The sequence below is a fragment of the Sander vitreus genome, chromosome 17 (genome assembly GCF_031162955.1).
Source record: "Sander vitreus isolate 19-12246 chromosome 17, sanVit1, whole genome shotgun sequence".
Lineage (NCBI taxonomy): Eukaryota > Metazoa > Chordata > Actinopteri > Perciformes > Percidae > Sander > Sander vitreus.
Window position 1 is genome coordinate 22,058,598 of NC_135871.1, and position 69,743 is coordinate 22,128,340.

Genomic DNA, 69,743 nt, shown 5'->3' on the forward strand with positions numbered 1-69,743 from the left:
TCTCTCTCTCTCTCTCTCTCTCCCCTCACTCTTTCTAAAAAACTAATTATTTTACATCTGTCGCTCTTGCAACCATGAACCTCCTCCTTCTCTGTGTGTGTCTTGACCTTTTCATATGTTTGACTACTGACCTCATCCATTATAGTGCATGGATGACGGGGGAACCTGCAGTCCAAATGAAGGGCCACGACAATCCCAACAGACCAATGTTTGATTTATAGTAGGACATTTGGTGAGCATTACAGGGGTTGTGGTGGCAGGTAAGTGGTGGTAGGTACAGTTTGACTGCTGGACCCAGATTCTGTTGTCTTAGTTTCCCAGCAAGACTTTCAAAGACCTAAGTTTACAATCAGGGAATTTCCTTGACAGGAAGTTGTAGCTGTGGCTCTGAATGTGAAGTTGCACAGGAAAGACAAGAGAGTCCTTCAATGACTCCTAAATGTCACATCTAATCCCGGGATGGAGCAGGATCTCCTGGAAATGTGGGGTTGTCCTGCAGAGAAAGAGAGAGAGAGTGTGTTGAACCAGCACTCATCAGACACCCAATCACAGTAAGCCAACTAAAACCTGATTGGCTCATATGCAGGGTTACTTAAATTAAGCTTTAAATGTATCCTCAGTTTGCCTATCCTTTCTCCTCTGTCTCTGTCTCCTCAGCTGTATGTAAATATAAACTGAACGTGTTGATGTGTGTCAAGGTCATATCAGTTAGAGTTTAGAGTTGGAAAGTTACAACAGGCTACCTTTGATTACTTTCAGATTAGCATTTAGATTAGCTAAATGCTAATACAAACACACCTCACTGCTGCAACTAATGCTAAAAAGATTAAACCATGAAGGCTGGTGACCAACACACGTGTTAAAGACAAATAATTTAAGGAACTAGTTGAGTCCTTGACAAAACCATTTTACTATTATACACTAAATTTTTGGACTATGCCCAGATGTCATGGAGTTGTAGATGAAGTCGAATGACTTTGATGATCCTCAGACTTTTCATCTAGCATCACCATTAGGTTGACTTTTTTTTCCTTCTATTGAATGGATTGCAATGAAATTTGGTACAGACATGTTCCCTCAAATTTCATTTGTCCAATACATTTACGACGAAACATCTGCTAAACTTATTACGATCAACGAGTTCTGTTGTACTTGAGTTTAGTGCTAATTAGCCAATTTTAGCATGTTAGCATGCATTAGATTATTAAAGCATACTTATTGGTTTGAAACCGATATCTTCCCCAGCAGCAAACTGAACACTAAGCCACCGCAGCCAAGTGTAATCTGACATGGAATTATACAAGGCTTGAAGAAAAGCTGCCCTCCTATTTATGCATCTCTGTCACCAGATAGTCTTTCCACAATGCCAGTACATAATGCTGGCCATGAACAGCTGTGTAAACACATGAAGCCAGTTTATCCACTGAGGTGAAGAGCTTTTATGACTTTTTGTGATCATCATCATGAAAGTTAAAACACCATAAAATGAGTAAGTGAAGTACAACATATCTGCACTGCATCACAGATAGCTAGCTTAACACAGGAGGTAAGTCTTATCTTTACTGAGGGTAGTCTGCTTGTGAAAGCTAAATTAACCTGCATCAAGGTACACAGAGGGAGGAAGTGTGGGTCAATGTAGACATTATACCATGCCCGTTTGTGACAACAAGAGGTCAATAGACTAGAGTGAGTGAGTGAGTGAGTGAGTGAGTGAGTGAGTGAGTAAGTGTGAGTGAGTGAGTAAATATGTGAATATGATGTCACATTTACATAATAGCCATAGGTCTTTACAGTCTATGGCTTAGGCAAAGCGTTGCTTTAAGTCAAATGCTCTAAAGGACAGAGCTAACATATTAATGTTGAGCATAGTTTAGCGTGTTAGCATGCCAACATTTAGCACTAAAGATATAGAAGTATTTCTGAGGCTGATGGAAATGTCATCAGTTTTGCAGGTATTTGATTATAAACCAAAGTATTGGACAATTTAAATGTGAACCTGATGATAGTTACAATTGATCCTGAGGGGGGAATCAATGTCTGTAGGCCTCCCTAATTTCATAGTTGTTGAGATATCTCACTCAAAATCACCTTCATTGCCCTAGAAAAGTCAACATCATTAGTATTCATCATCAGGAGACCATGAATGTCTAAAATGTCATCATTTGAAATACATGCTCATGTTGCTTATGGATCCAATTTCCTCCAAGATTCCTATCTCACATTCTTGGGATGATTGCAAGCCTGAACTGTACACATAGGCCTACAGTACAAGAAATGTCTGTATTTTGTTGCTGTCTATTTACACAGAAATAGACATACAGCTAAGAACAGGAAGTGAAACAATGATAGGTCAAATGTAAAGTAAAAGTAGGTAAAACAAGACAGCCTAAATAAAAGTATATAGGTCTCTATAAAATTAATGAACAACATGTGTAGGCCTATAGGCTATATAAGTCAGATTGTTTCTGTAAGTTGTAAACTAGAATACAATAGTGTATGTTAAAAAAACAGTGCATAACAGTGCAAACCTATAAAATAGGCCTACATAACTTATAACAGACTAGTGTCAAAGAAAAAGAACATGTGCTTTTGATACATTTTTTGAAAATAATTGGTGTTTTGCTTAAAGCATAGTTTGCATTCTGGTACTTTACCCAGCTGCAGCAGCCTCGGGCGGCATGAACTTCAGCAGACAGCGTGAGAAGAAAAAAAGCTCCTTTGACGTCAGCCACGTTAGATTATCATTTCAGTAGTCCAAGATGGCGGAGGTGAGCGGGTTGAGGAGCCGAAATCACTTCGAGCCCAACTGCAAAAGCCGAGTCGTTGACGAAGGTAAACCGTTGTTGATTTTGTCGAGTAGATGTATAACAGTAAACCGATTAAGGAGTACGAAGTTGAGGAGCGGGGGGTTACATTTGAACGTTTTTTTGGTATCTGTCGCCTTTGTCTTTGTGAGTGGTAAACTCGCTTTTCCGTTAGCCTCTGTTTTCAGTTAGGGACCCGCGGTGTCCTGAAAAATGTGGTAAACCCCCTGCCAGATTGTGTTTCCTCTAACGTACTTCGCAAACACAGTGTTAATACAGTCCAAACTGTGTGAACATTAGCTTAAGAGAGATACATGTTGTCGGTGTGCTTTCGATCTTTCAAAACATGTTTTCTCTCTGTAACTTAAGCTGAAAAGCGGTTGATGACACTGATTCTGACCTGGATACAACATTTAACCGCGACACCTGTCAGCTCATTTGTCCGGGCCGTCACTTTCACCTGGACCACAGAGGACCGGCGGCTTGTCCGTGGTTGATTGTCCGTACACCTGCCTGTAGCTGCACAGTCACCGGGTTTGAAGTGCATTGTTTCTGAACTTTGAAACAGTCCGCTTTATGCAACTCTCGCTTTCTGTGATGGGGGTTTCAGCCTAACGAACATACACACAACACATAGCTAGTTACGTTAATCTTCTCATCCCACTAATGACTCGGATATTTTTAAATATCCTATTATTAGTCTGTTCAGTATGCCAGCAGACTTACACACGTATTTGCGAAGCTAATTTTGTCCTCCGAATACATTTAAGTACAGGAGTGTGATAGCATTTTACATTTTAAGTAATTATTAATCACAACAAATGAAAAGAAGTAGTCCATAGTCATTAACACACTGACTCTTGTAAAAATGAATAGCCTGTCACAACTGATGCTGACTTTTCTTGCATTGAGGTGTGCAGGTTCCAGACTCAAGTGTGGTGTTGATATTCAATATCTCATAATGGGATATACTGTAAGTTACTGACAATTGTGGAAATTATGTGTTCCCAAGCTTTTCATAGTAACTTTTTCTTTGGTCAGGGTTCTCAAGCTTCAGTGTTGAGGTTTTTTTTTTAAATCAGGATTACAGTTTTCATCTGTAAACATCAAAATATCCAGTATTCATTGGTGAATCAGCAAGGATCCATCTTCCCATCTGTGACAACAGTGCTGTCTTTAAATTGGATTTAAAGCAGTGTATGTATACTTTGACAAGTTGGGAAAATGAGGCTACTGCCAGGCCCTGTTTCTCATGAATCCAGTAGTTAATTGACTGAAAATTTGCAACATCAACAATAACTTTGATAATCTATAAGCCTTATCATTAATCATTTGCTTAACCAAGCTATCAATCAAATGGCAAATAGAAATGGAAATGATTTGATGAATTGACTAAAGTTGTCATTAGTTATAGCTCTGCATGTTTATCATTACAGACAGATTATGTTTTATCAACCGAAAAGAGAAAAATATCTGATCTGATATCCTTTTCCTCTTTTGTCTGTTATTGCAGCCTAACCTTTCTCTAGGCTAAACCTTGTAAAGACTGGTAAGCAAACAGTAAATTGTCAGTTTCCAAGGCTCATCACTGAGATATAGTCTGGAGGACTCCTTTTATCATGATAACCCTTATGTCTACTTTCACACAGGCCAGCTGACTCTGTGGCAACAACATTCAATAACTGCTGCTGCTCTTAGTCTGCACTTTGTCCTCACAGACTCCCGATTGGTCTGCTTGCTGCAGTTGAACATTTGCCCTCCTTGACTCTTGTCCAGGGAGGCTGTGTCAGGTTGTCTATTGATGCTGGTGTGCAGGGAAGTCAGTGAACCTGCATCTTAATAGGCTGCAGTGGATTCCTCATCTTCTTTCATAAACTCAGTCCTTGCAGTCTTGTTGTCTTGACATATAATACACATATGTTGCCTGGTCACTCAAATGCATAGCCTGAATGTAACAAGAGGATGTTGAAACTCTGCTTGAGGAGCACTGGCATTAATAATCAGTGTTGCAACAGTAGAGAGAAGATTATTGCATGAATTTGTCCTGCTTTCTAAACACTTAAAGTGCCAATGTTCTCTCTTACGGTCCAAATATGAAGTGGCTTAACAAACAAGACATCAGAAAATATTTAACATAATCTTGCTTGCAGAATATTTGTCACTGACTAACTTAGCAGTAGTGCATTTCCCTTGCATGCCTCAACTTCACCACCAAAGGTTTAAAGTCTTCATTCATTTCCTACACCAAATCTATAAAAAAAAAAGCCAGGAAATAGTCTCTTTATAGTATGAAAGCTCCCATATTTAGACAGCTGGTTAAGTTAAGTGGACCATGGCCTTATCAAAGTCTGCCTCAGATATAGTGCAGGAGTCCAGGGAAGGGAGAACTGATTTGGGACAGTGCTGAGATGTAGGCTAGCTTGCGTAGACACTCTATTCTTGCCATGCATAGTTAAAGATAGACGTGTGTGTGTGTGTGTGTGTGTGTGTGTATAAACTCATCTTATCCCTTGACAACTTTGTGTGTGAGTATTCACTGTGCAGGATAATAAATACGGCAGCTAACATCTGCTCAGTGCCTCCATAAGATAAGAAGTAATGTAGCTAATTTTCAGTCCTGCCCTCATCTTCTGCAAGATGAGAAGTAGGACAGTGTGTTAGCCACTTGAACATGAAGTGGGCGTGTAGCAGCACATATCAGCAAAGATAATGGTTTTTCATTGGCTGTTATGCTTCCTTGCATGCTTATTGTGTTTTGTCTCTCACACACATTCTGCTGCAACACCGACTCCTTGCAGTCCCAGCAGAATAGTGTCTTTGTGTTGGGTCCCCTCTGTGGCTGCAGTCTGTGCCACTTCATCCTGCAAAGTGCTGCTCTGGACTAGATGGGAACCTGCACCGCCACAGACTGATAAAATCTGCAGGGCTAATTTGTGTGCAGAGCAGATTAATGTAACGGCTCCATGCTTAACAGCACTATCGCAGCATTGCTGCTGCCCTTTGGGAATTTGCTGCACCTCTAGGTTGGATCTTATTAATGCCCCATTTACAGTTGTCCTTTTGAGCAATAATATCCGTTAATGTTCTCAAAGTTGCCCTCCCACCACCTTCAAATGGTCCAGTGCTGGGCCCGGTAGTCAAACAAGCCTGCATTTTCACCATTGAGAAAACTAAATTAGAAAATGTTCAAAAATTAGGTCATTGCCTCTATTTTAAACATCGCTACAGTTGTCATGAAGGGGGAACTTGGCTATAGAGGTTGGGCATTTTAACAGGGGTGTCTATGGGGATTGACTACCTTCTGGAGCCAGCTTTGTACTACCTTCAGTGACCTCTCGATGAATTTTAGTTTGTGGCACTAAGGTTGCAACAGTTCAAGGTGTTTTCACTGTTGTTTTGTCGAACTGTTTCATGTTGTTGTTTTTAAAGTTCGAATAATAATAAATAATTGTGATTTGAGGTTTTTTTTCCATTATCGAGCAGCTCTAGTTCCCTGTGGTCCAAGCAGAGTAACCAATCATGACTTTCATATCTAGCTCTATCTTTAAATAATTAGCAACATTAAAGCAGAAACGATTAGTTGATATAATTAACTCTAAATTGTGCGGATGTGCTGCTGTTCTTTTGTCGTGTGATGGTGAATATAACATCTTTGAAGTTGTGGACTGTTCATCGGACAAAACAAGCTATTTGAAGATGTCCACTTGGGCTTTAGGAAATTATTGGATCAACCAAGAAAATAATCAACAATCTTAAATAAGTGTTAGTTGCAGCCCTAATCAACATTTATGTGGCTAATTGGTAAAGAGTAAATCATTGGTGTGCACTTATACGTAGGGCTGGGTATCGTTCAAAAATTTCCGACAGCGGTACCTAACACACTACTACATATTTTATAAATTTAAGTTTCATATTAAACTGGGCCTACAATAACGTGCGGGTGGCCTAAAGCCTTTATGCATACCTTTTTAGTGCATAGAATACTAAGCTATTAAAATAATCGTTGGTATGATCTTCTAGATCATGTTTTATGTGGCACAGTGAATTCTTAGGATTGACTGTCTCTGTAGATGGCTACCCTTCTAGCCACCCACAACCTACCTCTCTGCTATAGAGGCAATTTGGTCAGTGCCTAAAAAGTATTAAATTCGGTACCCAGCCCTACTCTTCGCCAAATGACGAGTAACTTCTTAAAATGTGTTCTTGACAGTTGCTTTTCACTGTAGACCGTCTTGATGTGTCATCATTATAAAAGCAAATTCTGGTTTTACTTGTTTGACATAGATGACATTGCAGTATTAGTTTTCTTACTGTTCAGGTGGAGTATCCAGGGTGTGTCTTTGTCCCTCTTTTTTTCAGATGGGTAATTTTGGCTTTCTTTGCTCATCAAGGTTGAGCAATCAAATTGGAAGGGATGGGTCATGCGTGTGTGTGTGTGTGTGTGTTCGCTCGCACAGCGGCGCTGTTGATGCATCTAAGGTCGATACCACGTGGAAATACTTTGTAACGTCCTGTGTTATTCCTCTCAGCTGGAACTGGGCCTCGATGTGCTAAAACCACGGCCGTGGGATGTGCTGCCTAAAGTCCGGTAACTTGATGGTGGCCGCGTAGATAGCGCCGACCTTAGCAGCGGCCGGCACCGCAACAGCATTTTCACCACCGTCGTCGTTTGACATAATTCAGCCAGTTAACCCGGAACTCGTATATCATAACACCTCTCCCTTAAAGGTACAGTACCTTGGTGAATGTCTCTTTCAGTCTTACTTGTGGGTCACCACCAAGGATTATTAGGAACACCTGTTAAATTTCTCATTAATGCAATTATCTAATCAACCCATCACATGGCAGCTGCTTCAGTGCATTTAGGGGTGTGGTCCATGTCTAGACAATCTCCTGAACTCCAAACTTAATGTCAGAATGGGAAAGAAAGGTGATATAATCAGGGAGTGTCATCTTAATCCTTGGACTTTGGGAACTTTCACCAGTTCTCCCATTTTAATGTCCAACAATAAATCGATGAATCAATAAATCAATCTGCAGATAAATCAATGATTAATCTTATCAGCCCTAAAAATAATGCTACCAACTAAGACAAGTCTACTACATGTACTACTACTAATGCATGCATTACAGTTTGTGGCTCGGCACACTTGCTTATACTGCAGTTACTGTGACATGAAAAAAGGAGTCTTGCAGTTTTAGAGAAAACGTGCTTTCATTTTCACAGAAACATCAAAATGACGAATGTAAAAAAAAAAAAAAAAAAAAAACACTATCCTCCTAACTTCCTTTTCTTGTGTCCTTTTTCCTAGCCCTTTGTGATTTTCAGCACAAGGCTATTTTTGAGCTTGACCTAGATGGGTAGACCAGAGTGGATAGCCCAGCACAGAATGCTGGAGAGAGCTACAATGTGACCAGGCATTTCACTTTCTCACGTTAACAAACTTATGACAATCATCTATACTTTAAAAAAAACAAAAAAAACAAAAGTTTTTTTTTCCGGCATCTTACACAACCCCTTCCTCCACATTTGCCTCCTTCTCACTTTACACCCATTGTCAGTACATTAACATGCAGCATGATGTTATCTAACCAGTGTAATTTAATCTCTCTCTCTCTCTCTACTTTGTGTGGTTATCTAAAGGCTTGAGTGGTGTGGAAGATGTCCCCATTTTTCGGCATAAGCAGAGGCCTCCTTTAGCCATGTCCGAAGACCTGGAGGATGAATTGCTCCCCAGCACTACGGCCTCAAACTTAGGCAAAAATGCCAGCCTTGCCCCCTCAACAGTTGAAGAGACTCGGAAAGAAGAGGTAAAGTGTTACGATATTTTTTTTTTTTTTACAGTATATACTATTCCTGTCCATTGACAGGCACGCATACCATATCAAACTAAGATTTATCTAGGAGAATCTTTTTTTTGTCATTCTATAAATGTTAAGGAAGAGAATACCCAAGAGTATAACACTGTGTGTGTGTGTGTGTTTTACTTTTTAAAATCTTTGAATTCTAGCTGCATTTGCTGTACGTCAGGCTGCTGAATGTGGTCACCTTATTTCCACCCAGACACTTTGTTTGCTGATCTCAGCTTCGTAAATTTCAGTTCCCTATCTCCTCCATTAAACCTGCCTCATCATCAGTGTAATCGCTTAAATGCTTTCTCGATGCCAGGGAAAGCCCCTGATAGATTGCAAACTCATGTCTTCAGGATGTGGTAGTGGAAGAGAAGGCCAGGCCCATCCAGATTGTCCTGGCCAACGAGGAGGAGCACAGCTTTGAGCTGGACGCTGCAGCGCTGGAGAGGATCCTGCTGCAGGATCACGTCAAGGACCTGAATGTGGTGGTCGTGTCCGTGGCCGGGGCCTTCCGCAAGGGCAAGTCCTTCCTGCTGGACTTCATGCTGCGCTACATGCACAGCCAGGTGAGATAAATACTGTGTTCTTTTATAGTTATTCAAGTACTTAATACATGATGTCAAGTGTTCCCTATGTGCTGCTGCGTCTTGATTAGAAGTTTTATAATCTGGAGTAGGGCTGCACGATATGACCTAAAATCCAAATCATGATTAATTGCACATTTTACCTCTAACAATAAATGAACGATAATTTAATTGAGGAGCGGGAGGATTCAATTTGAATGGACACTGCGTTTTTGTTTTTTTGTATAAAGTTTAAAAAACAAAAAGTCTTTTGCATGATAAAAATGTTGTTGTTGTTGAGTATGTGGGCTATACAATCTATTTCTTAACTGCTAATGAACTTGTTAGTCCTAACTTTGAACCAGCAAGTTTCGTTTTAAGCTCCTCTTTTTTTCTGCTTATGGAGAGCTACGCAACACATGAAGCTATATCGATGAGGAGGAAAACCTCAACACCGGTACAAGCCTACAGCTGTCCGGACACGGAGTGCGGAAAGTTTGTCATAGTCTCCCGGACGGGTGAACTGAGACTCTGTTTCCTGCTTGTCGGTCAGCGGTTAATGATCGGTTAACATTTCATTTCATTGTTCTATCTTTTGGAAGGCTGGCTGCCAAAAATCGCCACTTACTAGCTAATTAATTAGCCTGAGTTAAACGCTAGCTATCAGTAAACGGAAGGTAGTGTCTGGTGTGTGCGCCTGTGTTTGTGTGTGTTTGCGCGTGTCAGCGACTGGCGAGTGTTAACTTCATACCCTGCACACGCGGTAGAATGTTTTTAAGGAGAAAGTAGGCCTATCAACAGAAATAAATGATCGTCATGGGAAAAGTACGTCGATAACAGCTTCAGAATTTCGATGTCGATACATTTTCGATTAATCGTCCAGCCCTAATCTGGGCAGAATAATATTTAACACCATGTGTGCACTTTCATTTTGAACACTGGGGCTAGTTTGAAATATAAATCCATCCATCCATCTTCATCCGCTTATCCGGGGTCGGGTCGCGTGGATAGCAGCTCCAGCAGGGGACCCCAAACTTCCCTTTCCCGGGCCACATTAACCAGCTCCGACTGGGGGATCCCGAAGCGTTCCCAGGCCAGGTTAGAGATATAATCCCTCCACCTAGTCCTGGGTCTCCCCCGAGGCCTCCTCCCAGCTGGACGTGCTTGGAACACCTCCCTAGGGAGGCGCCCAGGGGGCATCCTTACCAGATGCCCGAACCACCTCAACTGGCTCCTTTCGACGCAAAGGACTCATTCCCTACCTGGAGAAGGCACTCCATCGGTTTCCTGCTGAGAACCATGGCCTCCGATTTAGAGGTGCTGATCTTCATCCCAGCCGCTTCACACTCAGCTGCCAACCGATTCAGTGAGCGCTGAAGGTCACAGGCCAATGATGCCATCAGGACCACATCATCAAAAAGCAGCGATGAGATCCCCAGCCCACAGAACTGCAACCCCTCTCCACCTCGACTACGCCTCGATATCCTGTCCATAAATACTACAAACAGGATTGGTGACAAAGCGCAGCCCTGGCGGAGGCCAACTCTCACCTGAAACGAGTCCGACTTACTGCCGAGAACCCAGACACAGCTCTCGCTTTGGTCGTACAGAGGTTGGATGGCCCTGAGAAGGGACCCCCTCACCCCGTACTCCCGCAGCACCTCCCACAGTATCTCCCGGGGCACCCGGTCATACGCCTTCTCCAGATCCACAAAACACATGTAGACTGGTTGGGCATACTCCCAGGCTCCCTCCAGGATCCTTGCGAGAGTAAAGATCTGGTCCGTTGTTCCAGGACGGAATCCGCATTGTTCCTCTTCAACCTGAGATTCGACTATCGACCGAACCCTCCTTTCCAGCACCTTGGAGTAGACTTTACCGGGGAGGCTGAGAAGTGTGATACCCCTGTAATTGGCACACACCCTCTGGTCCCCCTTTTTAAAAAGGGGAACCACCACCCCGGTCTGCCACTCCTTAGGCACCGTCCCAGACTTCCACGCAATGTTGAAGAGGCGTGTCAACCAAGACAACCCCTCCACACCCAGAGCTTTAAGCATTTCTGGAGGGATCTCATCAATTCCTGGGGCTTTGCCACTGTGGAGTTGTTTAACTACCTCAGCAACCTCCACCAGTGAAATTGATGCCAATCCCCCCTCATCCTCCAGCTCTGCCTCTACCATAGAGGGAGTATTAGTCGGATTTCAAAGCTCCTTCCACCGCCCTATTACTTCCTCAGTTGAGGTCAACAGCGTCCCATCCTTACTGTACACAGCTTGGATGGTTCCCCGCTTCCCCCTCCTGAGGTGGCGAACGGTTTTTCAGAAGCACCTTGGTGCCGACCGAAATAGTCCTTCTCCATGTCTTCTCCGAACTTCTCCCACACACGCTGCTTTGCCTCTTTCACGGCAGAGGCTGCAGCCCTTCGGTACCTTGCAACTGCCTCCGGAGTCGTCTGGATAACATATCCCGGAAAGACTCCTCCTTCAGTCGGACGGCTTCCCTGACCACCGGTGTCCACCACGGTGTTCGTGGGTTACCGCCCCTTGAGGCACCTAAGACCACAGCTCCTCACCGCAGTTTCAGCAATGGAAACTTTGAACATTGTCCACTCAGGTTCAATGCCCCCAGCCTCCACAGGGATGCACGAAAAGCTCCGCCGGAGGTGTGAGTTGAAAGTCTGTCGGACAGGGGTCTCCTCCAGACGTTCCCAATTTACCCGCACTACCCGTTTGGACTTACCAGGTCTGTCCAGAGTCTTCCCCTGACCCAACTCACCACCAGATGGTGATCAGTTGACAGCTCCACCCCCCTCTTCATCCAAGTGTCCAAAACATATGGCGTCAGATCAGATGAAACGATTATAAAATCGATCATTGACCTTTGGCCTAGGGTGCTCTGGTACCAAGCACACTTATGAGCATCCCTATGTTCGAACATGGTGTTCGTTATAGACAATCCATGACTAGCACAGAAGTCCAACAACAAACAACCACTCTGGTTTAGATCAGGGAGGCCGTTCCTCCCAATCACGCCTCTCCATGTGTCTCCATCATTACCCACGTGCGCGTTGAAGTCCCCCCAGCAGAACTATGGAGTCACCGACTGGAGCCCCATGCAGGACTCCACTCAAGGTCTCCAAGAAGGCCGAATACTCCGAACTCTTGTTTGGTGCATATGCACAAACAACAGTCAGAGTTTTCCCCCCCACAACCCGCAGGCGTAGGGGAGGCGACCCTCTCGTCCACCGGGTTAAACTCCAACGTAGCGGCGCTCAGCCGGGGGCTTGTGAGTATCCCCACACCCGCCCGGCGCCTCACACCCTGGGCAACTCCGGAGAAGAAAAGAGTCCAACCCCTATCCAGGAGTATGGTTCCAGAACCAAGACTGTGCGTAGAGGTAAGCCCCCACCAGATCTAACCGGTAGCGCTCCACCTCCCGCACAAGTTCCGGCTCCTTCCCCCACAGAGAGGTGACATTCCACGTCCCCCAGAGCCAGCCTCTGCTGCCCGGGTCTGGTCCGTCGAGGCCCCTGACCTTCACTGCCACCCATGTGGCAGCGCACCCGACCCCAGCGGTTCCTCCCACAGGTGGTGGGCCCATGGGATGGAGAGATGTCCGCCATGTAGCTTTTTCGGGCTGTGCCCGGCCGGGCTCCGTGGCAAACCCGGCCACCAGACGCTCGCTGACGAGCCCTCCATCTGGGCCTGGCTCCAGACAGGGGCCCCGGGCTTCCTCCGGGCAGGGTCACTTCATCCCTTCCTCGATTTTTCATAGGATTTTTGAACCATTCTTTGTCTGGCCCCTCACCTGAGACCACTTTGCCTTGGGAGACCCTACCAGGAGCACAAAGCTCCAGACAACACAGCCCTCAGGTTCATAGGGACACACAAACCTCTCCACCACGATAAGGTGATGGTTCCCGGAGAAATATAAATGGTAAAGTTAACTGATATTGTTACTGATATTAAAAATACATTTGTCTGTGATGTGTATGTATCTTTTCACATGCTGGAACTGGGTAGAGTTTTTCTTTTTTCACAGTCCACAATGTTTTGGATAACTTGTGCAATGATGTGGTTATTGGATATTCCTTTTGATATTCATCATTTAACATAATTTATTGAGTAATCGAATATAAAAGGTCATGGTAAAAACAATTCCACCACAATTTTTTATATATATATTAGGGAAATTAGCAAAAATATAGGAAAAATTGGAGAAGACTAAAGAAAATATTAATATTGAAGAAGCAGGAACCAGTGAAATTTGACAGTTGCCTATTCACTTTCTGTCAATTGACTAATTAAAGAATCTATTCTACTGTAGTTGTGATGCTTATTGCCGATGCAGACATCTTTAAAAAGCATTGATTCTCTCACACCTGTTCTGATCTATTACTAAATCCTACACTGTTTCTAAGGAGATAAGTTTACTTTATACATTTTTTTTTTTGGCATGTCATTGTTGGTTTGGCATTTGTTCTGTAGCTGGTAAATTCTTCTTTTATGAACATCAAAAGGGAGTAATCTGATCTGTTGAAAAATCACAAAAGTTTTTTTTATTAAAACAAAGGCACAGATATGATATTAATCAATTTAAAATAGGCCTGTGATGGACTTTACATAGAAATGGCATATAATGATGTCAGTTATCAACTGGTGCAGAGTGACGGTGAGCTCAGTAAATAATTGGTTCACACTTGTTGTTGTTGTTGTGTTTACATGAGCTAAGTAAACATCAAACAGCTCATCCTTCCTCTGGGGCTTTAATATTGTGTAACATTCACAGTCGGTAGAGATTGTGAAAACAGGTGGGCTCGATGAACAAGTACAGAAGAAGAGATTACAACCAGTACTGGCATGTGTACCCGAATGTGACAAGCAAAAAATAAAGTGCGTCCTGTTTGGTCTCCTACTGAGATACTTCCATAACCAGGTGACTACGACATGCAGCAAGGCGCGTGAATAAGGCAGGGTGGTTTAACTGGTCTCTAACTGGAACTTTTACCATAATTAGGTTTCATAATAAGAGTTTGAGAACTCAGGTTTATCAGGTTTTCGCGTTTCAGTCTAATAGTCTAATTTCTCTGTGTGGTTACTGACCTTTTGAAATAATGTCTGTAAATATGAATAACACAAAGTGGTACATTACATAACCAGACACACTTTTTTGAGCATGTCCATCCAACAACTGTGTGACGCTCTGACACACAACTAGTCCTTCAAAAGCAGCCAGGATCACCTTACACTCACTTGCGCACACACACTCTTAATACACACAACCCTAAAGACGGAGGAATGTTTTTCTCACAGCTGTTGGGCAGCATGAACGTGGGCATTCATGCAAGTCTGACCGGTTCTGCACATGTTCACATTTTTCCCCAAACACTGATGCTATTTGTTCAGACTGTGCTTCTTTATATTCAGTTACATGCAGAAGTTAATGTTACAAATAGCAATTGTCACTGTCGTGTGCTGGTTGGTATTATTATTATTATTATTATTATTATTATTATTGGACTTTTGGTGTTATCAAATGACAAATGACATCTTGCTCAGTCAAAAGATCCTGGTGAGGACATTCAGGACAGATGCCATGTTGTAGAAACCAAGAAATCAGTGTCTGTGCATACTTTGTCTTGCAAATAAGGTATTTGCTTGTGAGGCTTGTTTATACATTTCCTATTTGTGGTCAGTGGATCGCCTCACTTAACCGCCGGAAATAAAAACAAGGGCACAGTGTGTTGCTTCAACCTTTTTTGTACCTTTTTGTACTCTGACAAAAAAAACATGAAATCCTTTGCTATGGTTTTGAGTCTCAAATTGTGCTGCAGTGCCACTAGTCTTGTCACCGTGGGAGTCACATTTCGTTCAGTGTGTCCCAGAGTGATCTGTACTCAAGTTCAACAAACAACATTGTACTGGTAGATTACATGTTAGTTATATAAGGCTCATCCAAATGTAGCCTGGTGTTGGATTATAGTCACATTTTGTCTATTAAATCAAATACAATACAAATCAAATTTCATATTAATTTGGACAAGGTTTGGAAATACTGTGGTGTCAGGTCTCAAGTAAAACAATAAAAGAGAAAATAAAGCATGACTCTATAATGCAATACTTACACCACATCTCCTCTTGAGGTGGTAATCTGAGCTAAATGCTGGTGGACTTCAGTCCATTGACCTGTTACTCTCCTCCCTCTTTCTCTCGTACCATTATCTCTCTACCTACTCCCCACAGTCTCGGTCTTCTCTTCCCCTCACACGTTCCCTCATCTTTCCTCTTAAATCTGTGTGGATTTTCCCCTATTTTTCTTGTCCCAACCAATCTTCATCTATTCTATTTCTCTTTACTTACTGTCGCTTCCCTCTTTACCTCTGCAACAGGGCAAGCCGTGGATGGGAGGGGATGATGAGCCCCTGACAGGGTTTACCTGGAGGGGAGGCTGCGAGAGGGAGACCACGGGAATTCAGATCTGGAGCGAAGTCTTTGTGGTCGACAAGCCTGATGGCAGCAAGGTACACAGTTATCAAACAAACAATACGATAAGTCCTTTTATGAGCTTCATGAAAAAATGTCATGGGTTGGCAGCATATTCCGATTGTTGCATCTCGTCTCAACAGGTTGCGGTGCTCCTCGTTGACACTCAGGGAGCATTTGACAGCCAGTCCACCATAAAGGACTGTGCTACTGTGTTCGCCCTCAGCACAATGACCAGCTCTGTACAGGTGCGACTTTAAATTATGTCTTGTCTGGTAAAAAATATGCTGTTGCTTTTCTTTCTCACAAAATGTCAACATTTATGTCTCATGTTGTTTCTTGGATTCCAGGTGTACAATCTGTCCCAGAACATACAGGAGGATGACCTGCAGCATTTGCAGGTTGGTGTCATGTCTTCCTCTCCTCCCAGGAGAAAGTGGCACCAAAGTTACAGTAACTCCTGTTTTCTGGTCATAATTCTTTTTCTCTCATATGTAGCTCTTCACAGAATATGGCCGGCTGGCAATGGAAGAGATCTACCTGAAACCTTTCCAGGTACTGACTGCTTCTGTTGACTGTGTACATGCATGTAGTCCCAATGAATAAATCCCATGTACCATTAAACATGCACCTTGTCCAGAAAATCTACCTACAGGGTACAATATGTATCATGTATTTTTATAATGGTAATATTTATTATAATGAACCCTGTAAGTGAAAACGGGAAAGGTATGGACAATAAGAGTCAAAAAGTATAATATTGTATTAATATTGATCACTTTATGATTTATGGGAACTATGGGATCTATATCTGTAATTTGTCTCTGTGATGTTGGCGGTGTGTTTCAGTCCTTGATGTTTCTGATTCGGGACTGGAGTTATCCTTATGAACACGACTACGGGCTGGAAGGAGGCAACAACTTCCTAAACAAAAGACTACAGGTGAGAATTTTATTTAAATAAAGTTGAAAATGCACATTTTTTTTTTTTTTGCCGCGGCAGAAAATATTTTTCGACCCTGATATTTCTACACATTTTTGAAGATATTTATGCAGCAGGTCACACACTCACTGCTCCTGTCGAACACACCACACCTCGTTTCAAAGAGCGCCGACATACTTGATGTCATCGTCTGTTCAGGTGTGCGCAAATTTGCTTAGCGCGCGGCGTGTGTGTGTGTGCACATTCCACGCATCAGTTCACTACGAGAAGAAAAAGCACACACTTTCACTGTGAGAGTAAATAGTTGTCTGCTGACTCAGGTGAAACAGAACCAACACGAAGAGCTGCAGAATGTCAGGAAGCACATCCACTCCTGCTTCTCCAACATCGGCTGCTTCCTGCTGCCACATCCGGGCCTCAAGGTGGCCACCAACCCCTACTTTGACGGCAGGCTGAAAGGTGAGAAAACAGGAACGTGCACGAATAATGGAAGAGTTGTAGCCAAAGCATGCTGGAATGAGATGTCTGAAATGTTTCAGAGGATCATCGAGGTGTTTGTGTGTTTCAGACATCGATGATGATTTTAAGAGGGCGCTGGCCAAACTGGTGCCTCTCCTCCTGGCCCCAGACCGACTGGTGGAGAAGGAGATCGGAGGGAACAAAGTCACCTGCAGAGATCTCCTGGAGTACTTCAAGGTCCTGCAGGATTTTATTAAAGTCCAGTAGTTTCACACTTATCGGTCATAGGTCGATAAACAAAGCCTCAAATTATACACTCTGCTGCCTAGTCTGCAAAAGCTTGAATAAACGACACAAAATGTTTTGGGTTTTTAGCCACAGTAGACATGTACATGTACGAATGGTGGTTGTTTTTTTAAACACCACCTATGTGCAGTATGTCCCCGAAAGTGAGTCGTAAAAAAGTTCTTACCAGGCTGTTAAATTCCTTTGTGAGCTGCCTGAATATTAACATTGTACAGGAAACACTGGTGTGATAATCTGTATTATTGTACATTCCTGCAGGCTTACATAAAGATCTACCAAGGGGAGGAACTGCCTCACCCAAAGTCCATGCTGCAGGTCAGTTACTGTCTCAGGGATCTTAAGTATGGGTTACACATTTCAGGTTTTATCTTGAATCTCATTGTTTTCTCCTGTTTGTCAGGCGACAGCAGAAGCCAACAACTTGACTGCTGTGGCAGGAGCCAAAGACCTGTACGGCAAGAAGATGGAGCTGGTAAGGACACGTTTTGTCTTTCACAGTCATTGTGAAGCACAATCATTTCAATAACCCCAAGGTTGCCAAAGACGACCAGGTGTCATTGAGGGAGAGCAGGCTGTAGCCGTGGTCTGAATTTGATATTGTTCACAGGAAGCTAGCAGCACACTGAACAGAATTGTTCAAATCACATAATATCTAATAAAAATCCTGCAAAATGAGGCCTAATGAATATCTAGCTGGAGTTCCCTTGAGTCTTCATCTCTTCTGTCGGTCAAACTTTCTTCCTGTCACTTTCAGGTCTGCGGTGGGGACAAGCCGTACATTGCCCCGGCCGACCTGGAGCGCTTCCATGAGGAGTTTCGCGAGCACTCGGTGCATTACTTCCGCTCCGTGAAGAAAATGGGCGGCGAGGAGTTCTGCCAGCGCTACCAGAGCCAGCTGGAGTCCGAGCTGGACGAGACCTACACCAACTTCTCCAAGCACAACGACGGCAAAAACATCTTCTACACGGCACGCACACCTGCCACGCTTTTCGCAGTCATGTTTGCCACCTACGTGGTGTCCGGCGTGACGGGCTTTATCGGGCTGAGCACCTTAGCAGTGCTGTCTAACCTGGTCATGGGCGTGGCGCTGCTTTCGCTCTGCGCCTGGGCGTATGTGAAGTATTCTGGAGAGTTTCGGGAGTTGGGAACGATGATAGATCTGGTGGCCGAGACACTCTGGGAACAGGTGGGTCGTCGTTTGTGTGTGTGTGTGTGTACAGTATGTGTACGTCCTGGTTAATCTACACGGTGAGAACAGATATTGCGGCATTTATTATGGCATTGAGGTACTAAGCTTGAGTGATATCAACTACCTTAAGCTAGAACACTTTAGGTTTTTCAACAGAAAAGGTCTGGAAATGAGAAATGTCAGATACTAATGCAGATATAACCTCATCAAATGTAGTTTACTGTAGTTCTCCATATTAGTTTGATTGGTGTTGCTTTTTTTTTTTTTTATTTGTAGGTGTTTAAAAGCCAGAGAAACAAGATCCATCAGTTTTTATTTCCTTCTGTTCACTGCATGTTTATGATTGCCTTCACATGCTATCATCCATCTCACACAATCTTAATCACTTTTCAGTGCCTCCCTCTCCCCCCCGAAACTTAATCAGCCCCTACTTTTATTCGCTTTCATTCTTCCGTCAGTTGTTGGCCTGCAGACTCGGCACTCAGGAGCACAAATATGAAGTCAGAGGGTTTCTGTGTTCCTTATCTATGTTTCATGAATGTTTGGGATTCACCACAAACGCAGCCCTCGTGTCTCCTCTGACGTCTCCCTCCTTCCTCTGCTTTTGTGTCTCTTCCTCCCTCCCTGCTTTACAGAAGACGGTCAGAAAGGTGAGCGGTGTCGGTTCCCATTTCTCTGATCTTCTGCCTGCCGTATTTCCTTTCCTTTTTATTTTCTCCACCTCCTGCTACCAGTCTCCCTGTATTCTTTTCATTTGTTTGGTTCAACATCTACCAAGTTTCCTCAGGTTTTAATCTCTCCTTATCTTTTTATTTCTGCTTAATCTCTTCCCCAAATGTCTGGATACATCTTTCTCATCTTTTATCCCTCCATTCTCCAGTGTCTGTCTTGCTGTCAGTCTTGTTTTTTGTTTTAACTCTCCCGTTCCTCCCTGCTGTCCTCTCAGGTGTTTTCCAAACTTTTGGAGCCTGTCAGGAGCCGCCTGGCTTGGCCCGTCTCTCTCCTCCCTTCATTCCCACCAGGAGCGATGCTGGGACTCCAAGCTCTGTCTCCTCTCAACAACAACAACTACTACAAGAAGATGAACTAGCTACTGGCCGGATTTACAGACTGTTAAACTTCCTTCTCATATCCAAACTTCCTTTTGCTGGCTTCTTTTATTGTTAACAATGAGTCCAATGGTGGTGGATTCTTATACTTTAACCCCTGGACACCCTCTGAACACTGGCAGGCCAGGCTCATCTCAGGATCTCATGGACGCCTGCCCAAATGGTTTTTAATCATCTTGGATGGCTGATTTCTTTTTTTCTTTGTTTTCTTTTTCAGTTGAAGCGGTTTTGTTCAGTTGTGTTGTGAATCTTGGGTTTTGTTTCTGTGGTCGCCATTCTGGAGACATCCATTTTTTTTTATTTTTTATTCTACCTACATTTTTCTTCCCTAACCTACTTTCTTTGTTTCTTTGTTCCCTTTTTATATACGGTATATAGTATGTTGTTTTTTTAAGTTAACTTGATTTGTTCTCACACAAAATCCTCTTTTTGTCTCCCCTCTCCCACAGGTTTTGAAGCCACTAAGTGAACATTATATGGAAGACAACGTCAGACAGACGGTGGTTAACTCCCTCAAAGCCAGCTTGACAGAGCAGAGCTCACAGCACACCAAGTTAAAGACTCACTGACGCTCTCCCTCCTCCACTCCCCCGTCATGTTCATCACCCTCCTGCCCACTCGCTCAATGTGTTCAATCCTAGAACAGTGAAACTAGTTCAACACCAAAGCTGACCCTCTTTTATCCCCCCCCCCCCACACACACACACACCCTCCAATATTTGCTGTTGCAGACCTGTAGGCTCGCCGTCTGCCCTGCTCTTTGTCGCCCCCTAGTGCCTCAGAGCGAAAACTGCAGCTTCGTGAGAGGACCGAGCAGACGAGCCGGTGGTGAACGCCTCTTGCCAAAACGGGACCTAAAGGACTGTCATCTTCTCCAGTGTGCCATGCTGTGATAGATGTGTCTTGTGTTGTAGACTCTCTCTCTCTCTCACACACACACACACACACACACACACACACACACACACACACTCTTACTTACTTGCTGGTAGCAGACTGCACTCGCTTCAGGATTGAGCTGTAATTCAGGGAAAACTGACACCGCCGTAGGCAACTGTTGTCAACAGTGGATGCAAACTGAAAACACTTTTCTGTGCATTAATCGTTTTGTCTTACAGGCCAGAGCTCCGTTTACTTTCTCTTCAGCCCGTTTGTTAACGTTTCCTACAAGCACAAGTCATAATCGACTAATAATGAGGTGATTTGTCATGCTCGTGTCTTTTGTTATTTCAGTAAAATCAGGAATACGATGTTATTGATTCTACTGAAGTGATAGTAAATCGAAAACCCCATCATGGACAAGCTGGAGAGGCTTTTTTAACTGTCAAAGTTCCGGTCTGTCCTGGTGAATTGATCCGTCGTCTTCTACAAATCGGAACTGAACTGGAAATGAATCCAAACTGTTTTTTTCCTTCTTCTGACACCACTAGTTCACCTGGCTGTCTCCCACTCATTTAGTTTTTCACACTAAGTTTGGAAGGTGCGTTAACCAGGTGGCATATAATCAAACTCTGGGCTCAGGTTGCTTCTACACATCTGTACGTCTTTTTGTCTTTCCCTTTTTAATATTTTGTGATTGTAATCCTGAAGAGAACTGTAGGAAGCCTCGAGCCTCTCAGCTGATTTTTGACATGTTTTTAATTTTAGGACTGACGTTTTATCTGACCTTTGGCGTCTCGTAGCGGACCTGCCAGTGTTTGGCCCTCTGCATGCTGTTAAGAGCTACTGCGTTGTAGCATTAAGCTAGCTAAGAACCTTTTAGAGTCCAGGCGTCTGTTGTCAGGTCGCCGGGGAGGACTGTCTGTCATTTTGAACCATTTTCTCTTCCGCCGCCTTTCATGAAGGCCACACTAGCCCTGGATGTTTCCCCTCACATTTTTAAGTCCTCGAATTCTTTCCTTTCGGAGCCTTCTTTCACTTTTGGGGAGTTAGAGATATAGGTTGTTTTAAGCTTAAACTCCTATTACACCTTTTAGGAATAGTTTGACATTTTGGAAAATATGCCTATTTGCTTTCTTGAGTAAGTGTTGGTGGTGCCACTCATAGAAACGACAGCAGTATAAATCTTCTCCTCTAACTCTCAGCAAAACTGTGAATAAGCCAATCTCCCCAAACGGTTTCTTTAACTGACCAGAGATGATTGTATCTACTGCCTTTTTGCCCCTCCTTCTCTAGAGTTGGATACATCTAAATCACTCTGTTGACCATTTCTCCATCAGAGCTGGGTCTCCTGAAAGCAGCTTGATAAAATGTGGTTACTCCACAATAGAGACCTGACGTAATGTTATTAAATCAATTGAAACCTGCCCCCCCCCATTTATATTTCTCACAGCTGCTCTTCTGTCTGAGCTCTTTTTTTTATTGATTCCATCCACATTTCTCACCTCAATTGCCAGTCTCATACTGTAGTCTCTCTCTCTCACTCTCACAAATCGGGCATGTATATTGGATTAAATATTTAAATAAACTTTGTATACATTTTATAGTGAATCAGTTGACAATGGCTTTGTTTTTTGATCAACTTAACAGTCTGGTTTAAAAATAAGTTGCTGCTTTAGGGTTTACACTAGTTTATCCGCTTTTCATGAGGACGGACGTGAATAGAAACGTGTGAATATTTGGTTTCTGATAGGAAAATCATTTGATTGTGACGAGTGGGTTGGAGACTGTCTGTCTGCCTTTTAAAGATATCTCCGGTAATTTATTTTTGAATAAAATGTTTACCTTAAGAATAAATCCTCAATTCAATTATTTTGGCTCCTTTTTGTCTGTTCTTTTAAAGAATTGTTTATTGGAAAAGACTATTAAAGGTGCTGTAGGTAGGATTGCGAAGATCCAGGACTTAGCCAAATTTTTTAACATCGACAACTTCTCAGTCCCTCCCCCCTTTCTGCTAAAGCCCAAAACTGTCTCTTAAGCCCCTCCCCCCACAAGGGCGAATGAATGTGTGCATGAGCAGTGATTGACATGCAGTTAGACTCCCCCCCCCTTTCATGTCTTCATCTGTCCTATGAAAATAAAGGCCTATAATGCCCAATCTTAAAAAAAAAAAAAAATCTAATGTAATTTCCTTACTGTAAAAGCACTTTATGCTGCATTTGTTGTATGAAAGGTGCTATACAAATAGTTATATAAGCGGTTATTCCCTTCAGGTTGCTTATAGCTGCAAACACCATTCAGGGAAGTGTAGCCTGAGAGAAATCACTGGCGCTGCTAGGGTTAAGTAAACTGGGGGAAAGTGTTAATGCAGTTAACTTGGGTTTATTTTAATAAATGTGTTTAAGCAATGGAGAAAAACTGTAATGGGAAATCTGTTTTTATACTTGGTTTTTCTATTTATTTATTGTTGAGTTAGTCTTACATTTCAGAGCAGTAGGTAGTGCTTTCCCTGAGTGAAGACTTGCTTAATCAATGGCCTCGTTTCATAACGGGTCACTGAGAAGTTGCCAAGAAATGCTGCATTTTTCTGTGATGAACACGGAGGCGTATTCTCGTTGACTGCATTATTCAGTCACATGCAGACGCAGCACAAGGGAAAGATCAGCGGGTATTATCAGCTAAGAAACGCAGCCAGTTTATACTGTACATTCAAGTGAATTAAGTAAAGCGCCGTTTGTGTCCAGATGTTTTATAAATAACAGAATTTCTTCATTACCATATCATCTTGGTGGTGATGGCGCAGTGGATATGACACATGGTGTGGGAGATCTGGGTTCAATCCCGACTGTGAAACATCAACCAATGTGTCCCTGAGCAAGACACTTAACCCCTAGTTGCTCCAGAGGAGTGCATCCTCTTGACATATGTAGCAACTGTAAGTCGCTTTGGATAAAAGTGTCAGCTAAATGACATGTAATGTAATTTCTAACCTAATCAGCTGCTGAAATGTCAAGCAGTGCGTTTCCACAAATGACCAACAGGAGCTGCCAGATTCTTAAAAATACAGTTTTATTTTATCACAGAACGGTTTGAAGCTGCAATATAATGGCGTTTTTACATTACGTGGTACCTGCTCGACTCGACTCTACTTTTTTGGTTTTCCATTACGAAAAAAAGTCCCTGGTACCTGCTAACAGGTACTTTTTTTAGTACCACCTCAGTCGAGGTTCCAAGCGAAAGGGGAGGCTAAGAAAATACACACTGCTGGGTGTTAGATTTTTTTAAAGTGGCTTTTTTGTTCTAAAAAGCCTTTTAAAATGTCAATGACGTCATACACATATACGGCCAGAGATACTGCTTTACGGCAAACTCTTTTTTCTCTCTCGAGGCATCGACAACACAGCTGACAGGTTAGCCTCTCCCTGTTAATACACGTGCTAGAAAGAGGTTTGCTAATGTTTTAAAGACCACGCCGAAATATTCACATGACATTCTGGCTCTGCTTTGGATGCCGTCAAGCGGGATCTCCGATCGTAATCAGTCCTTCACTGACCAATCAGCATTCATTAGCAGACTGCTAGCGTGTTATGGGCAACAACGACTCAACCTGTAAGAAATCGAAAGGACACAAGTACTCGTTCATTCAACTTTTGACCTATAATCCATGTTGAACTTGCAAAAACTGCAATCAAATCTGAGATTTCGCAACGACAATCAGGCGAAAGAGACATTTAGCTGTCTAGCTCCATAGAGTCCCATTCATTTAGCACTGGACCGTGATCACCCCCAGTGGAACGCTGGTGGAACTGCAACCAAAGTAGGTACAATGGGGCTGAATAGGGAGTGGAACAGCTTTCCGTAGACGGGCTTTGAACACACCTTCCACGTTCTGTGTGTGTGTCGCGTTAGGTCACGGCAGTTTACTGCGGCACCGCTATGACGACCAGCCACGCTGAGGCGGTACTAAAATCTGCAATGGAAAACGGACGCACAGTGAGGCGAGTAGAGTCGAGGCGAGTCGAGCAGGTACCATGTAATGGAAAAACACCAACTAACTTTTTAATGGTCCATGACTCCCATACCAACCAAACACTAAGTATGGAAGAACAGAACAATGTGCTTTTAAAAAAACAGGCAGTTAGGATCTATACAGCTTGCATTATGAGTAATATTTGGACAATTAAAGCGGACAAAAGGCCACAAAAATATAACACTGACGGGCATGAGGACTTTTACCTCCTCATTCATAACACCACCAACTCAGCAAGAGCCAAGTCGTAAAGTTTGAAAAACAATCTAAAAACTATTTTGGATACAAAACTTATCTATGAAAACATGTTTAAATGAGAAATCTGACGGCTGCATATTTTCTTTTTGCTGCGTTAAAAAAATACATTGTGGCAAAATATGTTTATCAGGAAGACACAGTAACAGTAAAAACTTCAACATGTGGGCTGACAAATCTAGACAGAAAACGTGACCTTTGCGTTTTCTGGCAAACCAAATAGACCCACACTGGTACAACCTTATCTGTAACTAAAAAACAAACACTACTCTCTAAGACAACGAATATTCAGCAGATTGGTTGAAACATGGTCTTTAGGATTTAGTCCAGCCTTACATTCTTTGAGAATTTACTCATTTGTTATGAGGAAGTTTAAAAATACAAGTGACCCAAATCGACAAGTAGAGCGAGGGAGCGAAGCGGTTTACACAAGGCACATTTATAATTAGCCGTTGGATGGATAATGGTAATCTCCCTTCAAAGTTCATCATTTTCCAATGTTGTCTTTATGTATTTGGCTTGATCAAAGTTAAAAAGCTGCACCAGTCCAAAGTCATAAAAAAAAAAGTCACATTGACATCAGTTTACAAACTGATGGGTTCAAATTTACCAGTTTATGTAGATGAGCTGAACAGCAGAATCTAAGAGCCTCATTAATAAAAATGTGTTGAGACTATGTACACACCATCATAACTTCATAGGATTTCTAAAGAAAGTAAAAGAAATGTATGAATGTATGAGGCTCGAGGAGATTGTGTGTAGAGGACGTCTTCACTAACACAGATTCGGGATGTCCGGGGAAACTTAAAACACATCTTGAAGAATTTCTGCTGTTATGACGAGTCCGCTGCAACAGATTTCTCTACACTTTTGGTTTCAATTTGTTTGTTGAGTTGCACTCTGAACTCTTCAATTCTATCACAGAGAAACAACCCGTTTGATCAATGGCATCGAGAGAACTAATATTCACTTAACATATTTCAGCTTATATTGTTGCCGAGATGTCTGGATGAAACAAGTCTCTACCGTAGACTTCAGAAGACTGAGGTCCTCTAGTCTTCTAATCTGCCGTGCTGTCTCCACTCAGTCGCGGTTGTAGAGAAGCACGGCTCTCCCATGACGGGTAAAGACGGGGAGAGTATTTGAGGGCGGGGTGGTCTAATCTAAGTCTACATCTACTGAAGGTTTGACTGGAGACCTTTTAGATCATGGCCCGGAAAGCAAATGAGACTGCAGCGCCCAGCGCCAAGCCGAGGGACAAGAAGAAGGCCATGATGGCCCCGGCTGTCTCCGCCTCATGCTGGGAGACCTTCCTGTACAAAGACAACAGAGGGACAAAATTCATTAGGAAGGAGTGAGTTCACCATGGAACACAATGATGTTAGATACGGCATCACTTAAAGGAATAGTTCAACATTATATTATTATACACTTTCTTTCCATGAATTAGATGAAAAGAGGCAGTCACTAATGTACATGGTTTGATTCAAGGTTGTGTGGGGGCTTTTAGGGTTTCTTTTACATATTTTTTAATATGCTTCATGTATTTTATAATGTCCAAGCCTTTGTGTGTGTGTTTTATCTGGGTGCAAGACGAACATCTACTTGGGGTGTTAAAAGATGACCACTCTCATGTCTGTACGGCAAGTATGGTGCAGCCCAGAGTGGGTTAGCGTAGCTTAGCGCAAGACTACGCATCATGTTCATTTTGAGTGTGGGCTGGTGGGCGTGCTTTTGAGCTTTGAAGAGAGCCAGGCTAGCTTTATCCCCTTGCTTCCAGTCTTTATGCTAAACTAATAGGCTCCGGGCTCCAGTCCAATACTTAAGACTACTCCTCCGTAATGTTAAAGGAACACGCCGACTTATTGAGACTTTAGCTTATTCACCGTAACCCCCAGAGTGAGACAAGTCCATACATACCCTTCTCATCTCCGTGCATGTCGTAACTCTGTCTGTCGCCCCCACCGCTAGCCTGGTTAGCACAGATCCTGGAGGTAACCGGTTCCAACTAGCCCGCTGCTCCCAGTAAGTGACAAAATAACGCCAACATGTTCCTATTTACATGTTGTGATTTGTATAGTCACAGCGTGTACAAATAACAAGGTCATATGAGACACAGCCGTCTTCCAACCGTATATAAACTGGGAACTATATTCTCAGAAAGGCGAAGCACTGCTACTTCTGCTACTTGGGCGGAGTGATTTGCATGCAGCACCTGAAGCCCTGTGGTGAGGAGCAGAGAGTTCGCCTGGAGTTCGCTCAGAGTTGGAGTAATAGAGTCAACAATTACTAGATAGTAAAAGCATATTGACCTAGTTATTTGTACACCCTGTGACTATACAAATCACAACATGTAAACAGGAACATGGTGTTATTTTGTTACTTATTGGGAGCAGTAGGCTAGTTGGAACCGGTTACCTCCAGGATCTGTGCTAGGCTTAGCTAGCGGTGGGGGCGTCAGACAGAGTTACAACACGCATGGAGATGAGAAGGGTATGTATCAACTTGTCTAACTCTGGGGGTTACCGTGAATAAGCTAAAGTCCCAATAAGTCGACGTGTTCCTTTAATTTCGTCAGACGAGACTAAATATGTTCGTCAACAACCTTTTTTTCCATGTAAAGTAGCTGATGCTCCAGCAGGGATGTAACGTTAAAGTTAGCTGCTATGGTTAGCTGTTTATAAAGTGGAAGTAGACAACGTATCAACTAGCTAGCTAATCTGTCTCCTTGAACGGATTATAGTAACTTTTAGCACGGCTTATTGTAGAAAGGCTACCGCAAGAAAAACATGTAGATTATCAAAAAGACATTGGATCATTGATGTTTGTTTGACTGCTGATGTTAGCTAGCAGTGTTAGCGCTACTGTTAGCTCTGCTAGTTAGCGCGCCGCAATCATGTCCGATGGCAGACAGAATTGCAAAATAAAAAGCAATCCAACAGCACATTATACCAAATAAACAAAGACATTTTCTTACGGCGGCCTTTATAAAATGAGCAGTGGTGAAAGTTATTATAGTCTATCATGTTATGGGATTCCGGTCTTAAGCTGTCCTGTCATATAAAGGCCTAAAATGCCCAAAAAAGAATCTTAAAAAAGACTACTCCTCCTCCGATCTAGCACTGCACTTCTGTAACATTATAACATGGTCTTTATTTCAAATTTTTCTTCCTTGACAAAACAAACCTGTGCCTACATCACCCACAATGCACTTCCAATGCACCCCAAGACCTGTAAACACACTTTGATGTGTAAAATTGATGGGAGTTCCACTTTAACTCAGACATGAGAGTGGTTTCGTTCTTCTCATTCAATTATCAGAAAGATTCTGCCGAAACCAACACTAGCCAGCATTCGTGTACTCATTTCCTCCAGGTGTAGATGTGTAGTTCTTACTTAGGTCCGAAGCACATGCAGAGACTGGCCAGGTATCCGTTGGAGAAGGAGAAGAAGATCATGAAGATGATGTACCAGGCGTCGTGGCCAAACGGCACAGGGAGATAGCGACGAGGCTGGACGTTACACAGCATGAAGAGAGGGACGAAGACGACCCGCAGACCCACCAGGACAGGAAGCAACATACTGTCTTTGCCCGGCTGGAGAGAGAGACACACACACACTCCAATTAATAATAACAACACTAACATAGTTTTGGGCGTTTTAATTTCCCACGGACACTGTGAATACATACATGTACAGTATATGTGTACTATAATACACTGATTACTATGGGTGCTTTAGTGGGAGAAATAGGGACAGAGTTGTTTAAAGACATGACTGATCAAAAGAACATGAAGTCACCTCAGTGGAAAGCGTCAGCATCAGTGCCGTCTAATGATGGTAAATAAACTCACATGGTCCTGGACCAGCTGACTGCTGTTATCTGCACTAATAACAGGCTGCATTCCAATTCAGACTGGGTTAACTGACCGTACTCAGTTTGTACAAAATGAATAGATTCAATTTGATTATTTCCTCTGGATCACAGGAAATTAGACTGGTTTGTACATTTATTTTCTTGACAGTTTTGAGAGATCTCTGCCAGAAAAGTAGCTTACAGACTGACACACAAAAAAGAAATGGGACATGGATAATCAACTGGTGAATAGAACACTAGACAGCTGGATATGCCATGAACCTAAAATAGTCTTATTAAAGCTTGTAGAAGAAAAGACATTTTAACAGACTGTTGACAATGCCCAGATGTGTAGCAGCGCACAGGGGTTCTTTGCAGTTTAAAAACCTCAAAAGCTGCCCTCCTTCATCCAGATGTGCATGTAAGAAAACACCACCGTCACTCTTCTGACCCCGAAAACCACTTCCTTTACACAGCACGCACACACACGCTTTTCATCCAAAACAAATCTCTGATCTCAGCAACAAAACTCGCCTCCTTCATTGTGACCCCAAGCTCTGAGCGACTGAGGTTTTTCCACCATTCAATCCAAGACGATGTGATGTATTCATGTGTAAACATGTTATGCAGCCAAAGGCTTCCAATGAAGTGACAAATGTGTCTGTTGCTATCCATAGTGTCATTCACCCGCCAGACAGCAGTTCCAACTAAATATTTTGATGCAGCCATTTTAAAATTCTATAAAGGCAAACGTGTTTATAAACTATAGTCCTATTCTTTAATTGATTTGTTGATGGGGGAGGCGTGAGCAAGCAAAGGTTAAGCACTGGTCACTGTCATTATTACAAACTGGTACATTTTGAAATATGTTCCAGTAGAATTTTACAGCATACATTTAGTAACTGTAAGTCCTTCAGAGAATACCAGGTAGTTATGACGAGATTTGTGATCAAATTTCGCATGACTAGAGCCACGAAACAGGCAGAAAACCTGACGAAGTGTTAGGGCTGCTCGATTATGGGAAAAAATATAATCCCGATTATTTTGGTCAATATTGAAATCACGATAATTTAACACGATTACTCGTTGACTTCAGGAAAGATGTTGCAATTATTGAACTTAAAAAACAGTGGAAAAAGTTAAATAAATCAACAGTAAAAAAACACATACAACTGTGAACTTTGCCTTAATACTTTTCCTATTGAAACTTTATTTTTTCATTCAGAACACAAGCGAAAATAAGTTTACTTGCAAAACGTAATGAGCTAAATAATTGTTTTTCTCGATTATTCTGTTTTTTGATCATTGGGAGCCGAAATCATAATCACGATTACATTTTGATTAATTGCACAGCCCTACGAAGCGTTAGTGAACTTATTAAGCCCTGAACCCAAAGAGGAACCCCAAACCTTCAGAGCAAGTTGGTAAAACATGTTACTGACCCACATACAGACGGCCGTCAGACTCCTGCCAGCCCAATCCATCAGGTTAAAGAGGAGGAAACATGACACGGGGATGAAGTAAGTTCCTGAACAAGGAACAAAACAAACAAAGCTGTTGTTAACAACAAGACAGACTGCAGATGTCTGTGGGGGCTTGAAAGCTGGAGCTAAACAGTTTGTAGCTTTCTCTTTCATGGAGGTTGTCAGCTTGGACTCACAGCAGTTACTGTGTATACTAGGGTCACTTATTATGTGAATAAGTTTAAACTATTTTTGTTTGTCTACCAACTTGGTTTCGTTAAATAAAAAGACATTCCTGCCCCACAAAACACCCTTACTGTCTGAGGTTAGGAGTTAAAATCTGCCCAGCTTCTTGGAGGGAAACAAGAAAAGTTTATTCCCAAAAATGTTTGGTAACAATGTTTGAACAGGGACAAAGACTTGGCAGTGACCCCTATCAAATGTCAGATAATCAAAAGTTATGGCTCACTAGCTGAGTTTCCCTTGTGCAGTTATTACCGGTTAATTAAAAAAGAATTGTAATTGTCTCGGATCATTATGACCGGTAAAAATAATTCCCTCTGCACAATTCGAATTGTGTTAAAAAAAATAAAAATAGGCTACAGCGATTTTCAAATCTTTTGTTCTTTCGTGTTTCATTTGAAAAAAATGACTGTAGTCTGTAGCGTATCCGATAAAGGAAAAAACTGTGTCACACTCTGATTTGATGCAGTTGTCTATTTTAAGTTTACAAAATTACAAAACGGTGACAAGCAAGCAGGAAAGTCAAAGCCCAAGCCATGGCGAATTACTTTATGAAACCGAGCAGTGGCCGGTGTAACGTAAATTAAGCCAGGAAATTGCCAGTGAGGACGAATCGGCACCAGCTACAAAATATTTGACCGGAACTTTTCACATTTGACCGGTAAAATGAAACCTTACAGGTCACATGACCGGCACCAATTGTTTTCTAGCGGAAACACTGCTCACTAGCTACTGCAGCAGTGTAGCTTTGTATAGATGTTAGAAATGGAGACTCACCCCAGGTGCCTCCAGCTGCTACCGTCGACTTGACCTCCACTGTCACAGCTGGGAACGTTCCGATGGTGACGGTGAAGATGAAGCACACTGACAGAGCCATCACCCAGATCTGATTCGACAGCACAAGACGAACATAATCAATATTATGTAACCAGCTTAATCTCTGCCATACAGGTAGAAGGTGGAAACTGCATAAAGTGGTCCTAAGAATGAAGCTGCTTATCTCTAACTAGTGATGGGATGCTGAATGACTGACAGTCATTACTGGTCAATCTAACAGCAACAAGTGAGGTTTGAAATGGTGAGAATGTTTCACAGCAGAGGTGTCTTGTCTCTTTAAACTGCGTATGCAATGCTTTTTTGGTTTCCATTAAATTAATTTGTGTTCATACTGTATGTTACAAAGTGAGAAAGTAATTTCACCTGTTTGAAGATGTTTACCACAGACACGGTGGGTTTGGCCTCGTCCTCCATCAGACTCACCACCGGTCGCTTCTCTGCTGAACTTTCTGAGAAACAAACACCTATCATTAAGTTGGTCAAGTGACACGTGGGAATTAAGACCATCATTCCCACATTTTAGTGGGTGTACGCACAGGATTTCAATTGTAATGTAACATAACATAGGGTTCCCATTACACTCTCACACACTAGTAGTTAAAGCTTTAGTGCGTAACTTTTTGATATTAATGAACGTCCGTTACATTTAAGCCACTGACAAATGAGTTGCTACAAAGCTAATTAAGACTATCAGCTCCACACAACTCTCTCTGTATTTCTCAGTATGGCGAAGTTCAGAAGATTGCGTGACTTTCCTGCGCAGAAACTCAAGCGAAGATAATTACCTCTTCTAAAGAGTCTATCATGTTTTTTTAATCCTCCTTGTCCTCCTTGGCTACTAGCAACTGCGTGGGGGAGGGGTGGGGGCGGTGCGCGATCACTGAAGGATTGTATCATGTGGACGCACCAACAGTTTTGTTGTCATTACTTAGAATTCCTCATGGGGGCGACAGAAACTACGTACTATAGCTTTAATGCTAGAGAATCCCAAACACAAACTGAAACAAACACTTTCAGTGTTCATTTGGCTTTCCAAACCCTTTGGGTGTAAGGGAGACACTAAAGCTACATAGCAACCAGAAATAATCCAAATGGCATGTCTGACAAAAAAGTGACTTCCTATGATAGTGTTACAAATGTCTGGTTCTTTGATAAAAGTCAAAAAGGTACAAGCATTAGTACATAAAAACATAACGAAAAGTACAATTCCCAAGGATGATTTCTCTAAAAACACTAAAGTCAGTACTCTTGATAGAAACCCAATAACATTCAGCAGATTAAAATCATTAAGAGCCATCAAACACACCAAACTGACAGAGAAAAAAAGATGGCAATGACATAAACCTATCGTGTTATTAAGTTATCCAAGTGACAACCTTGTGTTTGTGTTGAGGGCGTCATTCGAAGAAAACTTCCATAATTGCTCATTTTTGGAAACTGGAGCCTGAATATCGGAGCAGGCCTGTGAGCATACTGCACATACTGCACATACCTTTTTTGAGTAAGTCCATCTTGTTCTCCTCATCGGCAGAGGGTCTGGATCCATTACTCTCCATGTGGTACTGGAAAAACTCCTGTTAACAAAAACAGTAACCATAATGAGGCATTTCAACTCAGCCAGCACAGTCGAAGGATGCAGGGGGGACATCATGTTCCCTGAGATGCTGTAAACTCTCACTGACAGATGTGTTATCCATTACCTCACAAAGAGTAGAGTTTGGACTGATATCAAAAAGTAAAAAGAACTTTATATGGCAACAGTTTAAAAGCAATTATCGAAAAGCATTCAGAACTTATCTCAAGTTTATAAAGTATTTTCCAAAAAGGTACAAAGTTATTGAGAGCAAAATTGGAACACATTTGAAAGTGTTTTTAAACAAATACCTAATAATTTTTTTTTTTTTAAAAAGACACTATAAAACAATGTTTAATTTAGAGAAGATGAGGTGGTACCATCCTGGGCAGAACGAAGTAGGACATTATGGCCAGGAGAATAACAACACAGGCTGTGATGAAGTAACCAAAAGCGCTGTCCTGAAGGGCTGATCCAGCTACAAAGAAAAACACAGAGAATTATTAGAATATTTTAAGACTTTTTTGTCAAGTATTGATTTCACTCAACAGTTTTTCATAGCTTCAAGCAATTATCCTTGAGTCAGTATTCATCTTTTCAAATTAGATTTCAAATTCTAATTGATGGATTATATAATTTTACTAGGGCTGAAACAAATTCTTTTCAGTATCAATTCAAATGAGGAACTGGAACCAGCAGGTGTTTGCCATTTTCCTTGATAAATTACCTAAATGACTCATTGATTATCAAAATAATTGCAGATTACTTTTCAGTTGCTCAACTAATCGATTAATCGACTAATCATTTCAGCTCTAAATTGTGGTGTATGTGAGACTGAACCAACTCAGACACCAACATTGGCTTAAAGACCTCAAGGAATTCTGCTGGTTAAAACCACAGCCTCAAAAATGACCATCGGTTTTAATAAAAATTCTCAAATTTGATGCAGCCTGACGTCTTTGGAAAGTCAAGCAGACAAACTGCATTTGTTTGGTGAGAGACTGATAACAAGATAGATGTGATCCAACTGATAACAGCTAAACTACATGAGCATGGCTGAGTCAGCACACAGAGAAAGTTACATCTGGCAGAAACAATCCTGAGTACCAAAAGGACATCCAAGCAACTAATTCTGTTTCCATAATTATGGCGAGGATTATTGTTATATATTGTTAACCAAAACAAAATTCATCATTTAACACATTTAATACTAGGGCTGGGACGGTATGGATTTTTTCTTACCGCGGTTGAAAAGCAAGAAATTCCCGCGGTAGAGCGGTATACCGCAACCCCCTTAGCGTAAGTTAGAGCGAGAATGGCAGGGTGCCTTAAGTGAGTGACGTCAGTGCCCGTGTGGTCGCGCAAGGAGAGCGAGCGGTAACGGAGAGGAGTGTATAGGGTCTTATAGACTAGACGCAGACCAGCTGGCGCATGCAAATGTGACGTCATTGGATCGCCGTGACTATTTATACCCGCGCTGGTGCTCGCGACACTAGTTGCAGTCTTCTCCTGAACAGAGGTGGCGCTAATGAGCAAAGGCTACAGACGTTGCTCTTTCTACGGACTAGAAGAAAAAGGTAAACAACGGCAGAACTGGCAGCAGCATTGCCGTCAATGCTTCGATTTGATTGGATGACCTACTTCCAGCGTCATAAATCGGACGCGCCGGCAGGATATTACGTCATTTTGATGGGTGCCACTGTGAGGAAAAGAGAGAGGAAAAAGAGATAGCAAAGTTGATGTAAAGTGAGTTAAAAGTGAACAATAAAACGACAAGCTTAGACAGAGAGCAGAGAGGGCGACTCGTCAGTCCGCTAACTTGTTGCTCTCTCTACCAATATAAGCTGCTCCGTTTTAGGCTACGAAACGTACATGCAGGCTGAAATTCAACCGTGCCGTTTTATCGGGATAAAGCTATAAACAGAAGGAAACTCAGTTAGCTGCTAGGCTAATGTGCAATGGTAAACACTGCAGCTGTTTGCAACGTTAATGTGTCTACCTCAGCTGAGAACGGGAAAGGCAAAGACATTACACAGGTAGGCTACTCTCGCCTAATAGTCAACACAAATGGAATGTTATTATGTGTCATGGAACATTGCGCTCCCCAACTCGCAAAGTTTAATTTGTTATTTTATAAGAATAACAAGTCTTATTTCTAGAAATGGTACTGTAGTAGAGCGGGTGTGCGCAGTTTTGTGCAACAAAACTTTCAACTTTTGAAACACCTCCTAAAAGATTATGTAGGTGTGTGTGTTGTAAGGTTTTTTTGGGTTTTTTTCACATTTTGGCCACCTCTTGTGTGTCCATGTTTCTATTGATAAAAGAAGAGGTGTACTAGAGCTTTGTGTGTGTGAGACATACAGGCCAGTGCGCAGATCATGGAGAAAGCAGCAAAGGTGCCAGCCAGCCCCTGTCCACTCATGATGGGAGTGGTGTAGGAGGCAGGCAGTATCCCCGCCAGCCCGAACAAACTGCCCTGAAGAATTGCCCCGAACGCTGGGAATAGGAAAAGGATGTTTAAGAATTAGTATACTTAAAAGAGTCACTGCGACACAGAAAAATACACATTGTCCCACAGCAACAGTAAAAAGAGGCCCATGAAAAATAAACTGCTGTCACAAACAGAGAGATGACATCCTTTTTGAAGCAAAGCAACTTTGGCACTTTATTAGCTGCAGAAATCGTAATCAAACGTATGTCCACTAAGAGGAATGTGCCGACGTGGACATCAAAGCTTTAAGGTCACAACGGCCTTCCCCTCTTAATCAAACACGATGGGCTGTTACTTATGAGGACCTGGGGGTCTGGACTGGCCCAACAGGGATAAGGAGGAGGGGAGGGTGAGCTTATCCCTACTGCTCACTGAGTCATTGTAAATAAACAAACGCAGCGAGCAGTGAGATTACAGACTGTTCTGAAGCTCAATGTGGTAGACAATGTGTATGTGTGTTAGTATCCACACATCCATATGAAATACAACACAACAGCCCTGCAATAAAGGCTACAATATTCAGTTAACTAATTACATTTTGTTTTGTGACTGACCGTTGATTAGTTTGGTAAAGGTTTGCAGTGACTACAGAACAATGATGTACAGTAATGATCGTTAGTTATATAGAAACTCACAGTTGATGCAGATAATTTTGATCATAGTGATGGTGAAGAAGGGCAGTGGGGCCACGTCCACCTTGACTAACACCGCCGTTAACAGGAAAACCACCAGGATGACCACCAGGCTGCCAGAGATACGAAGCTTCTGAGGAATCCTGAGAGAGAAAACAACATTGAACAAATTGAATTTAAACTACTGCATATCATGTGTTTCTACACTAACAACCCAAACCACCAGTCAAGAACATTAGCCATATCCAATTTGGACACTTCAGGAGTAATTAAAAAAATAAATGTTGGTCCATTCATTAGAAAATAATCAGATGCTAAAAGTAAATGTCAACGCGAGCTTTAGGTAAACAAATTACTTATATACATCATATAAAAGTGTTCAAAATAAGAAAAGAGGCAGTGGGAGAAATACATGTTTTTTTAAATCTGACACGAGAATGAAGAGATGGACATATGGAACAGTTGATTTTGATTTATTGTTCAACAGAAGTGAAAAACATTTTCCGATTACAATAGTAAGAGGGTCAATGCTCTTTTGAGGAGGTTAAGGTCCTTCCGGCATAAAATGTAAGAAAGTGGAAAATGGAGTGCACTGGGTTGTAATTCAGAATAAGCAGCCCTTTGTTAATCAAAAAAGGAAACGCATTGTGTTTTTTTGAAAGAAAATAGATTTATTTTTTTTGGTTAGCAGGAATAAAGTAAGTATATTGAGGAAGTGAGAGGTAAAAGAGAGGTGAAGAAGAAAATAGAAAGAAGTAGAGAACATAAACAGCATTCCTGGGTGTGTTTGTACGGGGTAAGAGTCAACCGTGGTCCACCCCAGATCGCTCCAAATCCGACTCTAATTAAAGCAAACACACAGGAGGCATACATACATACATACGTTCACATAACAGGATCATGTTACCTATAGTGGCATGTGGTGACCAAGGGGGTACAGGTAAACAGGAGGGTAGGCAGAGAGAGCGAGAAACTTAAGGTGCACAATTTCCCTTTAAAAGAGTTTATCATTTAATGCCTTGTGTTACCACATTTCATATTTGAAGGGTTTAACTCATTGCCTCCTGTGGGTGGAGAAGTGTACATACTAGACACTAGACCGCACATGATGTGATGTGATATGGATCAGGTTGGATACCTCTGGTGTAGGAAGGAGTTGAGGCAGGTGAAGATGAGCAGAGGCACCATGGCGCAGAGCGTCATCACATTGTTAAACTTTGACTCCAGCACATTGCGAGTGTCTCTGCCCTCCAAAGTCTCATTTGCCGTCTGATTGAAGGGGAGGTCAGTGGGTGGGTCCTTCAGCCTACTTGTGAAGTACTAAAGAAAAAGGATGGAGGAATGTGCATTCATTACGATGGTTAGTAGCCTATGCAACTTAACAGCATCACTGAACAATGGACAAAATATTAGAAACACCTCTCTGCATAAGAAAATTTCAACAACTGTTGTGTAGGATGAGAATGAGTGTGGGAACAAACATGGAGGTGAAAGCTCGCTTGAATGAAAGATTTCAAGGGCTTAAATGATGCACAAATGAATCATGTGTTTAAGTTACAGAACCCAAAACTGGCTGAATTTACAAATGTAGTGAATTTTGTCGACAAATGCAAATGTGATGCTTTTCAAGCTGGCCTGAAAGGTTTTTGTATTTATAGATTGTGGCCATACAGTCTTAGTATAGCCATGTGTCTTTAAAGCGCAGTATATAAAGTGGCATTCCAACTTTCCTTTGTCAAAACAAACAATACTATAAGCTATTTGAGCTTCAACAAAAATTCCCCCTAAGGGTGGGTCCAAATGAACTCCCTGAAGACAATGAAATTCCACGTTTTAAGAAGTTAACCCCGTAAAGCTCAAAAACAATGGCTGGGAATTAAAGAGGCTATACCCCTGCCATGGAAATCCACCTGGCTGGAGTCAGGTCAGCCATCCTGAGTGAAACCAGGTGGTTTTGGAGGGAAAGGTAAACAAACAATCTCTGTTTTCTCAAACTAATCGGACCTTTCATCTAAGTGGAGCCCAACCTTTTAATTAACTAATGACTTGCACACAGCCACCAAAAGGGCTCTTCCTTTCACGCCCATCTGTCTCATGTTCCAAGATTAACTGCATTTGGATACAATGCTTCTCATACTCAGAAGATTACAATTGTCCTAAAATGTTGCTTTATTTACCATTGTTGCCGTCATGAAGAAATTCCACGGTAAGAGGGTTCCCAAGCCCAGGATAAAAAAAATTATCCATACTGCATTGTATCTGGGAAAGAGACAAAAGGAAGTTCACATGAAAGTACATCAATCAAGTCAACAAACAAATCTAATCCAAATCCTCTTTTGCACAGAATATTGACACGAATAGTCCTTGCTAGACTTTAACAGAGAAACGGTTTCCTTCCTTTCAAAAGACATTCTCTTACTTGTCCCGAGGTGCATTGATGGCCGTCATGTTTCTTGTTACAAAGTCAGACGCAAGTGCTCAGTTAGGGTTTGATCAGGGTGGCACCGGGTCTGAAATACACAGATAACAAATACATGTTTTCAACATGGTAAACATTTAGAGTGTGTCAGCACCTACATCTTTATCATCAGCAGCCATATGTCTCTTCTTTCTATTTTTAGATATTGATAAGCCAGACAATGTGTGGGTCAACAAAGCAATTAAATAATGGGCTGCATAATGTAGTTTGAACAGTAAATAATACAATATACCAATTCAGTTAAAACTGTCAGGTTCAATTTAAGGTCCGCTCCAAATTCAGTGGCAGCATGCCAGCACCAGTGGTAGAAAACCTTAATCACACAGACGCAATAACTCAGCCACAAGAACAATGAGTGGTTAAATACTCAAGCAAGCAACATATTTCAAAGAAATCTTGCCACTTCGTGGTAAAGTTGCATAACAGTTGTGGAACTCACAAGACAACCTTCACATCAGAAACTAATGCGTCACCTTACACAGCATTCCTCATAAATGTGCAACAAAGTAGATAATAAATGCAAAACCATGACAACCATTTTCTGCCTATTGACCTTTAAAGAAAAAACATTTTTTTATAAACTTACTTACAGTTCAATCAGGAATAAAAGACTCCTCTTTCCTCCACAACTAAAGCAAAGGCCGAACAAGCTCTGCCTGCTTCATTTTATACTATACCGAGGTTTAGTAGGTTGACACCCCACTGTCGGTTCCCCATTGGACCTGCCCCTCTTTGTATCTCAGTAACCATCCCTCTCTCTTCCCTTTACCTCAAACTCTCTTTTCTTCTCAAACCCTTCCTACATACTTTTTCATTTACATTCCAAGCATGTGTGACGCTCTTTGGCATAGGTGTCAACTCCCACATTTCTAGAAGAAATGAGCAATTGCTTAAATTCAAAGTGCTCAAAAAAGAAGCAAATGTAACCGCTTAAGAGAAACATTCCACAATGTTTTTGAGTCTCTTGCCTTTACATTCCCATCAGTTCCACTCTGCTACGTTTCAATATAACACCCACGTCTTCTTAATTTCTCCCTCCATTTCCCCCCATGTTTTCTACTGCCTCCGCTGTTCCTTTTCTACACTTATATTATTCCATCTTTTGCTCCCCTGGCTTTTATTGTGCAACTCATATTTTTTTTCTTGTCCTACTTCCCCAATGCTCTTTTATTACCTCCAATCACTCCTCGTCATTTAATTCTGCTCTTATCTCTCCCCTCTGTCCTCCCATCTTCTCCCCTGGACCTGATGGAAGACGTGCTCAAATAGCTGTGTGACACCTTCTCCAAACACAGAGCTACAGTATTTGGCATCAAATCAAGCTAAACAAAACAAGGTAACATTTAGGGGTTCTCAGTAAATATATCAATCATGAGCACTTGCATTCAATAGCTCCAAGTAATGCACTGATTAATTGGCCACCCATTGTAATAGACTGATAAACGTTTTAAAAAGGAACCCTGCAGAGTTTTTGACAACTAGTATGGCTGTGGATGGACCTAATGTTATTATCAGTGGGTTCTGTTTGGTTTGTTCTCATGCACGATGGACACACACCATACACGCGATACACATTCCTGCCAATGGTTTCACAGGAAAAGGAGAAGACTGCTTACAAGTAAACATGGATGTAAACAAAGCAAGTTTCAAACTTTTGAGAAGAATCGCCTTTGTAAATGTCATCACGTTTGTAAGACCCTTAAGAATACACAAAATGTGTTTTAGCGAGGAAAACTCCACAGGGCATTTTTAAACGAGCTAAAAATCTGACTGATAATTAAGCAATGGATATTGGCAACAGAAAACCTGATCTGGCTCTACCAGTGCATTGTATGGCTTCTTGCTGACAGACGTGACATGATGAGTCCCATATTTGATCTGGCTGGTCATGAGTGTGCTCTCAGTAAGGACAGAGATTGCTCTATGGGGGCCAAACACACTATAGCCCATTCAGTATCAAGCATCTAAACTATACTGATTGAGTGGAGTCTAACTCTGAGAAACAACTTCAAGCAAGGCCAATTTATCGGACAATATTAGCTAGGGGTGCACGATTCAGAAAATGTCCCGATTCAATATCAATTTTTAGGCTCAAGATTCGATTCAAAAAACGATTCTCGATTAAAAAAACAATTCAGTTTGTAAATGTAGTTACTTTTCTCTATGTGACACTAAACATACAATTTAAAAAAAAAAAAAAAAATGTGAATCGATTTTTTTGCACACCCCTAATATGTCACTCATAAATAAGTATATATTTTGTAGCAGAGGCAACGAGAGGTTCCAACAAAAAAATAACAGACATGTTTAAGGTCATTTAGAAACCGTGTCCTGTCCTTAAACAATTAATTTCTGCAGATATATCAGATTTTGTTAAATCTCAAATGTCAATATCGGTTGGTCTCAAAAGTCTTACAAATAAAAAAGACTAATTCTACGCATTAATTGTGTGGTTTTATCACCAGAAGAACATTTTGAAGTAGCTGTCAGTATCCAGCTCATGCTGTGTGCCTCCTCCTACAGACTTTGCCTTGACGATGCCTTAGCCAGTTTTAAATAGCCATTTAACAACACATAGCCAAATTAGCATTTTACACTTCTTCGTCGTCTTTTTCCCCTCTCCCTCTAGTTGTCCAAACTTTATCATAGCCAATAGTATTACAAACACCACTACGAGTCACAGTTTAAAACACACGTCCCAGATTTCTGTAAAGTATGCGTCTCCAACCTAAAATGTCATCAAAACGAGCCAGCTGGCATGAGTTGCCTGGTGTTGAAATGTTGCCCACCACGCACAGTCACACAGACACTTTGCAGTCTGTAGAATGGTACAAAACTCCAGTTTGGCATCAGTCTGACACTTTAACTAGCTGGCCTCTCAGCGACATCCAACTCCAACAACCACCACTCAAATGGAAAAGATTTAACAGGAGGGACTCATTTATTGTTTCCTCCTCTAATGTCAAGGTAAAAAATATGGTTCAAATCTTGCCAAAGAAGGCCAGTTCAGACTAGTCTGCTTGCCATTGTCACAATTGTGTGCAAAGTTTTAATGATGCAACTCGAAAACCTTGTCACATAATGTTATAATTTGCTACATTTATATTGCCTGCATGAGGCTTCTTCTAACAAGACACTATGCTGTTGGTCAGATGATTATTAAACTCTTAATTCACTCGTGTTATGTGAAACATTGGCACAAAGCTCCAAGTTTTTTTTTTTTAAAGAAGGTTAGCACATTTTATTTTCATCAGGTCGGCTTGTCATGTGTTGATACTTGATGACATCTGTTAGCACTGGGCGATATGGCCTATGAATAATATTGTGATATTTTTAGGCGATATCGCGATACACAATATCCCGATATTTTTAAAAATCTCTATTCTAAAGCACTTCACAAATGCCCAATTTAACCCTTTGATGTATACAATCACACCAGTAGAATTATTCTAGTAGTTACTGCAACATGTCTGCACTACAACATTCTTGTATATAGGCATGGGCAGGTATGAGATTCTGACGGTATGATAACCTTCAGCAAAAATATCACGGTATTACAATTACAGCTATAAATATTATTTTTGAAATGTCTGGGTAAAAAACAACTTTTTTTTCCATTTAACACAATGTATTTTATGTTGAAAAACACTAAACACTGGCAGGGAGAGGGATTTCTAAACTGCACTTTCTGTCCTTAAAAACAGCTCATACCTTAGGAACGGTATGGCAGCTAATGTAAGCCGAAACTGCCTGCAAGCTTCTCCTGTACTAGACCGTAATTCCTCTACTATGCGACAGAAAGTTGCGTGGTTATGACACAATCGTTAGCCTATTTTTACAAAAACGTCTGCTACGGAGCCATAACGTGAGGTACAAGGTAATGGAGACTTTTATACATTGTCGTGTTTCTTTAGAAATAAACAATGGACAAATAAAGTCTTTAAACGCTTCAGATGTAAAGTTATTCGCTGTCAAGGTGACGTCAAAATGAATGGCAGTCAGTGGAATGCTAACGGCGGGTGAGTGCTTGTTACCATCAAAATAGCGCCATAGGAGCTACGGGTTGTTGACCGATGCTTACCCCGTTGGAGATAACCAAGCAAAAAAATACAACTGAAACAGAATTTGTTTGTGACCTATATCTTAAACACAGTACATTTTTATTGTCTCACCAGCATACCTCTCTAACAGGGTCGCCTTTATGCCCAGGCTGACACAGAATAGTTTGATGCTGGTCACATGAGAAGGCGAAGGAAGAATAAACCCCTTTCCTCGTGGTCATTTCCCAGTGCCTATAGATGGCGAACATCTTGTCAAAGTCATAACGTTTCCTCTGCACAGTATTATACTGGAATGCCATTACAGGAATTAACCAAAGTAAATTAGAGGTAAATAAAGAGGTATTTCTTTTGACACCATCAGTGACGATAAGCAACAGGCATGGCAAGCTCATGCCAAGAGTTGTTTTGAGTTTAGGAGATGTACTGAGTTTAGGAGATTTACTGATATTAAATTATATAGGATGTAATTTGGCTATGCAGCATATATTACACAACAATCAATGTGTACAATCAATTCCCCTGCATGGGAAGCAACCAGACTTTGGGTAGTGGGTTTCAGTGGCAACAAACTGTTGTAGCCTGATTTTACGCTGGCTTCCTATGCACAACTCGTAAAACTGTTCACTGATGATTCATATGCAGTTCACATCTGAAACTGGCAATGGAGTTTCCAATTTCACACCGTTCCTAGAATGACCAACACACACACACGTACATGTGTACAAATGCAGCTTGCTCAACAGCCCGAGAACATCCAAGAACACATTACAGTTACGTTACAGTACATTGAGTTTTACAGCCTTTATTTCCATTTGTGCATTTCCTCTTGCCCTTCTTTCAAGGACAGTATTACTGCCTCTGTCCTCAGTCGGTCTGAAGAGCACAGATTAAATATTTTAGAACAACGCAGAGTCCAACAACAGACAGACTGGACCATTAGTTTACGTAATCCTAAAAAGAAAAGATGTAAGCTTCTCTAAAATATTACATCATTGAGAAAAGCCTGGGAAACTCATGTCTCAAGATGTCCACTTTTGAATTATCAAGAGAGATTAATGAGGGACAGAATAAAAAATGCAAGCTTTATTTATGCCTCTCTGTTGAGGGGTTCCCGCTGTAAAAGCCCCTGGTGTAGTAATCAATGTATATACCACATTAGCATTACAACAAAGTCCATACTATAGTCTGCATTGTAATTCAATTTGTATGTTCAATTAACAGCAGCAATCATGCATCTACACGTGCAAGCACAAGTTAAAGGTCACTATTCTACACTGATCACATTTTGTGGTGACTTGGAAAAAAAGTAGGAAGATATTATTTATAAGGCACTTTTCACAGATAAAACCAAAGTCTTTAAAATGAGATTTAACATACAAAAGAACATAATACATCTCAAGTTCAGCAGTAGTTGACTACAGACTACAGATCTGAGTTTACCAATATTTCTTAAGTGGAAAAAACAAGATCTGGTTAGCTGCTTTCTATGGGTGTCGAACCACAAAGATTGATCAAATATCACCCCTAAATCATGCAGGTCGGTGCGGACAGCAGAGGGGAAAAAAAGACCAAATGTGACCTTTTCTGGAGCAACAACCAGGACCTCTGTCTCTAAAAGGTCCTATGAGATGCCGAAATTCAGCCTTGGTGCAGAATTACAGCCACTATGAGCCAGTCCCACAATGAGCTTTCCTTAGTATGGGCCATTTCTGTGTCTGTAGCTTTAAATGCTATTGAGGAGGCGAGAGGGGGGGGGCAAGGTGGAGGGTGGGGGTGTGGCCTTGACCAACTGCCACTTTGCTTGTTTGCAAGCCATGATGTCTCATTTTCTCATGGGCGGGCCAAATTCTCTGGGCAGGCAAAGCAGAGAAAAGGGAGGTAATCTTGCTCCTTATGACGTCATAAGGAGGAGATTCCAGATTGGCCCATCTGAACTTTCATTTTCTCAAAAGGCAGAGCAGGATACCCAGGGCTCGGTTTACACCTATCGCCATTTCTAGCCACTGGGGGACCATAGGCAGGCTAGGGGAACTCATATTAATGTTAAAAAAAAATCTCATAAAATGAAATGTTCATGCAATGGGAACTTTAATAGCATTGAGCTGTAAGAAGTTTTTCTTCAAACCAGTTGCCAATTAGCCTGGTCCTACCAGACTCTCGTACATTTCATTAGTACAGAGAGTCTGGGCTCTCTCCATTGACAAGTGTTAACTTCCTTGAAGGCGGGTACTCTGTTGAAGTTTAAAACTATTGGATCTGCCCAGAGCCACTCTGGATCTGCCATAACCAATCGCTAACATTTGGTCGCGACGTATGTCATGCGCATGTGGAACAAGAAAGGAGACCGTCAAGGCTATTAGCATTAGCACCGCTAGCGTTAGCCTTAGCCAACTCCTTCACCACTAACAGAGCGAGCTGGAAAATCAAACTTTTCCCGAACCCCGTGGGGAGGAGGGCCACAACATCATGGCCACCAACAAAACTCAGCAAAGATTGTTCTTGCTTGGGCTTTAACTTCTGGATATTCGGCGGCGTTGCCACAACGGACCGAATGGCTTCGCTCGCATCTTTCTAGCGCACGTCCTCAACTCCCTCTGTTCGCTGATTGGACCGCCAAAAACTTTGGTCGAGAAAACCCAAGCCTATACAGCGAACCCAGACGGAGTACTGCAGGGAAATGAAAATTGAGCGCAAGTACATAGGAGGGCGGAGCCAGGCTAGTTGCCAATAGCGTTGAGACAGTCAAGAAGCCTCAATGACTTGGGTCACCTTTTAAATGTAAGTGACTAAGAAGTTGACAAAGTAGGCCCTGTATTGTCGTATCCGACTTATGATAGTATTGCAGCCAGTCTTTTTTTCCACTACATGGTACCTGCTCGACTCGCGTTGACTCTACTCGTCTTTTTTGTTATTCCATGAAAAAAACTACCTGGTACTAGCCAAAAGGTACTTTTTTTTAGTATCACCTCCGTCGAGGTTCCAATTGAGCTGAGGCGATACCAAAAGGTGACGTGAAAACCTGCAGACTACTGATTGGTCGAAGAGAATCGTCACTAATCACTGCGTCATCATTGCTAGCGACAGACGGGGGTGTCCTGAACAAACCCGCCATTTTTAAATAGTTTAGCCAGCGGTGGTTTCTTTGCTGCGTCCAGCTTCTTTTGAAACAAAATTTGTCTTCTGGCAACAGCCACATGCAGAGAATCAAAAACAACACACCTTCGACATTCTGTGTGTGTGTCGCGTTAGGTCACGGCAGTTTCCTGCAGCGTAGCTATAACGACCAGCCATGCTCGCCTGACGCATGAGGCGGTACTAAATCTGCAATGGAAAATGGAGGACGGGGCACTGCGGCCGAGTCCAGTCGAGCCGAGCAGATACTTGCAGTGGGTAAGCGCCATTACTGAGGTTTGGTGGGAAGCCAATCACAGGCAGTAGCCTCAACAACAGATAAAAGCAATTTCTAAATCTGAACCAAAGCTCACTTCAGGGAACATAGGCTCTGAAAAGAAGACCATGACAGGTGTCCAAATACATTGTCACCTCATGACTTCCACTGATTGACAAAGAGGCATAGAGGCTGATCTAATATAACTCCAACAAACCTCTAACAACACTGACTGGACCTTTATTTTCTTGGAAGCTGGGGTCAGAAATCCAAACAAAACCCAGTATTTAGCTTGGCAAATGTTGCTGTTTTTAATCAGGTCTCTACCAGACAACACTGCATTGATATTTTACCAGTTTCAAAGCCCTAATGTAAATGTTCTCACTTCAAATAATTAAAACATTACAGCTTCTTTTCTTGGTGGATTAAATTAGATTTAATCAGAGAATGTAAACTGAATAATTATCTTCTTTATTGTCACTTTGAACAGGCAAAACTGTGGCATTAACTCCGCAGCAAACATCTTTTCGAGGAAGCACGAACATCTCAATGAAAAAAGGGTGCAGTTTCATTCCAAACAATACCGTTTTCCTTTCGTTTTTGCCTGTCGTGAATTAAATGAAATACGTACCCACAGTTTGTGCTTTCTCCTGTTAATCAGCGCACACAAGTTACGTATAAAATTCACATCTGCGATTTGCATCTAGGTCTGTGCAGGGGAGTGAACCACAGCGAATAAAAGCAGGAAGCAGTGGCACAGAGACAAGAAAACAGACTTTTGTGAGACACTAATGAGTTATCCCCGGGGAAAACTCTGCAAAGAAAACAAAATCTCATCCATGCTAAAGGAGGGAGGGAGCATAAAAGGTCTCCAAATTCATTGTCTTCACACAGACCCGCCCCTTTACGCCCCAAATTATTTCCCGCCACTCAGAGAGAGAGAGAGAGAGAAGGAACAAAGCCCATCTCCAACTGCCTGTCTTTTTAGTTGGTTCAAGTGGTCTGGATAAATAGCTGACTGATGAACTGGCAATAGGAACCCCACTTATCACCAAGACTACAATACAGTCAGCGCTGATGGGTTTAAATCATGGATGTATTAAGAGAACGGTTTCAATGGGTAAGACTAGAGGAAGCCTTGGTTTCCATATTACCTTTGATTAGTCAGTTTAGCCTAATCTTATCTTCATACCAGGAGTTGCCAGCCAAAAGTGATAAATGCTTTATTCTGCCAGCACAGACAATAATGAATAATGAATTTGTCTCTCAACTCAGGAAACAGATGGGAACACTTAACTCCCACTCCTATTAAAAAAAAAACAAAAACAAAAAAAACAGATGCTCATGTGAACCCAGTGGTGGGATGATGCTGCTGTCCCATCAGCTATTCAGTGGAAAACAAAGCCACCATTCTGGTGCACTCTTCTTCTTGCCTCAGGGTTAACAGAGTCGCAAATAGCACAGACACGTGTGACATGGACCCAAGCCAGGAAACACTCAGTCAGAGAGATCTCTCGTCACGTAAAGGAGTTATACTAATCCTGTAATACATTTTATAAGAATACTACAAAACTAACCCCTAAAATCATTAAAATATCATCTAACCGTTAAGACAAAAATACCAATAAGTGAGAAAAACATACAACTAAAGTATTATGTAACTGAAGTCACTATCGAGTACCACGGGCACATTTAAAGCAGCTAACACAATAGTGATTTGTATTAGTGACTTAACGTTATATACACATGTTGACATGGCTTCACCTTGGTGGTTTTTTTACCCCCACTGTAGCAGTAATGTTAGTGCCTGTCAAAACCACACTCCACTGATATGATTATAAAACTTACGATGGATTCTTTTCTTAACTATTTCTACTGGCAGGTGCTTTCAATGGAACGTATAACCTTTCTAAGATCCCTTGGGTCCTGTGATACAGTTTCTCCCCACGTGCTATCACTGAAGATTAACATTAAAATCTGGCACACGTGGTTTCCGACAAGCAGCAAATGTCATGCCTACATGATCACCACCGATGTATTTTGACTTCTCATCTTGGTCTCTAAATTTCGCCAAAATTGCAACATTTAGGACTTTCATGGATTTAGGGCAGACAAATAAACATAACGAGGCGAAATATGAGAAATACATTTAGGTGACTTCACCGCCTGTGAAATTACAGTTTGAGTAACAGTTAATTTTATTTTTAGTATTTAGTTTATTTTGCCCACAACACAGGCAGTAGTAAACTAGTAGCCTACATCCCGAGCCACCGGCTAACTAACTAACTAAAGTTAACATTAGTTGCCCGTCTAAACGGACCATGCTTGAAGTTGGCGCTAAATTTAATTACCAGCTGCAGTCAATAAAAGGGGGCACGCTGCCTGGCGTCCAGTATCAAAACACCGTTAGCCTACATGTTTCTTCAATGTTGTCTCTCAGGAACAGTTAAAGACATCAAAACGTGCCACGGAACCATAACAATTAGCAAAAGACGTCAGAAATAAGTCAGAATTTCTTCTGAAACGAGCAAAGTTGACGTTATTTTATCAGCAAATTCGCCTTAATCGTCAGTTTTGAACTCAACCAGCTGCCATTCTTAACGAATAACATTCAGTCAGTTAACACCGTCTTTGGTTAAGCACACTGAGAAGTCCTACCTTAACATTACAGTCTGTGAAGGCTTGTGTCTGATCCTGTCTGTGTTCAGCTCAGGCTACACTCAAGATACATTCGGGTGCACCTCGTAAAAGTCTTATTCCAGTCGCAGAAGTAAACACTGAACAGTTATTTAACCACATTTCCGGCCGTTAGCCTACATAAAAAGTGGGATCGTGTAACAAAATGAAGGGAAAAAAAAGTGAATAATCAATTGAAAATTTGCAGACAATCGTTGATTTTCCGTATGTGTAGCCTATATGTGTATGTTCCTTGCTGTATCACAGTTTAGGATAAGGAAGATTGTTCAAAAACTAAAATACAGTATTAACCAAAACACAATAAGCAGCATCCCTTAGTACAAGTAGCCTAACTCAGATTAAATACAGATTATACAGTAACATTTTAGGTGATTTTAGAATTGCTGATCGTCCGTGAAGCCATCAGCAATGTCGTCACTATTGTGGCGGAGGATAAGGTCTATGGAGGAAAGAACTTTTTTTCCCCTGAAACCTCTGACTAATTGTAAACGTCTCTCTACGTCTTTTTCATTTTATTTTTCTATGTAATGATTATAGTTTGTATTGCTTCGTATGTTTTTTATTTTTACCTTCATAAGTTTGTACACTTGATGTTCATGTCCTATTACTGTTTACCTGATTCTCTGTATACTGCATTTTGTCAATAATAAAAAAAATTAAAATTAAAAAATCATAGTGGGATTGCACTGAAATGTCAACTGCTACCCATGCAATGACTTTCTAGATTTGTAGCAGTCTGCCAACTCTTTGACTATCTCTGAACCATATTGGTTATGAATAATATCTTTACTGACACATTCAACACTGATAATGTGGTACATCAAAGGTGCCGCTATGACTTCCAGTTACTTATCATTCAATGATCACCAACTGGCAATGGTAGAGAGATAGTGTGATAATAACAAATAGGTTAACTATTATTAACATTATATATTTTGTATATCAAACGTAAGCGGTTATAGGCCAACTAAATGCAGTGATAGGGGTGAGCAATATGTAGGCTATATAAAACCTTCTATCACGGTATAATTTTATATCATGACATAAAATTACTAACTATTGCCACAAGCCTTCCTGATCATCACCCATCACTACAAACACTCCCTGTGTATGTATAGAAAGAAATAGTGTTTAAACAGGCACGGAGGGAGCTGTTTTCAAACTGTGCCATGAATCATGTCATCTCACTAGCATTATTCACACTTTCAAATGCAAAGACAGCAGGTGTTTAACAGTCTGAGGCAAAGGACAAAACAACACAAGTTAAGGATGAGAAAGACAGAGTGTGCCTGAGGGAGCTTTTATTTGTTTGACTGTTGTAAAACTGACATTAACGTTTCGCCTCACCAAAAGCTATTATATTGAATTATTCTCCTTTAAATTAGAACATTTACTTCAGGGGAAATGTGCAATCAATTGATGCCATAATGCAACACAGTGTCCTAAATCTGGCTGAAAACAAGACAAAGTTAACACTCCTCTCTTTTTCTGCTTTTGGGGTACAGCTTGTTTTCTCAAACAAGTGTCTACTAGAACCATCACAGATGTTTAATTTCATCACAACACTTGGACCTGTCTTAACCGCTGTGCCGAGGCGTTGTTTACAGTCGTTTTTTTTGTGTGAGTCTGGACACACTAAGCATTGGTCTCTGCTGTTTGCTCATATAGTCGTGGTAGGTACACAGTCATCCACACCCTGTCTCCCCCCTGTCTAAAAAAAGCCTGCTGTGGTTATGGGCAGAAAGCATGTGTGAAGGGTTACTAGTCTGACTGGCTGCTTCCTTGCTAACCCAAACCCAACAAGGAGGAGCAGAGGACTGAGGGACTACTGTCTCTCTCTCTGCTGGTGTGAAGACACAAAACTACACGTCATTTCCATCAATGGTCATTTCAGTATTTGTTTTCTGTAGTTGAATATGTCTATCTACAACTGCTCTTTCTTTCCATACTCCCTGCATTCCTCTGACTTGTTTTTGGCGTGTGTGTCGCCAAAGGGGGAAAGTCAGCCAGCAGCTTCTCAGTGCAGCAGGCCACAGGGTTTTTCCATAGAGGGGAGAGAGACACACAAATAAAAGAAAAAGGGGGAAGCAGTGAAACAGAGACAAGAAAAAGGGAGAGGATTGTTTCTGACACACCTCCTTCAATACAATCACCAAACCATCATGAATGACAACATGTAAGAAAGTGAACTGCCAACAGTGACAGCAGTCTCCACTGTAGCTTAACAGGTGCATGTGTGGTTGAGGTCTTTGCCACTAACTGATTTCTATGATACACCTGTGTGTCAATATCTGCCAGTAACCAATGGAGCCAGTTCTAGCCCACAAAAGCTGAACAATGAGCCAAATCAACCTGATAAGAATCCTATAGCCTCCCCTCACAGTGGCTCTGAACATATTGTCAAGAAGTACCTGGAGGAACGCAATGGCCTCCTTTTTGTTGCATAGTTCTATGCATTTCTATTGTCAGCCGGAAATCTTATGTGATGAACACTTCCTGCTGACCCCAGACAGTTCCCTCTCATGCCATTTTTAGAACACAGGTTTATGAGTAAATAAACATCACACGTCTAATTTGAGAATATCCTGTGAAATCTGTGGCATAAGAGGCGAGCTCGGGGAGAGGAGGAGGGTATGACATGAATGGGCTGGAAGTGGCTTTCTGACCACATACTGAGATTTAAGGGGGTGGGGGTAGAAAAGGGAGTTCCAATGGATGGCCTCTTCAACCCCTAAATGGCTCAGAAGACACAGAGGGATTGAAGTAAATCCCATTTGGGATTAAGAATTCCAAGGCCTGGCTCCATTTTGGAGGATTAAGGCTTTGGACTGAAGCATCGAAGACAGGCAAACAAAGAAAAAACTCCTTGGGGAGGTCTGTGAGAGTGGAATCCCTCCGCATCTTTGCCTTCAAATTCCCAACAGAGTGTGAGTGGTCTGCAAGGGTCATACTCTAGTATGAAATCCCTGTCACGATAGATGAGCCACAAATCTGCTACTGCACCGACAATGAATTCCTCTTAATTCAGTGGTGCATTTAGGGACAAGAGCAAAGTTTAAGACCATTATAGGATTTACCTTTTAGTTGAAGTCCAGCAACTTCGAAATTGGCATTAGTCCTGAAATTCTGCACTTGTGACTAGTTCCAACCATTGAAATCAGTCTAAATACTAAAACGTCACACTTTTATTAGTTGACTCGGTTCACCCCTTCAATCTTTTAGTAGTTTGCACCGTCCGCAAATATGCGTGTGTGTGCGAGTGTGTGTGTTTGTGTCAGAGCTCCGCTCTCTGTCAATCAAAAGGACAGATTATAAGGTTGAGTTTACGCGCTCTCAGGTACCGACATTTCGACATTTAACGTGTAAAAAAGGGGGCAAATTTACTGGTCGCATGTGCGACTGGATGTAAAATTCCGTCGCACACTCTCAAATTTTGGTCGCAAAATGCGACTATTTGGTCGCAATCTGGAGCCCTGGTATAGTTATGCACAAACTTCCTTTTTAAAGCTTGTATTGCTCATATAACATTTGTTCAGAATATCTTTTTTAAGCACTTTTAAGTACATTTTCTCTGTCCTTTCCCACCTAGGAAAAGTGGCAGCAGCCTAAACGGGTGAATAAATTGGTATAAAGGAATTCCATTATGCCTACATTTATTTCTTAAGTGGTTAAATATTAAATAGCAAAATGTGTTACAGTTTGACTGGTTGCTATACTGTTGTTTACCAAGGAACAGTCTGTTCTACAGCATTGGTGTTCAGGGGTTTCGTGTGTGTGTGTGTGTGTGTGTGTGTGTGTGTGTGTGTGTGTGTGTGTGTGTGTGCTCCACCATACAGCTAAAGTGTGTGTGTGTGTGTGTGTGTGTGTGTGTGTGCACGCTCATGCTCACATTTGTGACTGTGCACATGCAATCAGATATGTTGTTTTTTTCTGTGCATGTATGTTCCCCACATACATAAGCTACACCTGTACCTGTTAATCAATTCAGAAATTCTTAATTCCCCACTGACAGTCTCAGCTGTTAAAATACTTCTGTGTACGTTTTGAAGTGAGCTCATGACCATCCATAGATTTCCTCTTCTCCTCAGTAATTTCTCTCTTTGTCTTTTCAAAGATCATCCTTATCAGTCCTCATCCTGGCCCATCCTTTTATCTTATCAGAGGCTGTCAGCCATCCTGTTGACCTGTCCTGATATGGAAAATAATCAAACAGAGGTAACTGAGGGCAAGTCTTATTTTTTTAAGATTTTGGAGTGCTGCCATTACCATGTTTTCTCTGCCCATTTGAAATCCATTACTCAATTGTTCTCTCTCTTTTGTTGCGTGAGACTGTACCAGATGTATTTTCCAGTCTTATTGATACCAGCTCATTAAACTCAGACTGTTTGCAACCCGCTCCTCTTGTTTGCTTGACTCTCCGGACCAGCTGAGGCCATCTGTTGAAGCCATCAGATCCACTCAAGGCATACTCATTAGGGCTGGGACCATTGCTTTTGCCCCGATTCAATTCTTTCACGATACATGGTTACCAATTCAATTTGTATTGCGATTTTCATTTATTACGATTCAGTAGTATTGAGTATTGCGATTTTCTTTTCCTTCTTTAACAAAAACAAAAGTTGAATAATACACTTCTAGAGGCAGTATTATGAGACAGTAAAAAAAACAACGAATTGTTTTCTAAAAAGAATGCACATAACATGTCAGTCAGTCGGTCTGACATTTATTCCATTTGTAAAGAAGTACATAACATGTATTTTCAGCATTTTCTGCTTTTGCTCTGTTTTGCTGGACACAGATATGATGAAGTAGCCGTCGGCGGTACCGTATAAACAGAATAAAGAATCAATTCTAGGGAAAATAATCCTTTACTGTTGCTGTTTTAAGAAGGCTTAAGTAGGCTTTCTTAATTCACTTAAGTAAAAATACATAAATTACTTTAATTTATATAGGAGTGTGTCGGATTATTGTCACCCATGTTATAGGAGCCTTAATAACTTTGAAGGAACAGATGTTTTCACTTATTCTGGCTGATTAGAGCTGTGCTCAGGTGGTCTGAGCTATTTTTTAGAAATGACATTAGGACACCAAAGTCCACGTACTTATAAAAAATGGTAAAAGGTGTAAGCTGTCCCACACTAAGAGGTGCAACAAAACTAAAAGGAGAGTGAAGGAGATGTCAGTGACTACGTTTACATGCACATAATATTCCGGGTTTTGCCCTTATTCCGAAAAAGACGATATTCCGACTAAGCTGTTTACATGGCTAATAAAAGTGAATATTCCACTAAAGCTGTGCAAAATAGGATTTTTTTTTTTTCGGTGGCTGACTTGTTGGACCGTGCAAGCCATAGACTGTTACTATTAATGGACAAAGCATCCAGTTCAGCGAAGTGCTGCAAATACGGAAATGCCTTAAACCGGTTGCAAAAGGTGGTCGGTTTCTGTAGAAATCTATGAGAAAGTGACCCACTTCTCACTTGATTTATTACCTCAGTAAACATTTTCATAATGAGTTTATGGTCTCAATCGCTAGTTTTAAGTTTTCTGCAAAACAGAATGATGTTCATCTTGTTGATTTCAAAATTGACAATAAAGCAGGGGGTGTTTTAGGGCGTCGCTATGATGTGATTGACAATTCGCGGCCTGTCTTATATGTAATATAACTATTGGACAAAGATATATTTAAAACCCAGCGAAGCTAAATCTTACCTCAAATTATGTAGGCTAGCTTTCAGCAGTAGTTGCATCCAGATTGCCAGTGAAAGTGTGTAACGTAACGTAGAGTGTAAGCAGCGTTGCCAACTCTCAGCTAATGTCACAGTCAGATACTGCCCAACAGTCTATGGCTCCTCCCTCACGTCTAAAATCGTCACATCCGCAACCAAGATGGCTGCGCCTGTAACGGCAAACTCGACGACTCCTAGCAGATCTCCACAAACCAATGGGTGACGTCACACATGCTCTGTCCATTAATATTTACAGTCAATGGTGCAAACACAGCCTCCCTCTTTCATTCCTTCAACCAGCTTCTTGAAAAGGTGGGCGTAGCGATGTTTGCGCATATCCAAAAACCTGTTGATATCCAAATCGTTGATAATGTTTAAAAGTGGCTGTGTTTCTCCTTGTTATCGGGTCTGCAGCCTTGCAAACTGTTGGCTTGTTGGTTTGTATACAGCAACCATAGCAACGCACAGAGCGGACCAAAAGCCATAAACAGGTAAGAGGCCGTAAACTGCAGTAAAAACTCAGATTGAGCTGTATATTCCGAATGCGCTGTATAGATGTCCAAAGAATGCCTCTTTTACCTGAATAATACCGGAATATCCCACGTCTTAATTGGAAAATGCTATATTTCGGAAAAAGGCCTTATTCGGAATATCCAATCGGAATATGCTGTTTACATGACCTGTAGGCTATCAACTTCTGGAATATTGTCATATTCGGAATAATAGTGGAATATTTGTGTGCATGTAAACGTACCCAATCAATCACCGCCTGTAAACACCCACACAGTCCTGAGAGGAGGTTTAATCAGCCAACATAAGTGAAAACACCTGAGTGGGTGCGTAGAGATTTAAAACTTCTTCTCAAAACAGCTTTGAATGACAAAAAAACACATGTATTATCTATGTGTGCCCTTATTATTCCATATTCTGTTTCTGAAGGTCCCTGTTGTTTTTATATGCTGAGATAAAGTAATTTCAGAAGCTGTCAACAGATCCCTCAGCTGCATGTAGACTGCGTTGCAGTCTGACACCGACATGATTAAGTAATACAGCATCTGCCACATGCGTGTCTCACCAACTGCATGTGAAATGTGTCACAGGGCACAAACCCCAGTGAGTGTCACAAATTCCAACACGTAGATCAGGGTAGGGTTTAGTTGCACATTTCTACTGAGCAAGATCCGATAGTTACATTACATTTCACTATTAAATTCTTTTGACGTCTTTTATACAAAAAAAAAGTTCAAAAGCTGATTTAAAGTCAAATGACTACTTTCAGACATGACTTTCTTGTTGTCACACAGCTGTTTTTAGTTGTGCACTGTGTGTGCATGGCTCCATTATACAACACAATGAAAGGTGAAACCCCCGTTTAAACATGGAGACCAGACAGTAGTTGGTATTTACAATTAGGCAGCATGATGTCTCTTAAAGCAACACCAAAGCACTTTTCCTCTTCCTCTTCTTCTTCCTCTTCCTCTTCGGTCCCCATACAGGTTGGAAGCAGAATTGTCCATTACCGTTCTCATTCGAACTACAGATCTGCTGCCCAATCTGGCAAACTAGCATAGTGCAGTTTTAGCCGATAAAGGGCCGCAAAGTGAATGCAGAAGTGGCGTTCACCCTGTTACGACTTGATGAACCATTGAAACGATTTTGGAAACATTTTAAGGTACAAAAGAATCTTTGGTGTTGCTTTAAATGTACTGTATTTTAATTTGAGCCCAAAACCAAAACGTATACAATAATTTAAACAGTTAATAATTACGACAAAATGTCACGGACATGAATTCTCTGCTCATTGACTAATCGGTTAATCTACAGTTGCTTTTTAGGTAAATTGACAATATAATCAAACATGTCAACAGGTAAAAGAAGTTTCTCAATTTCACAGCATAAGGACATATTTACCTTGTAGCATCATTTTGACTGTGTGAAACAAAGACTAAACAGAACTGTCATGTATTAAACATAGCAGAGACTGAAGCCTGTCCTGTCCTGCAATTACCAAGTTAGCTGACTAAACTTTGCTGAAGTAAAGTTGTTTTGTCGTTTAGAAAATTAAGCAGTCTCGCCAGGTTGAGTATTGTGTCATGATCAACAAAACCACAAACCTCAAATGCGTGTGTGCTTGTGTATGTTTGTTCCTTTTTTTAGATCAGTCTATGCTTCCTCTTGGGCAAATGATTAATACATTTAAAGGGGTGATAGAATGATTATATAGGGTATTTCTAACACTGTTCCGGTCAAAAATGACCGATTTACACATTCCCTGTACCATAAATATGGCATTTTTTATCAGATTGCCTCATGACCTTACGATATCCTTCACAAAAGGCATTTGAACACATAACATTCATTGTGACTACTTTCTTTGAATTTTGAGTGATTTATTCAACTTAGTCACACTTCTTTTGTTTACGGTCAAAAATGACCGCCATTGGAAATGAAAGGGAAAGAGTATAATTTTCATCCAGGAGATAGAAGACATCTCCATACACACACTCCTACAACTTTCCTGTGCTTGTTTACCCATTCACAGGTGCAAAGCTTCCATTTGCAAGGGACACTGCACCATGACTGCAATTTGCCATTTGTACGTGTGACCCACCAATGTTTGCACACACAAGCATGCACGCACACACAGAAACACACACACCCACACACACATATACACCCACTCACACACACACACACACACACACACTTCATGTTGTCAGTTCATGTTGTCATGTTGCCACTTGTGCATGTGAACCACCAATGTTCGCACACACATGTATGCACGTACACAGAGAAACACACACACCCACAAACAGACAGACAGACAGACACACACACACACACACACACACACACACAGTTCATGTTGCCACTTGTGCATGTGAACCACCAATGTTCGCACACACATGCATGCACGCACACACAGAAACACACACACCCACAGACAGACACACACACACATGTACACCCACTCTCACACACACACACACACACACACACACACACACACACACACACACACACACACACACACAAAGTTAATGTGTCATGTTGCCACTTGTGCATGTGAACCACCAATGTTCACACACACACACACACACACACACACACACACACACACACATGTTGTAGATGTTAATGTTCTAATAAGGTTCTTTTACAATAAATGTTCTATTAAAAATACTTTTTGTCATTTTTATTGGCATTTATGTTAAAATAAGAGCAGTTAAAGCTGTCCGGTCAAATTTGACCGCAAACAGTAAATTAAGGGGGGTAGAAACAAACAAACAAAGTGTTTAAAGGTTAAGGTCTCCTAATAGGGTATGTAACATTGGTTGGGCTGAAAATGGCCCGGGTGCTATGCTATGGGCCCTAATGCTACCCTGTGAATATGGCCCTATTTGGAAAGAGAGCTTTTCTTCCAAATATGGTATGCTCATGAATATTTAGATGAGCTGCACGCTGATTGGTTGAGCGAACCACATACACATACAGTGGAGACGAGACAGCAGGTCTCATATTTCAGACACTGCAATGTTATGCATTGTTCGTCTGCTATTTCATTACTAAATCCACTTCTGAGACTTTTTTATGCGAGAAATCAACTATGTAAAGCTCAAATATGGGCCGTTTTACGAAATTGATTGGCTATTTGCAAATTTGGTAAGACGTGTCGGACATCATGAGCTCCACACAGTCTGACGAGACAGCGGCAGCCCGCTGCGCTCCATATCCTCTTGTATCCTTACAAATGGGGCACCATTTGAAAGGGAACTAAACAGGCTTTCCAACAGTATAAGATTTATTGACAAAAAGCATTGTTACCACAGAGAAATAATCTACCAAACACAAATGTCCTTACTTTTTGTGCTAAGTTTATATTTCCCTCTATCTTAAATCCTGATATTGACTTCATATTACTCAACAGCAAACTTCTCTAATGCACACATCGAGATCAGAGGCCGGTAAAGCTACATATTCAACAATATCTGCACAACACAGATCGACAAGCTCCAAACTTCGGCAGCACCATAACAACAACCATAGACAGGAGAAGGAACCAGGCGTATCGTATCTTGTGTTAGTTTTGACTCATGCCAAAAAAAAATTGGGAACAAACAGCCTTGGGAATTAGATATATGAATTACGTCCAAGTCCAGTGCCAATACAGCAAGTAGTGTAACCTTTATGTTTATGTGCCGAGGTGGAAAAGTAAGGGTGGAGATCAGGGTGGCATGTAGAGTCCCGTCACAGATCTTTCCCTACCTTAACCTTACCGTATGCAATGCGCAGATATTATACAGAGCAAGAATTTTAACCCTTGTGTTTTGTAGAAATTGGCATCACTCTCTGATCCCTTTCCTTTTATTCTGACATTATTAAAACCAGATGTGTAGGGAAATATTAATGTGATAACTCCTCTCTTTGATGAAGCTGACGTTGTGTTTGAGGTCCCAAAAGAGCTTTGACCGCTGTTAGACCTCTTATGAACAATCAAAACCAAAACTCCAATAACAGAGATTAGATTAGATTCTAGAGGTGTAGTGATGCGTATAAAGCATTGTCCATGCACACCAAACCAAGTCCATTGTATTTAACCAAACAGAATGCGTCATTTTATTTGGCAAACTTCTGATAATGTCTTTAGTTCAAAATTATGTTTAAAAGCAATTCTCATAAAATTAGGTAAAAGTCATGAAGTATCTAGGTGACAGAATGTTTCTTTTGAGCTGTTAAAGAGGCCAGAATTAAAGGGTAACTACCAATTTTTTCAACCTGGACCCTATTGTTCTATGTTTTTGTGTCTAAGTGACTGATAGGAACAACAATCTTTGACATTGGTCCAGTATTAAGCAAGATCGCTGCAGTCTGCAGTGGCAAATCAAGCTACAATGTAAGTTAATAGGGCAATTGTCCAGTTTGTATTTACCTTCACAAAAGTGCTTGTTTTGCCACTGACAGGCTCAGATTGTGTCTGACAACATTATGTAAAGGATTTCTAAGGAGGTTTTTTTTTTTAACATAAAAAAATCCGCGAAATTGCATTTGCTAAACCTACCAGACTCCATGTAAATAAACAGTAATTTTAGCATCGTAAAATACACTTAATTGAAAGTAGACAGAAACAAAATATAACTATGAAACAACACTTTTCCAACCATCACAACTGTTGGTTTTGGCTGAAATAAACACATTTAACCGATTTACATGTGAAAATATGTTAGCACTATACAGGCTAAAAGTATTGCTTTTTTAAATGGAGTCTGGTGGGTTTAGTGATAGCGACTTCAGAGCTGTTTCTGGTTAAACAGAAAGTTCTCAAAGAGGTTTTAAAGGTCTATCTCTGAAGGGTTGTCCATAATGTTGTCAGGTAAATACAAGCTGAAAATTGCCCTATTACATAACTTACATTGTAGCTTGTTTTGCTTGAAAATAGGGTCCAGGTTGAAAAAAATAGTAGTTACCCTTTAAGAGGCCTCTCTATCTGAGGGTCAACTTTCAATCAGGGACTATTTTTTGTAAAACACTTTGGTATGCATTCAACTTGGATTAGCAGAGCAAATTAGTTTTCTGAATCCTGAATTTTTGTTCCTAAAAAGCTCTTTATATCATTATGTTTAGGCAGTTCACTTTGTGGATGTGAACAGCAACAAACATAAAGTCACTGGCAAAAATGACAGTGTTCCAATGTTTTTGGAAAGTTTTACTAACGTAACTTTTGAACTATTCTTAGGAGTTTCCCTAAAACCAACATGGGGAAGCTATGTAATCTCATCCCTGATGAAAAATGTATTCCAATCTTCATGCAATAACATAATGTCTAATGATAATGAAAATAAATCTGTGTAAAAATGTGTTGGCTGTGTGTGTGTGTGTGTGTGTGTATGTGTGTGTGTTTTATTCAAGATATAAAAAACAAACCTAAGCTTATTTATTTATGGGAAGTTAATGAAGCCACATTCCAATGTCTTTAAACTAAACTTAACTGAATTTTCAGAACAAATATGCTCAAAGTATTTTATATTAGGATTTTTAAATCAGTATTTTCTTTCAGATAACTATAGGAGCTCTCTCAATTCAACCATCCCTTTCTCCTTCCTTCCCTCCATCTTTTACTGTAGGCCTCAGGTCTTTTTACATGTGAGAGAATGTGATACTGCAAATAAACTAAACATCATCACAGACCACACACACGCATGCAAGCAACAAAATTGCTATGTTGGAAAAAAAAACATTTTGAGCCATGTCTACAGCCATGCTACCAGCTCTGTGAGGCTTCATCAGCATGCTAAGGTGTTCACAACGACAATGCTAACATGCTGATGTGAGGATTGTCTATTTCTTTCTCTTTTATATCACTGTTAATTTAATATTTTTGAGTTTTGGACTTTTGATCAGACAAAAGAAGCAATTTAAAGACATACTCTTGAGTTCTAGGAAACTGTTAAGTCATTCATTATTTTGAAATGTTATGGACTAAACAATGAATCAAATAATAGATTTTTTTAAATGGGTGCTCTGCTCTTGTCTACTTTCCTGCTCTTGCTTTGCCTTCAGCCCCCCTGATTCATCAGTATTCATGACGTGTGCCACAGGGCGTCTGGTTGTAAACACAATGACACTTTTGATGATCCAATCTCGGTCACCTGGTTTCATGCGACTACATCATATTACCCCGCTGCATACTTATGTGCGGTTCCCCGTCTGCTTTCCAGATGGACCTTTCTAATTATAGTCGTCCTTGTAGCAGATCAGGAGATTGAGAGAGCTGCAAAAAGGAACAGTACAACTGGGTTAATGTAAAGGCTGGTAGGGGATTCAATGTCTTGCTCCAAGGCACTTCATCAAGAAACATGGTGTCCAATTTTTAGCCTGTGACCTCAGTTTAGGGCTGGGCAATATGGAGAAAATAAAATATCATGATATTTTTGACAAAATACCTTGATATCGATACCGCAACGATATTGTAGTGTTGACTAGTGGTGCTTTCACAAAATATTTACACAATGAGATTTTTCATAAATAATCATTAGTAATGTGGCTATAATGACTAAGTGGGTAGAGGCAAATAATAAAACAGCTAGAACAGTCTGGTTAAGTTCAGAAAAGTACATCACTTTACTGTAATGAGGCCTTTAAAACCAGGAAAAGACAACACTTATGCCATATTACGATATCCAAAATCTAAGACGATATCTAGTCTCATATCACGATATCAATATAATATCGATATATTGCCCAGCTCTACCTCAGTTATAACTTTTTCTTCTTCTTCTTCTGCTACTTGAGAAGACGATTGGTGCTTCTCATTATGCTAATGTGTCACCTCGCTTCCCTCACTCGCATCTCCTCCTCGCGTCTTAGCTCCTCCCAGGATGTGAGAGAGAGGTGCGAAGAAGAGACGTGAGGACAGAGGGGCCAAAACTGCCAAATAAAACAAAAAAATCATTGTCCATAGTGTCAGTCTTATCCGACGTCAGTTACTTATGACATGCTGCTTCAAAGGTGGGGCATTCATATGTCACAACACTTGATAAAAGACTTCCAGGTAGGATATATCTGTGTTTCCTTGTTCCAAGCTCCTCCAGAATTCAATTGAATTCAATTCAATTTTATAGTATCAAATCAAAACAAGAGTTATCTCAAGACATTTTACAGATAGAGTAGGTCTAGACCACATTATAGTTTACAAAGACCCAACGATTCCAACAATTCCCCCAAGAGCAAGCATTTAGTGCAACAGTGGTGAGGAAAAACTTCCTTTTAGGGAGAAACCTTGGACAGACCCAGGCCCTTAGTTGGCGGGCATCTGCCGGTGTCGGCAGTGGCAATTATAGTAACAATAAAGATAATGGAACTATGACTAGAATAATAGTTGCAGGGTGTAGTAGGGCATAGCAAGCCTCCTCTCTCCTAGTCTCCTCAAGGTGCATTTAAGGGATTGTAAGATCCTCCATGGAGGGGGGAACGTTTCCAGGTCATGGGAGGAGAGAAGACGTGAGGAAGCAAGTTAGCATAATGAAAAGCACCCTATGACAGAAAGCAATGTTCAGGCATAGAGGGCCTAATTAAATTATGCTATGTTAGTTACATTATGGCACATATAGGCCTATATGGACTAAAAGTCAAGATATCTACTGCTTTGACTTTGATAATTTGTCTCTTATGAGTCGTCTCACACACACACACACACACACACACACACACACACACACACACACACACACACACAGACACACACACTTTATGGATGTGCAAAATCACGATGATTGTTGAAGCACTACTTCGTCTAAGCACACTGTTTAGTCCATAAAATGTCAGAAAATTGGGACAAATGCTCATTTCAAGTTTCTAAAGCTCAGTTGCTTATACTGTTTATGACATGCAATAGAGAAAATCTGCACATCCACTGCAGAGGCTTACCCCTGCATTTGATAGATTAAAACAGTTAACCAGTATTTAAAATAATCATCTATTATTGTATCTATTGTAATGATGTCTCAGCACCAGCTTTTTGAACCTTAGCTGAGCATCTTGAACTTTCTCCGCCCAGCACTGCTCACTACAGTGCATGTGAGGAGTACAGCTTATCACTGTGAGAATAGCAGCTTTCTCAAAGCGGTCCGCTGATAAGCAAACAGATTCAAAAGTTATCAAACACACTCCACCAACATTGTACCAAGCACACTGAGGAGAGAGGGGTTTAAGTGTGTGTGTGTGTGTGTGTGTGTGTGTGTGTGTGTGTGTGTGTATAGTACCACATGGTAAAGTAGTGGTTTTTAGCGCAATGGGGTCTATTCTCGGAGCTCTTTCATGTTGTCACCCGCTGTGAAGTGTGTGTGTGTGTGTGTGTGTGTGTGTGTGTGTGTGTGTGTGTGTGTGTGTGTGAGGAGGATCTACAAACTGTATATCTCACAATGTCAGCTGCTGTGATTCCTCAACTCAGACTGTGTACAAGTCTCACCCTCTGGCCCACAACTTTGAGTCCAAAGCAAGGTCAGCTTTCCACATCCTCCGCAGCTATCACAACATGCACACTGGTTTATTGACAGAGACAGATATTCCAGGACTTAATGTAGACTATTAAAGCTGCAGCATGCATGCATGTAGAATGTCGGCATTAGCAAATGCCCTTGGTCTCACATCAGCTGGCGCACTTTCAGCAGCACTGCGCGCTGTTGGAGACGTGATGCGCTTGTCACGTCTGCGACTTTGTGACCATTTAACCTTGTCACCGTTTCAGTTGGAGCTCCAGCAGCTCTACAGAATCGGCTAATAAACTAAACATCTGCAATAGCCTAGCCCCCCACCAGACACACACACACACACACACACACACACACACACACACACACACACACACACACACACACACACACACACACAGGCTCAGTAGCTATTTTGGCAGGCTGTGTCAGCAGTCTGAACACCGTCATTCACTCTGTATCGCCGACGCATGAGAAACACACACTTACCCTCACACAACCAGCCTGCGATGCCCTCACATTTGAGCAGCACGTCGCTTCGTAGGCAACAACGCTCGCGCATTCATTCGTCTGGTTTTCTCGCGTTTCATTCAGCAGCAAAAACTCAACTCAACGCTCCGCAGTCAGAGGGGGGAGCACGGGGGAGAGTTCTCTGACTGGTCCAGATTCCGACAAATAGCAGGCCAGCTGGTTAATTTGAATTTTTACAAATAAACCACCAGATCATAATCCTTTTAATAAGTCATAAGCCATTTTGTTGGGTCAGAGAGAGAGACATCTACCACAAACATCTGTATACCACCAATGTATTGATCAACTATAAAGCAATTGGAACTGTAAATTACATTTCTATAGCCTACCATTAATTAGTTTTGCCCTATAGAGCTCAACAGTGTGGTTCCGGGAGTAAAAATGCCATTGATTTTTTCCATTGGGGTTATCAGTCATAATGTCTAAAGCATCCGAAGTAAACTGACCACGAGCAACGTGGTTGTGAAACGAAAGTTTCTGCTCCTGTAAAAGCTAGAAGTCTGTATGAATTCAACCTTGTTTTAAGAAAAACATGTTTTATCCGCGATCTTATGGAGAAAAACTACAGTACCCACAATCCTAAGCGTAACAGCAACATCTCTGATTGGTCCAACTCGCTGTTACCGCGAACGGGCAGAACGGCTAGAGCGAGCTTCTGTGGTCAGTTACTGTTGAGCTCTATACATTTTTAAAGTTCCAGTGTGTAATGTGTTTAGTTGTTCATTATCAAAATCTGTGTTGCCCGTTCACAAACTTGTTCTTTTTCATGAATATTTACCACCACCATCAATTCCTTTTGGCTTGAAATTTTGCATTCGCATGAACGCTCCATATTCATGCGCCATCTTGAAATTTTGTTAGGCGGTAAGGGACATACAGGACATACTGCTCCGCCTTTTGCGTTTTCGCTGTCACATGATAAACTCACAGGTGCTGCTAATACTGCTAAAGGGTATTGTCGCGTCCCGGCCCCGGCAAGTTTGAAGAAGGAAACATGAAGGACCACACATATTCAAAATCCAAATTTCACGAACAGGAGTCTTCTTCTTCGCCCAGAAAAAGAAAAAGGATATTGAAAAGAGCAAAAGACTGGCATCATCAGAAAAAAAGAGTGAAGGCTACCGTAGCTGTAATACGTATTTTGAACTGCGTGGTGCGAGAGTGTTGATTGCGATATATGATCTCAACGCTAGATGGGAGAAATTCCTACACATTGGACCTCTAAGGGAAACATTGCTACCTGGATTTTACTGTTTCAATGTTTTTGTTGTTGTTGAAGAAACTTTGTAGGCTACAGCATGCAAGTCATTAAGGGAGGTGGTCACTCAGGGTGGACGGCAGATGTTCAAAACTCAGCACTTATATATACGTGACGTGACCAGGGTTGCTGTGTGTGGTTCCATTTAGGCAACAAAAACACTTTGGTTAGAGTTAGGGAAACAGCGGTTTCGGTTAAATGTCTCATGGATGTTTTCAACATGAAACCAACACCATGATCTTTCCCTAACTTTAACCAAGTGCTGAGTGCCAATCATGAAAACAGTTTTATCATGCTTTAGTTGCTATACACTGTAAGAAAACAAATGAAAAAAGTTGTCACTGAACATTTTGCAGATACGTTCTGTATAAGCCATTACCGATAAATAAAAAATGCTCATTTTGTTTTTGCAAAAATGTAATGCGGATGGCATTAGGTTTCTTTGAAAGTGTAAGGCTATTTGTTTTTCTCCTGTATGAGAATCACTCACAAGCTTGTGTATCCCATTTTTCATTCATGTTCCAGGCTAAAATCATATAGTGAATCACCACACGGTATAAATAAGGTAACAGATGACAAGTGAGGAATGACTCGATCCAGTCAGCAGATCTGTAAAGGACAAGTGTGCAGGGGGCGGGCAATTTTGAGGAAACAGCTGTGTTGGAAATCTTTCCACAGTAACAACTGCAGCAGCAGCGCCAGTCATTCTCAATGCTTTTAAAAGCAGAGCTTTGATTCATGAAAGGTCTAGCATGTGATTTATAATAATAATAATACATTTTATTTAAAGGCACCTTTATATACTGGGAATAGCAATAGAAGGTAAACAATAAGGCAAATGTATCATCTGGCCTTCCTCAAGCTTCCCCACAAAACAAGCTGTCTTTGAAGTCACACCATGAATCTAAAACATCTACTGCAGGAATGTGATCAGAGGGACTGCAAAATAAAAACAGATATCTTCTGTGGTTGTGGTTGCGTTGTGGACGAACGCGTCACATGGGTCTGGCTGCTCCCGAATTTCAAAACCGACCATAATGGCGGCTCGCTTGGAATACGATCTTGTATTTTACGAAAATAGTTCACCGAAACGTGTTTCTGAAAACATTTTAAAGAAACACGCCAACTTATTGGGACTTTAGCTTATTCACAGTAACCCCCAGAGTTAGACAAGTTGATACATACCCTTCTCATCTCCGTGCATGTTGTAACTCTGTCTGACGCACCCAGCGCTAGCTAAGCCTAGCACAGATCCTGGAGGTAACTGGTTCCAACTAGCCTACTACTCCGAATAAGTGACAAAATAACGCCAACATTTTCCTATTTACATTGTGTGATTTGTATAGTCACAGGGTGTACAAATAACAAGGTCATATGAGACACAGCCGTCTTCTAACCGTATACAAACTGGGAACTATATTCTCAGAAAGGCGAAGCACTGCTACTTCTGCTACTTGGGCGGAGTGATTTGCTAGCAGCACCTGAAGCCCTGTGGTGAGGAGCAGAGAGTTCGCCTGGAGTTCGCTCAGAGTTGGAGTAATAGAGTCAACAATTACTAGATAGTAAAAGCATAATGACCTAGTTATTTGTACACCCTGTGACTATACAAATCACAACATGTAAACAGTAACATGGTGTTATTTTGTCACTTATTGGGAACAGTAGGCTAGTTGGAACCGGTTACCTCCAGGATCTGTGCTAGGCTTAGCTAGCGCTGGGAGCGTCAGACAGAGTTACAACACGCACGGAGATGAGAAGGGTATGTATCAACTTGTCTAACTCTGGGGGTTACCGTGAATAAGCTAAAGTCCCAATAAGTCGGCGTGTTTCTTTAAAGCATAACTCTCGCCAAAATGCAACCTAGGGTCTTTTTGTGAATGTACCCGAGTCAGACTTTCTTTTAAAAGCATAATTAGGACAGAAACGCCACTTTTAAGATTTACCGTATTTTTGTTTTTCGGTCAAATGGCCTTTTGAATGGGAGTGCTAGGGGCACTTCTATGATAGCATCAAAATCACTAATTTTAAAACACTAAGAAGGCTCGACACAACATGAAACTTTGCTCGAAGTATTACCAGAGGCTCTACACCTGAACTCGAGCATTGAGAACATTGTTTGTGTACACAGAGTTTACTAAAAAGAAAGGTTTTGAACAACTCACTGTAGCTGTTGTTTTTCCGGTCGCCGTCCATCTCGCAAGTAAAAAATAGTCAAGAGAGGAGAGTAAAGATGGAAAGCTCCTAAAGCTTAGTTCCATATAAATGCACGGATAATTTATTGTTTTATCGTCAGTGAAACACAATATTGACCTTGTAGTTGAAAAAAAAGCCTCATATAAGAATTACATTTCCTCCTATGGAGTCCGCTCATTCGCATTCGGAGATCGACTATTTTTGACTGAAAAAATGGCGGATAGCGTAAACAACTGCTAACGTGAGTTGCTTAAAACCTTTCTTTTTAGTAAACTCTGTGTACACAAACAATGTTCTCAATGCGGGTGTATTCAATTTCCCTCACATACTTAGGGCTCACTTCCATGGGCAGGCTGATAACTCAGTGAGCCAGTTATGCAACTAAAGGCCTGCAGAATTTATGATGATTCCTTCGTAACAGCTCATGAATGCAAAACTCACTTTTCACACTCTACACACACACAGACACGCACACACAAAACATCCAATGAAACTCCTTTTCTCGAGTGTTAAAACACAGTCTGACCCACATAAAGGAAAATCCCTCTAGTTCCCTTGAGTACATTTCACATAATTTAACTTCACAGAAGATTAACCTTTTGCTTTCTTTTTTCCCCTCAAAAAAGTATGAGGCAATTTTCTCAAATAGTAATAGTCTAGGTCACATACTACTACAAGTACATACAGAAGAATATACAGCACAGTAGTCTGTTTGCGCTATAATGTAGCTTTGGTCAGCTGAGGGTGTACACAAATCATCTGATTAGATTTGAGTGATTGAACCCTGTTAAGGCTAGAAATGTGCTAACACGTGAGAAACTGTTCCCAATGTTTCAGGGGTGTTTGCTGGTGATCCTGTGTCTTTAGGGGGAGTTGCATAACCAGATTAGGGTAGTTGGTTTTAGGTTTGAGGGTCACTGAGGCCTGATTAGCTCTTCAGCTATACAATCTAAAATCTTAATCGCCTGAAGCAGCTCCCCAAACACAAAGATTCCTGAATGAGCTCCTGTTCTCTGTGAGTTTGAGGCCATATGGGAGCGATCCAAGTTTCAAGAGCCAAGCAGATCCAGCTTTTTTAGGCCTTTATGGTCCTTAGATTAGACCAAAAAGTCATGGATGAATGGCTCAAAACCTGGTGACTAAACTTGTGAATGTAATTTCTGCTTTTCTCTGAAAGTGAGAAGTAATTAGCAGTTCAAATTAAATCTCAGGAATTCAGAGCTTTGGACAAAGAAATACAGAACGTGTGGTTAAAACCTTAATGCGTTAACAGTTTGACTTGCAACAATCTTTACTCAGCTGCCCTTGAACTGAATTGGCGCTCAGATTGGGCAAGATGTGCCAAATGTCACGGTAATAATGTTGCACTTTGTCGATAACTTACAAATACTTTTTAACAGTGGAGTTCTGTGGTTTATAAAAAAAACAGTCAAAAGGCAAAAATTTCATAATTTAACCTCAAGTAAGAAAAATTGTAGTAGTTTGTGTACACTCTGACAAGCCCTTACTGACTAGCTGGACAGATGCAATAAAGGCTCCTGCAGCGCCACCTACTGGTAAACCATGTTCCTCTCAGACCAGAAACTAATTTGTCAACATAACTCCTCCTGTGGGCATTCATAAGTGGAGGCTGGTGTATAAACAGGTAATGAATAGTAATATATTAAGACACAGTTGTAATAATATTAAATATTTCTTTATAGGAGAAGTTATAACTGTTGACAAATTCTAATTACAATGTAATTTTAGCTGTGAACAACTACATTATAATTCTTATAAAACATCTTTTGGCTAATCTTTCACAAATGCCATGCTTGAGCAGCCAATAAGGATCATTAACACTATTATTTGTTCTCATTTAAACCGATAACTACTGCCAGGTGCAGGTTTGTGCTTACTTTGCTTTAAATGTTCAGTAAGGTCAGGTAGTCTTCAATACATTTAATTCTCTTTTACATGTTTTAAATGTGGATGGCATGAATCTGTTTTAAAAACTAAAAACGTATCATCAGACTTCAGGAATGCAGAAATTATGCCCAAATTTTGGTTGTTCACATGGCATGTTTTCAAAGTTCTTTGGAGAATTTCAATAAAAAAAAGAATTTGGGGTCAGTCTGACCAGAGTCATAACATGTAAGGAAACACGTTTGCATTGTTTTCAGTAACACTTAGGGTTGGGCATCGAGAACCGATTCCTACTTGGAATCGGTTCATAAATTACGATTCCATCGGAATCGTTTCTTTATTGGAATCATTTGGAATCGTTTAGAGGATTTGGTTTCAAATCCGATCATCGCTTCCCAATTTAACATGCGCAAGTTTTGGTTTCCATAGCGACCAGGCGCTTGTTGTGTTGCAGCCTTGGAGCCCAGTAAGCAGCGCTCTAGTCCACCGTACTGGATACTGCAATCCACCGTTGACTCAAAATAAAACGTTCCTCTTATTTGTGAAAAT

General features: G+C 41.3%; 2 protein-coding genes across 9 annotated transcripts; one reads left to right on the top strand and one right to left on the bottom strand.

Moving 5' to 3' along the window:
• The first annotated feature begins 2,742 nt into the window (after nt 1-2,742).
• On the top strand, nt 2,743-22,197 carry atl2 (atlastin GTPase 2). Of its 4 annotated transcripts, none has more exons than XM_078272823.1 (15): nt 2,743-2,832; nt 8,449-8,615; nt 9,011-9,223; nt 15,463-15,513; nt 15,609-15,740; nt 15,846-15,950; nt 16,053-16,103; nt 16,201-16,257; nt 16,552-16,644; nt 16,965-17,103; nt 17,213-17,340; nt 17,668-17,724; nt 17,810-17,881; nt 18,164-18,595; nt 20,157-22,197. In XM_078272823.1, the coding sequence occupies exons 1-15, from the start codon at nt 2,760-2,762 to the stop codon at nt 20,274-20,276; spliced, it is 1,890 nt and encodes a 629-aa protein (XP_078128949.1). In that variant the 5' UTR covers nt 2,743-2,759; the 3' UTR covers nt 20,277-22,197. The 4 variants fall into 4 exon arrangements, with proteins under 4 accessions (XP_078128949.1, XP_078128948.1, XP_078128951.1 ...); XM_078272822.1 differs by lacking the exon at nt 20,157-22,197 and adding an exon at nt 19,545-20,105; XM_078272825.1 differs by lacking the exon at nt 15,463-15,513.
• Nucleotides 22,198-23,638: 1,441 nt separating this feature from the next.
• On the bottom strand, nt 23,639-48,630 carry LOC144532365 (equilibrative nucleoside transporter 1-like). Of its 5 annotated transcripts, none has more exons than XM_078273077.1 (13): nt 48,553-48,630; nt 38,386-38,476; nt 38,144-38,225; nt 37,105-37,286; nt 35,970-36,109; nt 35,205-35,339; nt 33,224-33,321; nt 32,763-32,844; nt 31,634-31,734; nt 31,211-31,319; nt 30,170-30,255; nt 28,268-28,467; nt 23,639-26,184 (listed from the first exon to the last, which is right to left on the bottom strand). In XM_078273077.1, the coding sequence occupies exons 2-13, from the start codon at nt 38,412-38,414 to the stop codon at nt 26,073-26,075; spliced, it is 1,356 nt and encodes a 451-aa protein (XP_078129203.1). In that variant the 5' UTR covers nt 38,415-38,476; nt 48,553-48,630; the 3' UTR covers nt 23,639-26,072. The 5 variants fall into 5 exon arrangements, with proteins under 5 accessions (XP_078129203.1, XP_078129205.1, XP_078129206.1 ...); XM_078273079.1 differs by lacking the exon at nt 48,553-48,630 and adding an exon at nt 46,526-46,623; XM_078273080.1 differs by lacking the exon at nt 48,553-48,630 and adding an exon at nt 39,036-39,142 and having other exon boundaries at nt 31,634-31,719.
• Between the last annotated feature and the right edge of the window lie 21,113 nt (nt 48,631-69,743).

Bases quoted from the DNA above. Each gene is read 5' to 3' on its own strand.
- atl2 (XM_078272822.1), top strand. From the start codon at position 2,760: ATGGCGGAGGTGAGCGGGTTGAGGAGCCGAAATCACTTCGAGCCCAAC. The intron at 9,224-15,462 runs GTGAGATAAATA...TACTCCCCACAG, and splicing joins TGCGCTACATGCACAGCCAG to TCTCGGTCTTCTCTTCCCCT. The intron at 17,882-18,163 runs GTAAGGACACGT...TGTCACTTTCAG, and splicing joins ACGGCAAGAAGATGGAGCTG to GTCTGCGGTGGGGACAAGCC.
- LOC144532365 (XM_078273077.1), bottom strand. From the start codon at position 38,414: ATGACGGCCATCAATGCACCTCGGGACAA. The intron at 35,340-35,969 runs GTGAGTTTCTAT...TCCTATTCCCAG, and splicing joins CAAAATTATCTGCATCAACT to CGTTCGGGGCAATTCTTCAG. The intron at 31,735-32,762 runs GTATGTGCAGTA...ACTTAATGATAG, and splicing joins GATGGACTTACTCAAAAAAG to GTGTTTGTTTCTCAGAAAGT.